We start from the raw sequence: 72,089 nt of genomic DNA, 5'->3' as shown, positions 1-72,089 counted from the left end.
CCCTAGTTTTGCATAAATTGGATATATATTGCATATCTTGTCTTTGCTTGTTTTGCCTGTTGCTTTGTTCATTGTGAGCGAGTGTCCAAGCATAAATGAAAGGTACAATAGAGAAAAGACATGTTGCAAGGATTACCAAGTATTTTGTTGGATCTCTATAACATTTAGATTTGGAAAGGAAATGAACCCTCTTATGTGTTTTTCTTGAGTGCTTTTACATGCTTTCATAGACTCACACTTCATTTGGTGCTCTAAAATTGGATCTATATTTACTTTCATGAATATGTGTTTTACATAGTAATTAGGCCCTATGAACACTATTTGTGAAGTTCTTAAGGGAATGTGATTCATTCACTTACCTTACATGGGAAGCTCTTCTCAATGTAGATCCCCCTATAGGTAGAGAAATATATTTTCTATTATCTCACTATTCTATTTGGGTTTGTTGTCAACATCCATTACTACTTTCTCTTTTTAGATTGGTGGTGTTTTTTATTGGCTTTTTCAAAAAAATTGGTGAGCTGATTTTGAATTAGTGTGTCAAAGAATCTTATTTGCTATTTTTGGGTAAGGTGAAAAGGCTAGAGGATTATGCTCTATTCCCTTTTGGGTACATCAAAAAATTGGAACCCTTGAATCCAAACCAAGTGTTGATCTCAGATTGGTTTTGATGATTGAGTGTCAACACACTTAAGCTATTTACTAAGTTCATGTTGAGCTTGCAACATATGCCATGCATAACATATACAAGTGTTGAGTTACAATATATGTTGAGCCAAAACTATAGTAAGCACTGAGTCACTCAGGTGTTGAGAAAATAGATAGTGTCAAGAGAGAATGCATGCAAGAAGGTGATGATAGCAGTGAAAGGGGTGAATTGATCAGGTTCAAGGTGACTTAGAAGAAGGAAAACATTGCAGAATTAGTTAGTAGAATAGAGGATCAAGGTTATAGCATTTTCATATCAGATCAGAGAGGATTGAGATGAACTAAATTGGGATCTAAAATCAGCAATATCAAATTGTAAGTATATCAAATCAAACATTCTATTGTACTCTCTAACAATTGTTGCAGCAAAATGAAATCCTTTGGACTTAGGTTGGTTTAATGGCCATTGTATAAATCCTTTAATAGGGTGGCATTCCAAGTGAGTGTTCTAAAGTCCTTTAGCTAGGCACACTTCTAATAGGGTGTTAAAATCCTTTAATAGGTTAGGATCTAACAATCCTATGTAAGAATTTAATAGGGTGTGCCTTTTGTAGGATAGATCATAAGAATGGTCAAAGCATGTAACCTTAACAGGTGAACTTTATTGCTGTAGTAGTGAAGAGTTGTGGGTTTCATCCCCACCCTAGTTTTACCTTCTCATTGGAGGGTTTCTAGGTAATCATATCTAGTGTGAACTATTTATGTGGATGATGATGATGATGGGGACAATGCTAAGGTTGGTGGTGGCTGAACGGATAGATGGTGCTAGAGTGAATGGCTAATGAGAGGATGACATTGGATTTGCATGAGGATAGCCTAGAGCAGGATACTAATGACAAGGGAGGATGGAAAAGACAAGATCTCCAAGGAATATAGTGCCCCCAGTTAGAAGATGACATGCGAAAGGAGGTCTTACAATGCATGTGATAGGATTGAAGCTAGGATAGAAAAGCTAAAGGAGCTAGGGAGATGGATGATAACTAGGATGATGGGGTAAGGTTGCAGAAGATAAGTAGATAGCGATAGATAAAAGCTGGAGGATGAAAGATAGGTGGATAAATTGGAAGATGGAGCTAGATGGCAAGGTGTGACCAAAAGAATGAGAATGATAGGCTAAGTTGGGGATGGCTGGATTACGCATGACGCTTGTTTGCCAAGTTTTCATCATGGTACTTGTCCAATGCGCTTGAATTGCCAAATTTTCACCAGTGGACGCTTTATTTTTCTTTACTTTTTTTTGACTTTTTGACTTTCGACTTAGCTAGAATGATTTTGGCTTTCTTCAACTATTTTTGGCTCATAGATGTTGGTAGGATGGATGAAAAGGATTGGATTGAACAAGTGGAATGGTGGGTGGGAGTTTGATAGATAATGGATGCAAAGACATAAGGCTTGTGGGTAAATGGATGAGGAAAATGGAAAGATCATCATTGGAACACACCTTGAGAGGTGATAAAGTAGTGGGAAAGATGGTTTTGAGCGAGGTTGAGGAGAAAATGGAGGAAGAGAAAGATAAGGACTAAAAGTAGAGTTGGAAGATGGAGGATGGGAAATTTAGGATAAGAAGCATATGGACTAAAAGTGGATTGGGGGGATGAAGGATGCTTATATGGGGATTTGGATGAAGGATGGATGGATGAGGCTTTTTGAGTAGCATGAATGGATGCCAATTGAGATTTTTCTTTGAGATGCATTTCTTTTATGAGCATCTTGGGTATCCACATGATTTTTGACTTTTTTAGCTTGGGCTTTTGTGGCCTCTTGACTTTTTCTTTGATTGGGATTAAATGTTTCTTGTTTTGAACATGTATTTTAGAAGGGACATGTTGAGACTTGGATTTTTGTGGATTTTTAGATTTATGCTTTTGTATTTTGGCATCCAATATGCTTCTATTAGCCATGGGATGGGAACAAGAGCATGGAGGAGATGGAGGGATAATTGATGGAGTGATAGGGTTTAAAGGTTGGAAGGGATTCAAGGATGAGTGTTTTTGATGATCTAGCTGGTGGATTTGAGGGGATGGAAGGATAGATTAGAACATAGGATATGGATGGATATAATTTCCCAAAATGGATGGAAGGATATGGGCCCAAAATAGATGGAAACGGGGAAGGTGCAGGTCCCAAAATAGATGGAGGGGATAAAGGATTCATATTAGGTATGTAAGGACCCAAAATGGATGGAAAGGGTGTGGGATTTAGATAAGGGATATATGGACCCAAAATGGAGGGTTGGAGATAAGGAGTAGGATGAGGGCCCAAAATAGATGCGGAATAAGATGGATGGGAACTTTGGGGTGGAGATGGAAGGACTTGGGACCATGTAGGAATAGTGGGGATACCAACATCTAGAAATACATTTTCATTTCTTTTTTCAATATCATGTTCATTATTTGGAACACAAGATGTGAGTCCATTACTAGCTGAAGGAGTTGGAGCTTTGGATATGATAATTAGTTCTTTTTCGATGGATCTATCATCATGGATTATGGGAGATGTATGATCATGAAGCAGAGGAGATGGGAGGATAGAATATTGAGTTGGGTGGGCTGAGGGAAAGGGATCTTGAGATGGAGTAAGTAAGATGGTAGGATTTAGATATGGAGGGGATGGTAAAAGTGGATCATGTAGGGGAATAAGTGGGATGGCGAGATCTACTGTTCTGTCAGAGGATATTTCAACATGCTTTTGAACAAGATCTTGACAGGAATGGATGGGAGTGGATGCATGAGTTTCATTATATGGGATTTGGATAATGCTTGGAGGAGGAGATGTGGATGGGATTTGGAGCGATTCGATGGGTGGTGGGATTTTGACACTTGTGGGAAGTGGAAGGATTTTAAGCAATTTGATGGATGTTATGGCGATGGTAGCTATGGGAGATGGAGGTGATATTATAGATGGGGAACCTTCATCATTGACTACTTCACATGATTGGATTAGATGACATGGCTTATCGACTATTGGAGGCGGCTTTTCTTGTATTTCCTCTAGGAGATTCCTTGGAGACTCGTGTGTTAGAGTTAGAGGTGGTGGATTGATAGGAATAGCTGGTGTGATGAGGGTGGAAGATTGGAAGCTTGGTTGATTGGGTGATGGAGGAGAAGCTGGGATATCAGATGGCATGACTAGATATTTTGGAATAACTCTTGGATTTTGGGGGATGGTTGGTGGAAAGCCTCTAAGGCTTTCAATATACTCGTCATAGTCAACAAGATTTTCATCATCATTGGAATAGGAGGTGGCGGGAGCAAGGACAATACAACCGAACACATCATGATAGGTTTGGGATTTCATGTTTTGATGATGAGTCAGATGGGGATGGGGTCTAGCATATGGATGAACATGGAAGCTCATGGTTGGATTTGGATTAAGCACAAATTTTGGATTGGTTGATGAAGGATTTCCTAGGGAGAGTCAAAGTTGTATGACAGACCTAAGGAGGATTGGCTAGAGATTTTTGGCTTTACTGTGGATGGAAGACTTCAAGGGCATGCTATCAAAAAGTGAGAGTTTTGCTTTCCTATGCACTGGATTGGTGGAGATTGTGTCAACTTAAAAATAGACTAATGGTCCTATGGGCATGATACGAGATTGACAACTTGTGGATCCCAACCTTTAGCTCAAGGTGATGAGGGATAACAAGTGACAAAACTAGATTACCCTAGACAAAGCTCTGTCAAAGGGATAACCTTGGTGAGGCTGGTGGATTGGTAGGATTGATTGGATGGCAAACTCTGGTAGAGTAACAACAATTCCTTAAAGGCTTGGGTGATTTTGGATTGGGTTGCTAGCTGGCTGGGGGGATGATTTGGATGGACTTTGGATTTGGGATTGTTCTAAAGCAAAGAACTAGATAGATTCATTTGCGGTGGGGGAGCTTGGATGATATTCTAATGAGGTAGTGACTATGCTAAGTATGCCTTAAGTTGGGATATTTTTGCTTTTCTGGGATTTTGACTAAAGTTGGCAAACATTCATTCAAAAGCTATGAACAAACAAGCAGACAAAAGTTTGGAGCAAGCACATCAAACACACCAACATCCTAGGAAGCTTTCTACAAGGATGAAATTTGGTTTAGCTAGGGAGTCCTTGATATACGCAAGGTACGTGAGGCCCAAATCCATAGATGAAAACAAAAAGATGTCACACAACCGAGAGGACCGGTAACCCACTTCTCCTCTTTCACTTCTCAAGGGTATAAAGTTCCTTGAGGCTTAGCCCGAGTGACAAAATCTTGATCCCAAGAGAGGTGTCTTTTGATTCACCTCCCAGTTCTTATACTTCATCAGAATGCTGGAGTTGAGGTCATCCAAGGGATGATGAAATCCCCAAGCAGGCCTCCTAAAAAGAAACAAGGTTTTGGATCCTAATCTTATGCACCCAAGATGGCCTCAAAAGATGACAAGGGGAGAGAAGACTTGGATGACCTTGGGCTAAAAAAAACACACTTATTCTTTTACCAACTGACTCTTATGTGTGCTAATCTAGACTTTGCAAGCACTCATATGTAAGAGACAATGTTCAATTCCAACTTGAAGTTCCAACAAAAGTAAATCGATCGAAGAATGCAAACAAGAAGAAGAGTTAGGGTCAACAAAAGAAAACTCGCATGCCTGGAGGCCCTCCATGTCAAGTATCGATTAATTTCCTTTAAAGCATTCAAGAGTTGGTTTGATTTTGTTTTAAGCCCAAAGCAAAGATGTGTGAGACTTGATTTGTCAATCGCATGCCCAGAGGCCCTCCACGTCAATAGTTGTTCAATTTTAGTGCCCAAACTTGAAGTGTGATCGATTTAATCTAGAGTTTTGGTCATTTAAATTTTTTGATAAAGTTAAAGAAAATGTTCAAAGACCAAGTGAGTGAGTTAGATTGTGGAACATTTAACACCTTTTTCAAGTAGACCCATCCCCATAAATGGCGCTAAGATTGCAACCAATGGTTGAATTGATGGGTGATTAGAAAAGAGGTGAGTCCAAAGAACTACTCAAATTTATTTTTGCAAATTTATATTTAACTTAACAAAGTTTCTTAAATGTCCAAAAATCAAACTTTACCTAAATTGCATGTGGAAAAGAGATTTGTTTTGTTCAATTTTAGAAGCTCCAAATGAAGTGTTTGATATTGCAATGGTTAATTGATCCTTGGCATTCAAGATTGGATTTGTTGTTTTAATCATGCATTCAAGGAAAATTTGATTTTAATCTATGGCATTCAAGAGTGTGTTTAGCAACATGTATTCAAAGACAAGTGATTAAACATTCAAGTTTTTTACCTTTGAGCATTCAAGATTGAGATTCTGTGTGTTGTTTTAAGAACTTTGAAGTGCTTTGTTTTAACCTTAGATCATTCAAGATTGTTTTGGTCTCAAAAATGAAAATGACTCTTTGGACTTTGGTTTTCATTCAAGATTTTGTGTTCTAGTTTGCATATTTCAAGCCCAAAAATGATATTCCTAGATTTTTTTGATGCATGAAAAACCTAAGAAACATTCAAGATTTTGCAACAAAACATTTGTTTGGAACAAATAACAAAGCTTTTAGGACAATTTTTGGCAACCATTTAGGATTCTTAGTTTTCATGAGATTTTTAAAAAAACTTTAAAATATTTGCAAATGAGGTTCATTTTATCCTTGATTGATGCTTTGAGTTTGATTTAGATTTTAGTGTGCACTTAATGTTGATTTTGAACCTTTTGAAATGGAAATTTGAAGTTCTTTTTAAATTTCCAAAAATGAAGTGTTCCTAACTTTGCATGAATGCATCTAAAACCTTGATGTTGCAAGGATGCAAATGATTGGATTGGTTTAGTTTCACTTGTTAAAAGGCTTTTTTTTGTTTGCAAATTTTTAGTTTTTAATGGATTTAAGTATGATTTAGGGGTTCATTTTAAGCACTAAAAAGAAGTGTGTATGATTTTTCTTCCTTAAAAAAAAAAATGGCCAAGATCTCCCACAAGAAGAAGAAGAAGAAGTAGATGGAATAAGAAGAATATAGACAAGAAGAGGAAGAAGAAATCCAAGTGCTTTGTCCACCTATAAGCTTGAAAAATTTGCAAACACTATGAGATAGACTATGAGTTCCTTTGTCTTCTTCATGCTCATGTGGACCTACAAAATAAATTTATACAATCCTACCAATCACAAAAATAAGCAAAATTAGCCAAAATTAGAAAATGACATACAAAACTTGACTAAAAAAGCTAATGAAGATGACCCATGTGGGGTCCCACCGGGCGTGCCAAAATGTATATGAGCAATGTTAGTATGCTAATAGAAACCAAATTTAAATAAAGCTTCTACAAACTAAACAAAATTTATAAACTTCAAGATAGACTAAGATGAACTCTCAGTTGAGAATATGAGCCATTAATGGGCTCTCTCAATGAGAAGCTCTCTTGTTGAGTGGCTTTGTCTAAATAGATAGGATGTATACTCAAGCTTATGCTTCAAAAAAGGCTTCAAATGGAGTTGGAATTTGGGTGTGAGTGTATGGTTTTGATGTAAAATGGCTTCTTAAAATGGCATTATGACTTTACTTCATGGATTGTGTTATTTTGCAAAGGGGAAGGATCCAATTTATAGGCAAGAGGCTTGAGGGATTGAGGGCTAAGATGCAAGGATGGAAAAAGCTCATGGAGGGCTCAGATTGTATGAGAAGAGAGCACATGGATTGTGCTTCCTTATAGCCAATCAGGAATTGACACATGTCACAGGGTGAGAGGATGGAAGAAAGGGGAAGGATGAGTCAACAAAAGAGGCTCAAGGGATAAAATCTTCATAAAGACCCTCATAATGACTTGCAAGAGCAATAAAAGGGCTTGGAAGAGTCATTTATGGCCTAGTGGGCTTCATAAAGTTTTATGGTTGCGATATTTTGAGGGAGATGAGAGCAATTTTGACTTGGGCTTGATTAGGAGGGTTTTAAGCTTACTTAGGATTGTGCAAATTATTAGAGGATGGATTAGGATAGTTTAGGATTAGCTTAGGGATAGGCAAGTGGATGGCATTTAATGAGGGTGGGTGAAGGAGGAGATATTTGTTAACTTTGGCTTGGGTTAGTAAATTTTAACCCATGTTTAGGGAATGTGACAAGGTTAGGAGGGGATTAGGATTAGGTTTAAAGACATCTTCTAGAAGAGTCTAGACTTTGGATGAGGATAAATACTTTCTAGAATAGTCTAGAACTTCCTAGGATGAGGATGAAGACTTTCTAGAAGAGTCTAGAACTTCTTAGGATGAGGATAAATTAGATTTTTAGGAAATAAATAAAGTTTTATTTATTTCAAGGGTTTGGGTTGAGGAGATATTTATTAAAACTTTTTTAATAAACATGAGGATTAATATTTAATCTTAATTAAATATTTTGAGTTGGGATTAGGGGTAGGAAATGATGGGATTAGCCTTTAATCAAAATTAAAGAAGGATTAGAAGATTTTGGAAGAGGTTAGTGGTCTTAAGAAAATTGGCCAAGTTTTGGGCAAAAAATTAATTTTTTATTTATTTTGGGTTTTTTGATCAATTTATTAATTAAATAATTAATATATAAGGAAATAATGTTCAAATAAGATTTAAACATTTTTGGGATGGATTCTTTAATTAAATATTTTTAATTAAGATAAAGGGATTTAATGGCATAAAAATAAATTAATTAATTAAATAATTAATTAATTAATAAATGATGATGTCATCAAGAATTTTTCAGAAAATAAAAATACTTTATTTTCTAAAGGTTTTTAGGTGTATACAATATAGATTGGAAGAAAAATCAGCAAAGTTGTCTAGGATCTCACATGTGCAATTGGACACCTTAAGCCAAATGATGAATGCCCATCATGAGTTGAATGTCAAGGACATTGAGATAACTACATTGAAGTTATAGAATGAGCAACTATAGAATGACCTAAAAAGAGAGAAAGAGTTTGTTGAAAGTTTCAACAAGCCAAATGAAGCCATCAAGTACTTTGAGCAACTATTGAAATCCCCTAGATCTAGTAAAGACACATCAGGATTGGGCTATACAAGCACTGAAGAAGGAGAGTCATCCAAGACTACTAAACAAAGGAATGACAAAGGTAAGAACACTAAACCTACTTGTCATCATTGTGGAAAGAAAGGACATACAGCTAATGTTTGTAGGAGCAAGAATGCTAATCAGAATGCTAAGCCAAGTAACATGATCCATTGTTACAAGTGCAACAAAAAAGGTCATCAGGCACATGAATGCAAAACAAGGACCATGCATGCACCAAGATTTGAAGGAAACTACTACAATTGTCATAAATTTGGACACAAAGCCTCTTAATGTAGATCCAAGTCCACATGGTCATCAAACAAGAGAAGAAATCATGAAAATTCCTACAATTGGGACTACAATACAAGGCACAACTATCATTATTGTCAAGAGTATGGACACATCCCTAAGAATTTTATAAGAACACACTTTAGTGGAAGTTACAATAGATGGTTGAGTCAAACCACATGCTTTAGTTGTTTAAAGATAGGTCACATCAGCAAGCACTACCCAACAAGGACAAAGGCACCTAACTTAGAGTCAAATAAGGGAAAAGGCAAGGTAGATGTTGAGCACATCAAAGGAGAGATGAACAAGACATGGAAGAAGAAAGATGGATACAACACATCAAATGAAGGGAATACTTCACCTGAAAGATCAAGTGGTCACACTTCATCAAACTAAGCAAGAAGAAGGTATGTGGGATTGATATTTCAATGCTTCATTACACATTAGTTCCAAGATAAGTTAGTAGTAAAAGGGATAAAATAGCATGAATAAAGATGCAAGTTAACAAGGAAATGCCAAGGTCAAACTTTATGTTTTTCATCTTACTGCCGAGAGTGAAATGTTCATTTCAATTGTCAAGTAGAATTCCAGTGTGTGTTGACTTTTCAACCAAGACTAGTTGGAGCTGAGTGAGTAGTTGCTACTGAACAAAATTATTGATAATTGCTACCAAGTAAAGATAATTTCCATTGAAGCCAAGTAAGGGTAATTCCTATAGCTGCCAAGTGAAGTGGAATTTGCATTGATGCTGAGTAAAGAAGAAATCACATAAGGAGTTGAGTGTACAATTGTATATGCACTATGCATTAAATGTTATGTATTGAAGGGTATAAGGTCAATTTTTTCAATCATTTTTTATCATTCAAATACAAAGAAAAGATCAAGAAGAGCACAAGAGAAATTGGCGACCAGAGATTGAAGCTTTTACACAGATTCCAACAGAGATCAAGCATCATTTCATCAATTTAAAAGCTATTCCTCATGGGCTGAGCTACACAGTTTTATATTTTGAAACCCTAGTTTTGCAAAATGGCCTCTAGTTATAGAAATCCCAAGGATAAGGAACCTTTTGAAGTTTAGTTGGTCAGTAATGAGGTCAGACAACCAAATTTAGGCCTATTCCTAAAGTTGCATATAAGAACAACCTAGCAGGGCATTGTCAATCATTCCACCCAAGGTCGTAATGGTTTAGGACATAAGGAAATGCTATAATTGAAAGGTTGGAGCCATAGGAGACATGGAAATTTGATAGGCATATGCAAAAATATGTGAGAATGGAGTTTTGAAGGAATAATTCTAAATCATTGAGAGGAAGGGCTTAACCTGTGCCCTAGATTTCGCTACTATCTTCAAGACTAAATGGATACGGATTGTGTTAAGCAGAATCCATGATGGATGTTTATGGTTAGAAGGAGGACCCATCAAGTTGTCAAAAAGGAGTTTACATAGGGTTATAGGATTTCCAACCCTAGAACAGCCCAAAAACCTAAGGAGTGATTCTAAAGAAGCCATTGAAAAGAATACAGGGGCAAAGTGGAACAAAAGGGGCATGCCATTGATACCATCAAAGATCCACTTCTAGAATTTGTAGTGAGGGTCATATCCCACAAATTCTATTATTCAAGTTGACTAAATGGTGTGCCATGCATTGTAGGTAATGTAGGGTAAAAAATTGTGAAGAAAGATCATATTTATGATCTAGCAGAGCTGCAACTACAGAAAAGCAATGAGAATTTGGGAGCAATAAGGAGATCCAAAAGTGCTCAATGCAAATTTGGTTCAATTTTGATATTTATATTTTTCTATGTTCAAAATGAGTTCCCTTCTTTTGGTAAGGTAGGTTGGAAGACTAATAGGTCTGTAGTAGTACAAATTAATGAGTACATAGAGCAAATGGGAGACAATTTTGAGTCTATAATGACTAGTTATTTTGAGGATTTCAAGAAATCCATGAAACAAATATTGAGAATCCCAGTTTCCCTAGTAGAGAAGTACTACAATGACATTTTCTTCCTAGTTGATATTGACTACACATTTATCTAGGCTACAGTACCTAGAGTAAGATGGCTAAGGCCTTTGGGGTATGATATTAGCATAGATGATGCATTAGCAGCTATCATTGCATTACTAGCAGAGGAAATTAATAAGTTAGCAAGACACTTTGCAAACTATGATGTTGTGAATTCCAAAGTTGAAATGGAGTTGAAAACTACATCAACTCTCAAAAAGATAGATAAATTGGTTAAAAAGTTGAAAGTTGAATTTGATGAGGGAGCTAAAGGTGAAGATGATGATGAAGAAGAACAAGAACAAGAATAGGGTCAAGAACCTCTTTCCTTCACACAAGGAATGGGAGAAGATGTTGAATAAGAAGAAGGTACCAAGGAAGAAGATGAGGAAGCACTAGCTAAATAAGAGTCAAAGAAGAGAAAAGCTTAGAAATAGCCTACAACTCAGCCCAAGGGCAAGAAGATTGTGAAACCAAGCTCTAGAAAACCTACAGCGCTAGCCACAAGAGCAACTACAAGTGCCACAACCCAAAAGGAAGAAGAGCAAACAAAGGAGAAGAAGAAAGCTACTGAGCAAAAAAGTCCAATGCAAAATAAAATAAGGAGGAAATATATTGCACAACTAGAATCTGATGAAGAAAGGACCTAGTCAAATGACAATAGCTAGTTCAGAGTGGTAATTCATGCACCCAAATCCAATATTGATAATATTTGTGATAGTATTAGGGATATTGCAGACTTGACTAGTTTAAAAGGCATTGATTTCAACATATTAAGTAGAGAAGATCAAAATAAGATTGAGATGTCCACTTGAATTTGACCCTACTATGCCTAAGGATTTATATTCCAGAGTTGAAAATAAATGGCATTATTGCCTTAACATGGAAAAGGAAATAAGGGAGTCCACATTAGCACAAGTGATGCTAAATTTATCAAAAGGCCAAATAAAAAAAACAAATAAGAAACATGGTAGCAAATTTGCACCAAAGTACAGAGCATTCAGCATTCTTATAAATAAGATTGAAGATGTTGTCAAAAAATCCACTCAAATGTGGAAGTTGATTTATGGGCTAACCACTATTAAGGAAGGATAGGAGGATCCCTTTGATGGAAGAAACAATGAAGAAGAGGAAGAGAATCATAAGGAAGGAGAAGTTGAAAAAGAAAAGGAAGATAACATAGTGAAGGAGGAAACACAAAAAGAAGATAAAATGGCAACTGCTAAGGAGCAGCAAATAGATTAAAGTGTTCAAGACACACAATTTCCACCACCAAGCCCTCCACATGATAGCAACACACCTGTAGAGACAACCAAAGTAAAGGATATTCCTAATAGCATAGTTCAGAAAATCAACCCACTCACTACAAAGTGTTAGGATTAAACCATTAATAAAAATAACACTTACATGCAAACATAACCAATAACAAAAAATAATAGATCACACAGAAAAGAACAAAACACACCAAGATTTAACGTGGTTCACCCAATCCCTAGGCTATATCCACCAAATAGCAAGTCCAATATTATTACAATCCAGTGATTATAACCTTATTACAATTTTCAATCCCTTACAGCTCAATACCACTGTAAGAACCAATTTCACGTCACAACTATGAAAGAATCCCTAACCCTAAGCTCTTTTTATACAAGTATTTTTATCACTTTAGGTTTATAATTAATAATTACATGTCGGCCCAAAATCTTGATAAAATAGGGCCCAATTTTTTTTTCAAAGAATTATGAAGTATGTACAGTACTTTCCTAATCAGTCACCACAAACTAACACAGAGGATCTAAAGGATATCCTTGACCAATCAACTTTATAGGCAAAGTTGTGTGACAATCCAGTATTGGTCAATGTAGATGAGTTTCAAGAAGTAGTAGTTGACCTAAATAAGGAAAAGGTGACTACATAAGAAACATCTTCTACCATTCCTATAGCTACTAGTAGACAACCTCAAGAGAAAGCACTAGAAGATACATCAGCTAAGGTTTATTCCATAGTTAAAGTTGCTATAAATACTGAGGAGCCAACAAAGGAACAAACGGGACAAGCAGAAGTATCTATTGCTACTGCATAAACTCAAGGTGCACCACAAATAATAGTGGTTGATCAAGGAGGATCACAAGAGGAGGAGAAGGAGATTCCAAAGGAAAAGGAGTAGGAATAAATTCAAACATTGGTTAATCTACCAACTACTGGGATTCCTACAAGAACAATTCAGAAGTTGAGCACCGATGTTATGCCACTACAAATCTCAACACCAAGCTCGAGCTCCAAAAAAGTTGCAAGGGTACTTCACTATGGAGACCCTACATTAGATGAAGAAATAGTCATTCCAAAGTATGACTATGCAACCATGAACATAGACTAGATTAATGAGATGCAAGAGGCATTAGAAAGGAAGAAGAAGCAGAAGATACTCAAAAATGAGTATAAACAAAAGCAAGCATTACATGAGATTAAGGAAATCTTCTTAGATGCCTTTAGCTTACAATCACCTAATGAAAAAAATCCCATTTTGGAGCAACTCTCAAAATAGTGGACTAGGTGCAAAGTGAAGACCATGACAACAATGCAAAACTAATGGAATGGTCAAAAAATAAATTTCAAGCATAGGTCAATGAAAGGATATCCAGTGAAATAGCACTATCATAGGTAGAGTTGGCAAAGAAAATTGAGAAGGTGAAGATAGTACTTGAGAATATATTCTCACTATACACAAAATTGTGTGATCCTTCAATCTTCACTAAAGAAACCAACCATAAAATAATGAGCTTGGAAAGAAATCTAAAAGTATCAAGCATGCAATTTCCAAAAGATCTAGCTCAAAGTGAGAAGCATTTTCATACAATGCTTCACACATAGAAGGAACTAGTTGTATTGATAGTAGAAGTGGCTAATACTAGAGCCAAATTAGTTCAAATACAAGTTTCCGTAACCCCTCACATGGAGATTCTACAAAAGGAACTAGCCTATGTAGAAAATGTATTGAAGAAAGATCATAATCTTTCAACATTAGATGGCTTAGTTCACCTTGCAGCAGAGATAGCAATACAAATCAAATCCCTAGAAGTTGTAATACATAACTAGTATGCTGCTCTAAGAATTGTGATGGAATTAAACAAGACCTTCTTGGAAAAATACTCAGTGAGTGTATAGACCCTTTGACATAAGTGTCAAAAAGGGGGAGAAATTGTAAAAAGGGGGAGATAAATTAAAAGGCTAGAAGGAGACTTAATTTGAAAGGGAAGACATGTGAAAGGTGGAGCCAAATCAAATAGAGAAGAGAAAACAAAGGGGGAGTACAAAGTAGAAAAGAAAAAATAGGGCATATCAGACCAGATCGGACAAAGAGTATCAACATAAGGAAAATCCACTCAAAGGAGTGAAAAGGAGTAAAATTTTGGTTACAGAAAAAGGCACATCAACTCAGGGGGAGACACAAAATTTTGAGGTATATAGTCCTTCACAAAAATTTGAATAGTTTTGAAGTTTTGTATATATGCCAAACTATAATTATATTATACGTAAGGGAGATAGACTCATTGTGTACAGTTAAGTGGTTTTGACACTCATGTCAAAGGGGGAGATTGTTGATCTCATATTGGTTTTGGCAATTGAGTGTCAACACACTTAAGCTATTTGCTAAGTTCATGTCGAGCTAGCAACATATGTTGAGTATAACATATACAAGTACCAAGTTGCAATATGTGCTGAGCCAAAAATATAGTAAGTGCCTAGCCACTCAAGTGTTGAGCAAATAGATAGTGTCGAGTGAGTATATGTAGCAAGTGAATAATAGATGCTGAGCATGTTTAGGTGCCGAGCAAGATAGAATTTTAGTAAGTGTTGAGCATTAGTAATTAGCAAGTGTCAAGCAACACAGAATCAACATAAAAGTTCATGATGGCACAAACAACTATGTAAACCACTTTTGAGCTAACATACAGATAGATCTAAAAGCTTAGAGATGAGATCAAATCTATTTAGATTCCCTATGTGATCTACATGCAATCAATTAGAAAAATGGAGGGAATTGAGTGGGAAATTTGGATGAATCTCAATCATAGATTCATACCTAACCCTAAGCCATGAAATCGTTTTAAAGGGAAAAGCCCCATAATTTATAGTATGTGAGAGAGAATGCATGCAAGAAGGTGATGATAATAGTGAAAGGGGTGAATTGACCAGGTTGAAGGTGACTTAGAAGAAGGATAGCATTGCAAAATTAGTTAGCAGGATAGAGGATCAAGGTTACAGCATTTTCATATCAGATTAGAGAGGATTGAGATGAACTAAATTGGGATTTGAAATCAGCAATATCAGAATATAAGTGTATCAGATCAAACATTCTATTGTACTCTCTAACAAATGTTATATCAAAATGAAATCCTATGGAAATCCTATGGTTTAATAGCCACTGTATAAATCCTTTAATAGGGTGACATTCCAAGTGAGTGTTCTGAATTCCTTTAGCTAGACACACTTCTAACAAGGTGTTCAAATCCTTTAATAGGGTAGGATCTAAAAATCCTTTGTAAGCCTTTAACAAAGTAGGCCTTTCATAGGGAAGATCATTAGAATGATCAAATCATGTAACCTTAATAGGTGAACTCTATTGCTGCAGTAGCGAAGAGTTGTGTGTGTCATCCCCACCCCAATCTTACCTTCTCATTGGAGGGTTTTTGGGTAATCATATCTAGTGTCAAGTGTTTATGTGGATGTATTTACTTTACATGTTATTTCAATATTTTTATGCATGCAATTTTTTAAAGTTAAAAGTTTTATTGGATAGAGATTAGTACTTCTAATTCACCCCCCCACCCTTAGAAGTATACATTTCCCATTTATACTTCGAACACCAAGTCCCCATGTTGTACAACTTTGTGAGTCTTCCTTGATTAGAGAGGGTTAACCATAGTGGACATTCCCTTTATTAGGTCAACCATCTAGACGGAACCTCAAGTGGTAATAGCCATTTTTGACGTGGTAGTAGCAAGTGCTATATAAATGTCTTTGTGGGGGAAATCCTCACAGGTGTAGTCTTTTTTTGCATTGTTGGATCTCCTTAGTATCTCTGATTGATTAAATTCTTAGAATATGTCAAAAACCTGGTGCATTAGGATTGGATTTCACCCACTCTAGATTGCAAAAGCTACATAGTTGAACATTACTAAGAACCATAGTGCTACCAAATTTTATTTTCTAGGACTATGTGCATAATTGGAAATCATTTTGAGAACATACATAGTGATGGTTCTATGGATTAGACTAGTACTATGACACTATTCTTGTTTATGTGCAAGGTTGCTTTGTCCTTTGCTCATTTTTTGAAGATGTTTTCTTGAAATCCCTGATTATTGTCTTGTGTGCTTGGTTTATGATTCAAAATTTATCACACCTAGTTGGATATTTAAAATGAATAAAATTTAAGTTCCTAAATTGAGACTTTATGATCAAACTACTTTGTTATCCTTTTATTTCTAGTCTTCCTAGGTTGATTTGGTTTAGATTAGGCAACTTACCTTGTTGTTAGAAACTTTTTTTCACCTTGGGTTATTGTGCTTCGACCCATTTGGGATCTTAGTCTAAACTTGTCAAAAAATTTCTACCTATGACTATTGCAACTAAGGGTGAAAGAAAGTTTTCTTGCTTCATATAAAGCTAGACATCACAATGGCTAAAAACAAATGTGCTAAATTCAACATTCCTACTAAGGAAGAAGCCATACTTATTGAAAACATGAAGAAACAAATCTAATCAATGAGCACTCAACTTCAAAGACTAAAGGAAGAAGATGACACATCATCAACAAAATTCTCCTAGAAAGATTATTATCCTTCCTCCAATGATAGAAAACCATCAACTTCTTACAATGTTTAATCCAATCCATCTAAGAAAAATGCACAAACACCCAAGAAATCTAGAAGTATCTTTGAAGGAAAATGTTGGGGACCTAAACCAAAGAGTGATTTCACCCCTTTGGGAAAATCTTATGAATCAACTTTGGAAGAACTTCTTGAAAAAACTCATTGTTTTACCTAAAGTCAGTTTGGCTGGAGTCTGCTTTATGAGTAACTATTGTGCCTATCGTAGACATAATCTACATAAAACTTCACATTTTGTGGAGTTGAAAAATAAAATCCAATATTTATTTGATGAAGGCATAATTCCAAAACCTAAGAAATTATCTTTTAAAGATACTACTCTCAAGCTTGATCAACATCATGAAACCGTGTATGGTAATGGTTCAAATGCGACTTCCACTTCTGCCAACATGACATCACCTTCTAAAGCATCTAAGCTTTCCAACATACCTCCACCAAATAAAGAACTCACTACTTTCCCTATTGACTATGTGTACCCTCAAGGACTACCTCTAAAAGAAATCCAAGCTAATCTTGACCTAGTTGCAAACCTCTTCCATACTACTCTTACTAAAGATCCAAAACATTCATGCATTTTTACTCCTATTATTCCCACTCTAGGTAGTCCTTCACTATCTCTTCAAGAGTCTACCATGCAAACTCCACATTCTACCTTGTCCTTAAAAGTGGATCCATGTCAAGAGGATTCAAAAAATCAATATCAAGATCAAGAACCATCTTATCTCCCTCAAGATGTCATCCCTCCATCTCAAGAGCCACATAGTCCTCCATCTCCCATATCATGCCTCTCTACTAGGAAAGCTCATGATATTCCTTTCACTGTCCCTACTGGTACTAGCCACAATCAAGAGAAGGATGTTTTTCCCTCATCCTCTCATTCTACTTCTCTACATTCACTTCAAATCTACACTCAAGCTATAAGTGCTCCTATCAACGGTGTTGCTCCTATAAAAGTTACTCATGAGTTTGCTCACTCTAAGGATGCTGATATCCCTATCCAATATCCCTTTGTATCTTCTAAATCTATTCTTGGTCCTTGTCCATCTATACTAAAGCCTTCAAACCTTCCATCTATTTTGGGACCTTATGTTCCTCCATCTCCTAATTCTACTCTTAGCTCATTACCTATTCCTCCTACCCTACCCCTAGATCAACAAAGATATGAATCTTTGAGTCCTTCACATAAAGCTTTCTATCTAAACCATCCATATCAACCTTCTTCATCCACAAGTCCCCAGCCTTTTGGAAGAAATTTGGATGATCAACTTAAAAATAAACATAATCACTATGTCTCCTCTAATCGACATGTGAATGATAAGAAAGGAAATGCACAAAAGAGACCACAAAGGTCTGTTGTTGCAAAATCAAATCAAATATGGGTTCCTAAATCCATTATGGAAGAAATAAAATCTAAAGCATCTAATAAGAAATCAAAAGCTATATGGATTCCCGAGTCTATTTTGAAGGACTTGAATATTGAAAATAAATCAACATTGACATTCAAGCTTCCAAAGGCTTCCACTCCATCTTCTTCCAAACATCTTCCTAAAAAGGTTTCAAAACCTTCCACTCCACCTTCCTCCAAAATTTTTATTCTGCCATCTCCTACATCAAAACCTCAAGCTATCTCATCTATATCTACTCAATCATTCTACTACCCTTAAAGGTGTGTGTCTTTGTTGATCTTTCCCACTTTCACACCTACCCTTCTACAATCTTTTGAAGCCTACACTTCCCTATTATCCATTCTCCATCTATCCATCCAAAACCTACAACATTATCCTCCATCTACCTCTATTTTTCCTACAATCTACATTCCATTACCATATCAACATCCTTGAGCATACATTTCTATGGTCTTGACCCATAACGACTTATCCTTCTAATAGAAGCACTATTAAAATTGAAAAAGGCTTGGACTCTTTCTATAAAAAAAATTCAAAAAAAAAAAAGTGCCTTGGTGAAAACCATTTCTCGTGGCACTTTGGACAAGTACCATGATGAAAACTTGGCAAATAGGCATCATGCATAATTCTTCCATCACCCATCTATCTGCTCTTTCACCTTTGATCTTGACAAAGTTGATCTACTTATGAGCATTGGCTATATTATCTACTAGTTTCCCTATCATGATCTTGTGTATCCCACATCTCATAGCCTCCATAAAAAACTTTTCTATCCTATTCACTTGACCCTTTGGTCTTTGATCAAAAGAAAAAAATAAAAAAATAAAAATTGGTTCTTAGAAACCTCTTGACATGTCCATTCTGTTGGATAACTTACATTTCATGACATCATGTCAATATCCTACATGTTACCTTCCATTACACCATATTTCTATATCATTTTACCTAGCTTGGGTACTCTTGAGGAGTCAGTCCTTGAGGATCACTTTCACTTGCTTTATATTCCTTTTCTATCCATCTATGCTTATCCACCAACTTGTTATTCCATCATGTCCTATACCTTGCTCAACAATAGAAAAAAATTATTTGATCTTGCTTGAGAACTAGTGATCTCTAAATGTTTCTTAAAAATCCAAAAAATAATCATATACGATGCTAAAAAAAAAACTGCTAAAAATTGCAAAAAGTCCTGACAAAATCATTATCCTAGTGAAAACCTATCCATAGAAACCTTGATAATACCCAAAAAAAATGTAAAAATTCAAAAAAAAATTCAACATTCCTATACAAATATCTTTTTTATTTCCTTCTTTGAGTGATTTTCTCTCTGCAAGTTTTATGATTTAGCTTTGCTATCTTTGCTTGTACATAAGCTCTTAATTAACTTTAAAACATTGCTCATACCTACATGGATAAAAAATTGGTCATAATTCTAGGGGGAAACCTACCTATTCTAGGGGGAAATGTCCTATATATACTTTTTGAAAGTCTCTCTTACGTCAGTCACTAGTTGTTATCACTGAGTCTGTCTACTGCCGCTCTACTACAATGAGATTCCTTTAGTGTTCTCAGAAACTCTCTCACTTTAGTCACCAATTGTTCTAACTACATCTTTCTACTATTTCTTTACTATATCTATTTCTCACACTCATGCTATGGCTTTCAAATATGATATCAATCTGCTTATACCAAACTTGAAAACTAAAAACTAAAACTATTTGAGCTATGTTGAGCTTTAATTTTGAAAACTATAAAAAAATCTATATATCAACAAAATTTTAAAAAAAATTTAAAAATCCCAAAAATTTCAAAATATTTTCACAAAATTCCAAAAATTTTAAACATTCATATTGAATTAAGATCATCTCATTAGGTGATACACGTTTGAGACAATGTTTAGAAACAAAAACAATATGCACTTAATTAACAAGCATCTAAAGCATCGATTACAAACACACAAAGCCAAAACATAAAACAAATGCTCATTGAGCTCCTCCTCATGGAGGCTGGATATTTGGATTCCCAATAGGTGGCATTCCCACTCTTGTTTGTACAGTTCTAGATGATGAAGCTCCTAGTGTCAGTCTTGCACCTTCCCAAATTGTACCTATAGGAATCAGGATATGGCCACATCTCAACATAGTGTTCATTTGTGTCATAAATGTCCTATCCAAGAAGGATATTATAAAAGTTGTGAAAACCAACTTCACAAATTGCCAAGATCACCTACATGCAAATAACCTGCTGAAGAGAAATTGAAAAAGAAGGAAAAAGTAGAGCTTGGAAAATCTCAACAAGATGAGAGAAAAATTGTATGCCAAGATTGATTGAAAAAATAATTACAAGAGTTCAACCTTAAGCTGAATGATAGCCCTAAAGCCTAAAAAAGCTAGGTTGCACAATATAATTAATATAAAGTATTAATTATATGTACCTAAGAAATAGCTTAAGAAAACTAGAGTAATAGGCAACTTATTTAATTAAATCAAAGTGATTTAATTAATAAGTGTACACAAATAATTACTCTAACAGGTATTCCTCTCTTTTGCTCTAGGGGGACTACCTGATGATACAATCCCATGTAGTATGTTGCCTCCGGTGCAAGCTTCTCTAATCACTCTTAGACTTTATTCATATCTAATCGCAGTCTCGCTATCCTAGGTAGTATTGTTTCCTATTGAGTGATGTCTCTTTCTTCCTTATACATATTTGTAGTCATTTTCTAGGACTCCCTCTCATGCTTCACTTCATGTATCTAATTCATGAAGTGGGTGATCCTTGTGTTGGCAATATTTAATTAATCTTGTGATTGATACACTATGGCATTAGTCTTTGCCATAGTTTCTCTAAATGCTTCCACCTATGCTCATAACAAAACTATCTCATTGAGAATTTGTTCCACTGATGCCCACTCTGCTACTAAAGATGCTTCTACAGTCTCTACTGATGCTCATTCTACTGCCAACATTGCTTTCGCCCATTTTTCTTCCTCGCGTGCTCCATCTTCTCAGGCTCTCTCAATCAAACCTTGAAATAACTCTGCATCTTTCTTTTCATTATTGGCCCACTCTATCTCTACCACCAACACTTTCTTTAGCTCTACTTCCATTTCCATGACTACATCATGAACTGGTTGCAAGACAATACTAGGTTGTGCTTCTCTAAAAGGATGAAATGAAGACATAACAAAACTACATGTCTTCTCTATAGATAAGTCGATCATTCCCCCCAAGATGTTCTTTCCATGCCAAAATGGTGATGCTACTAGATTCACCATAGTTCCTTTCTCAATGACTCAGGTATCCTTTCCTATAGGCATTTGATCTTCTATTTGGCTATCAGTAAAGTAGAAACACACATTGTTATCTTTTAGTTGTGTCCCATCACTTGGAGATTCAGTCTCCTCCACTTTCTCATTTTTCCATGTGATCTACATCACACTTTCAGCTAACATCTATAGTAGAGTAGGATCCTCCTCATTTTCTTTTGTTAGATCCTGGGACAGTTCACCTTGACTTGCCTCTATAGCTTCCTATTCACACTAATGAATATTTTGATGAGAGGATGCTCCACTTGCTTATGATCAGCTATGCTTCACTCTTATGTGTCTTCTCCACTACATTATATCTACCACACTATCACTATCATCATCCACCCCTCCTCCAAGCATTTCTTCTCCCATCTAATACTCTTGTTCCAATTTTTCTTGTGATCTTTCCATGGCTATTTTTTCACACAAACAGATACAACAATCTTCTTATGGATTTTTGGAGTCTTTTGATGCTTTCGACACAGTATGAATCAACTCATTAAGACTCACCTATTTATGGCAAAAAACTCTCAATACCTTTCGCTACACACTACTGACTTCTTAGGAGCAAAAGACTTGTCCACCATCTTTTTCAAAACAACATGCAATAATGCCACTCTCATTGATTTTCACACATCTCATGACACATAACAATCACACAACAACCAATCTCATCTTGCTAGCACATCAAACATAATGCCTTTTGACAATTGCATTGCACTCTTGTTTCTTCCAAAAGATGCTTCCCATGTGCACTTATGCTTGTCCTCCAAACAAGCCAAAACTGACACACTTCGACAAACACATCACATTCAACGCAAATTGTAAGATTCTTTACAATAATGATTTATCCAATCTTTACTTGGTCAAATCCTATGAGCATCCAAAAATATTATCACAATAGAAAAACCTTCAACTATTTGCTACAATAGGTTTGTTATTTAAACTTGCCAACAAAGGCACATGGGCCTATCACTGGCTTTATTTTCTGCATGGCAAAAAAATTCAAACTATTGTTTATAATTATTCTTCAAACAAACATGCACAAGAAGATTACACGATGTTTTTTTTTTCAGTCATGATTTTTCTAGCAACTCGATGATGTCTAAGACTAGAGAAGCCAAGATGAAAAATATGAACTTTTCCTTTGTTTTTTTACTGTGGTGTTTTACTGTGACAATTTTGTAATTATTGTACATATTGGTAATTATTGTAAATAATTTTCTTTTCACGTAAATATTGGGTTAGAATGATAAAGTATTCATATTGTCATGGTTGAACTAGTGGTGATTGTACTATATCATTTTTTTTTGGGTCAATGATGAAAATTAAACCATACTAATTTAGTGACTAAGTCCTAGGGTTGCATTCATTTTAGGTTTGCATTTCATCTCAACTTTTCTCTAGAAAATGTCTCCCATAGCTCTTTGACTAGCCTTTAACAATGCAAGGGATAGAATATTTAACAAGAATCACATTTAATCATCCCCTCTTCAATTTGATAATCGTGAGTCCATTTTCAGGATCATAATCAAAATCTAATATTCTCATACTTTGAGACAACAATTGTCAAACCCGATCATATGGACCCTCACATCACTCCAAATGGACTCTACACTTCTACAACCTATTTTGATCTATTCTACATTCTTCTGAATCACTCATCATATCTACATCTTCACATCTATTACTCTAGATCACTTTTTTTGAAGTATCATCTTTCGATTTTACTCCCAAGGGGGTGGGATGATTACATTATTGGATCTTACTTCAAATTTTTCTTCAAAAATTCTACTTTAAATATTTCTTCAAAATTCTATTTCAAATTTCTACTTCAAATCTTGCTTCAAAATCTTTCTTCAACATTTTCTTCAAAATCTTTCTTCGAAATTCTATTTCAAAATTCTACTCCAAATCTTACTTCAATCTATCAATTGAATCTAAATTCAAAGTCCTCGTTGCTAGGGGCATCTCTACTTTACATCTCACACCATCTTCTATCTATCCTATCAATCAATCTACTAACTAACTTTATGTTAGTTATCTCAATAAAACTTATGACAACTCAAATCATAGATCGATGGACAAGTATTGGGGCATTCTAATTGTAATTCTTGAGGATTAAGCCTTGTTCTAGGGATATTCCTATGACTCATGATAGGTCTTCTCATGTATTTTATGGACTAGTATTAGGGAATTCTAACGTAGACTATGGAGGACTAATCTCTGTTCTCAAGATAGTCCTAAAAATCTTATCAATCAATCTTCATACAAACAAAATTAGAATCAATCTCAATTTTTATAAATGTCTTATTGTGTATGTCACCTCACCCCTATCTACATTAGGGTGTTGAGAATGGATTAAAGAAGCTAATAAAAGAGGGAGATTGTAAATGGAGATTGTTAAGAACATACAAGTATGCTTCAATCATTTTTTTATCACTGATGTCAAACCTACTATTTGCTAGTAAGATAACTACTTATATGATTTAAGTACTATCACTTAGATGATTGATGAAGAGGATTTGATCAAAAGATGTAACAATAACAACTAGAGGAAAAGTTGAGTTATGATTATGTAAAGAAGTACAAGAATTAGTTAAGATAGTGATGACATGATGTATTGATAATCTACTTAAGGTTACAAAGGCTGGTTACACTAAGAAAGTTTAGAAGAACAAGTTACACAAAGTTTGTTTGCCAAGCTTGACAAAGTGGATAGAAGGTTCCAAGAAAAGTCAACTCAAGCTAAGAAAAAAATTATTTGAAGCTGAGTACAAGTTCATTCTAGTGTATGCTAAGTAGAAAAGTGGATGCCGAGTAAAGTTTAGCTGATGCTAAGCACCAGTAAACTTTAGTTCATGCCAAGTAATTTCACAATGGATGTCAAGAAATGTAGTATGTGTTGAGCATCAAAGGCAAGATAATGTCGAGCTGCTGCATTATTTAAAAGAGCGTGAATTCGATGAATCTTAGCTGACAAGTTTTTTTTCTTGGATTATGTGAACTAGGTGGAAGATAAGGATGATGAGCTAGTGGCACAAACTTTGAGATAAACTATTTTTAGGCAAATTCAAAGAAGATTCAAGTATAAGTTTCTAGAAGAGAGATGGAAAGTGGGATAGATTCATTGTATCCTACCTAATCTATCCTAACCTTAAATTGGACAATGGAAAATGAGTAGAAAAATATTTTAAAATTATTATTTATAGGAATTGATGGTCATGAAGCAAAGTGAGTTAGGTGTGAGAACCTAAGGAAGACAAGGAGTCAAGGGCTCTACTTCATGAAGTGACCTAAGAGAAGAGTTTGCATTGGCACGCTAAGCAAGGAGGCTTAAGGAGATGAATGCTTGAAGGGTAAAAAAGCTATCAGAGATACAAAGTACAAAGACCAAATAGAATGGAGGACTAAAAAATTATCTATAATCTGCAAATAAAGTTGTAAGTTGTATCAGATCAAGCCTTATTATTACTCTCTAACAATTGTATCAGTCTAGGGTAAATCCTTTGGATTAAGGTTGACCTAACAGTCATTTGAAAATCCTTTAACTAAGTGACATTCCAAGTAAATGGGCTAAAGAACTCTAATAAGCCTCATTCTATTGGTTTAATTAAATATTCACTAATTACACTTACTTAAGCTTACTTAGGATAATGCATTGCATAGTAGTTTGTGATTGAGACACTCGGGAGTTTGCACCTCAATTAAACACATGGTGTAGGAGAATTTCACTCTAGGTGGTCATAGTTGTTATCTCATTCCACCTTTAGTGCACATATCACATTATCATCCTCATCATTGCATATAATTCATTGCATGATGGAGGATGATCCACCTTTGGTTGACATATGATTCCACCTTGCATGGGTGATAGCTTATCTTCTCCTTATCATTGTCTCTTATCACCTCTCCTATATAAGGAGGCCTATTATGTAGATTTCAAATCAATCCATTGGATGTCAATCAAGTCCATTATCAATAATAGCATTCTTGCATCTTCATGTAGTTGTCTTGTCATTCTCTTATGGAAGTTATCTTGGTCTTTCATTTGATCTTAGGGGTGTTCTAGAGTCACCTAAAACTCTAACATGGTATTAGAGCTCTCATGGTGTTAAGACTTCTTCTCAAGAAGTGCAATCTTGGCTTGACTCATTGTTGGTGCAGAATTTTGCAATTTGGACATCACAATTTGGAGGAGATTTCGAGAGTCCTATTTTATGACCTTCTATTGTAGGTGAAAATTGGAGCTTGCTAGTGCAAATTAGAGGTTGGAATCATATAGAGGAGGTCCAAAAACCCCTAAATAAAACTTGATTTTGTCCAAATCAAACATCTGAGGCCAAATCTACAACCATTTAATTTTTGAAGGTGTGCTAGTGTTGATTCAGAAAAAATTATTTTAGAGGTGATTTTCAAATAGCAATATCTCCCTCATACAGGCTCCTTTTTCAAAAAAAAAAAATTGTTTTGGGGTAGAATTTCACAATCTACCCAATGGTGCAGGTGATTTTGGATCTTTGTCTCTAAATTTTTCTAAAAATCACAAATCTCATTTTTTGCAACTTTTAAGCCTCTATTTGGGCACATTCGGTAACATTTTCAAGTGAATTTTTTTTGAAAGTGCATGATTTTTCCTCTACTTTCTAGATCTGTAATTAGATTTTAGTGATTTTGAATGGGCATATCACTTTCAGAAATAGTTCTTTTTGGCTATATTTGCACTTAGTGAATACTTGGATTTCAATTTTCTTAATTGAATTAGTATTTTGAAGGATTTATTAGTTTATTCTAGTCATCATTTGATTTCATCATGGATTTTTCAAAATTTCCATTTCTCACTCCATATAACTATCATGAATGGAAACAAATAGTTTCTAATCAGTTGATGAGTATTGGATTGCTTAGAATGATTCTTGGATAGGATCTAGAATCAACTACAGGTGTTCCAGAAAGAAGGAAATGGTTTGATAGATGGGATAAAGCACTTGGCTCTCTTAGATATACCATCTCCAATGACTTGTTATATCATATTGCATCCTACATACATCTTCATGATGCCTGGACTACATTGGAAGGAATCTTTGGTAAACCTGATAGAATAAGAAAATTCAAATTGGATAATGAGCTTATAGGTCTAAGTCCATGTGATTTTGACAATATTCAAGAATTTTTCTCTAAGATCAATTCCATTAGATTGGAGCTTTCTAATTGTGGCATTACTAAAGATGATGACTAATTGATATTATCTTTTCTTTCCAAGCTAGGTCCTAAATATTCAATCTTTGTTTCCACATTCTATGCTACTATGGATGCTTTTGGTAGTGCATACAAAATGTCTTCTCTTAGTGAATTTGTAGCTCAACTCACAAGGGAACAAACAAAGTTACAACACCTGGGAAAATTGAAGCCTTCCAAATATCAAGTGTTGGTTGCAAATGACTCCTCTCCAAAGGCTCCCAAAGGAAAGGGAAACAAACAACATGTGGATCCTAAGAAACATGACAAAGATGATGACTCTCCTTCACAACATGATATTGAATCCAAGTCATCTTTAAGAGAGGGAACATCTAGAAGAAAGAGAAAAATTTTCTTATTGTAAACAACTAGGACATGATGAGAATAAATGTTTCCATAAGAAGATTGATGAGCTTTCTCACATTCTTCAAAAGACCAATATCTAGTTGCCCTCATCAGTGTCTTCTCCTCCTTCTCAATATCAAATAGTTGCTACATCTATATCATTATCTAGAGGCAAAGGACAAGCACTCATTGCTTCCACACATCCTAAGCAAGGTAAATGGCTTCTTGATTCAGGTGCATCACATCATATGGCATCTTCTATGGATATGTTTTCTTCTATTGAACCTTGTAATTCTCCACCTATATTGATGGGTAATAATACATACATGAAGGTTTGTGGAAAAGGTTCTATTCCTATGGGAGAGGGTACATTTAATGATGTTCTTTGTGTACTATCCTTGACCACTAATATCCTTTCCATTTATCAAATTACTCATGGGGCACAAGGTAAAATTGTTGAGTTCACTCTTGATTATGTCTATATTAGGGACATGGAGACTAGAGATGTCATAACTATGGGAGTTGTTGATCATACATCACACTTGTATTCTTTTGCACATTTTGTTGATAATGATGATGATATTCATGATGTACCTAACTCTTTATCAAGAGTGAATAATTCATGTGAGGATAATATTGGAAACTTGAATAATTTTGTTCTTGAGACAAGTGTTGAACTTCTTACTCCTCCACCTCCTATTTCTTCAAACATGAGTTCTACTATTCAGTAGGATGATCTTTATGCTTCAAATCTTGTAGTGCGGGATGAATTCCTAGATGCTCTTTCAAATGAGTCTCATAATGTAGATTTGGTTAATACATCTGAGGAGGTTTCTCTTCAAGATACTTCTTCACCTTCTTTGGAGAGTGGATTTCCCAACTCTTCATGTTCTCTAAGTTTTTCACATCTCATAGGTCAACTTGATGGTGTGACAGAATCTTTGAGCTTGGAGACACCTATTCAATCTTCATAGATGCATACATGGAGACCTTCTTCCTCTTTCCTCACTTTTTACATGGAGTGGCTTCTTCATAATTTCATGTTTTTATCTCTTCCTAGGGAGAGACATGTTTCTTGTAGGCATTGGATTATATTTTTCTTACATGTACTCTTCATCTGCATTGGAGCTTCTTCATTATTGGGGGGTATCATGTCTCCTTATTTCCTTCCTATGGGGGGATCATTCCTTTTATATACATGATGTATGCAATTTTTGGGGGTTCTTGAGTACTCCATCCATCCATGCATATTTTTTTCATCTCTCTATTTTGAGGAGGGTTTTTCCCATGAAGTTTTCTCTTTCTCCATTTTATGAGAGATTGCATTTCATGTATTGCTTTGCATATTATACATGGGTACCTAAAATGGCCTAGTAGCCAGGACCCATTTTGCATTGTGAGTTTAACTGCATTCCCCTAAGTTGTACTTAAGGGGGGTGTTGGTTTAATTAAATATTCACTAATTACACTTACTTAAGCTTACTTAGGATAATGCATTGCATAGTAGTTTGTGATTAAGACAATTAGGAGTTTTCACCTCAATTAAACACATGGTGTAGGAGAATTCCACTCTAGGTGGTCATAGTTGTTATCTCATTCCACCTTTAGTGCACATACCACATTATCATCCTCATCATTGCATATACTTCATTGCATAATAGAGGATGATCCACCTTTGGGGAACATGTGATTCCACCTTGTGTGGGTGATATTTTATCTTCTCCTTATCATTATCTCTTATCGCCTCTCCTATATAAGGAGGCCTATTATGTAGATTTAAAATAAATCCATTGAATTTCAATCAAGTCCATTACCAATGATAGCATTCTTGCATCTTCATGCAATTATCTTGTCATTCTCTTATGGAAGTTATCTTGGTCTTTCATTTGATCCTGGGGTTGTTGTAGAGTCGCCTAAAACTCTAACAATTCTTATTAGGGTGACTGAAATCCTTTAATAGGGTCACATTTAACAGTGTGTATTGTAACCTTTAATAGGTTTGGCCTTTCACAAGGCATCACTTTCAGAGAGTGAAAAAGGAGTAGCATGATACTAGTGGTTTTTCCCAAATTGGGTTTCCATGTAAATCATTGTGTCAAGTGTGCTGATGAATCTGTTATGTTTCATGTTTATATTTCTGCAAGTTGATTTGACAATAACCTATAATTTTTAAGTGATTGCATAATCTTATGGATGCATGCATGATAAATAATGTTTTATGGGTTCACTAAGCTATGAAAACTTTTAGTTATACATCTAGACCTTGGAGAATTGATTCACCCCCACCCCCCCTTCTCAATTATTCTAAAGTATTCCAACATAGGGAGGGTTCTTCTATTGTTTATCATGCTTTCTTGGTTTGATTGAGTGTGTTATGTATTCTATTTCCATAAAGTTATTTGCCATTAGTGACAATACTCACAGTTCAAACCGAGTAATATAGTGCAGACCAAATCATGGCAAAACAGTTCAAATCAAGCACTGTAGACACAATTCAAACCGAGCACTGAAGACACAGTTCAAACCGAGCACTGAAGACACAGTTTTAACCGAGTGAAGTTGCACTTAGTGTTAACTAAGTAAAGATGCACTCAATATTAACTGAGTGAAGTTGCACTTAGTTTCAACCGAGTAAAGATGCACTTAGTATTAACTGAGTGAGGAAGCACTTAGTGATAACTGAGCTCAGGAAGTTAATGAAGAAGTTAGTTTCTACCAAGTGACACTATATCTACCGAGTCACCAATGGTTACCGAGTTCCAGGCAACGTTGTATGACTAGTATGAACTGAGCCCCTGCCTCTACTGAGTGCATGATGATGCCAAGTAACGTAGTGGATGCTACATATCAGAAGGTCATCAAGTTTGTCTGAAGAACCCAAGTTTATTTTACTATTTGGCTGACTCAGTTATATTTTGTTTACTTGTATTTGGCCGACCTTACATGAATAATTATTAGAATGCTATATATATGTAATGTATTATATCATTCGATAGAGATATACAATAGAGATACAAGAGATACATAGATACAAGAAAGACATACAAGATATAGAATATTGCAAAAAGGAGGGACATAAGATATGATATGCGAATTCATCAGCAGAAAAGAATACTCAGCAAGGTCTACCAAGAGCAGAAATGATTTCATCAATCATAGAAGGTGATCTATAATAAAGAACTCAGTCAATTTGTAAGTTGATCTATTGGTTCATCCTAACAAGTGAATCATTCTTATAAATCCTTTAACAGGGTAGACTTAACCATCTTTATTCAAATCTATTAATAGAGTGCATACTTGTAAAGTATGTTTGTAAATCCTCTAACAAGGTGGATCTAGCAATCCTCTGCTCCTAATAGGGAAGATCACTAGAAGTGATCATTGTAAGCCTTAACCGGCCAACTTCATACTACAGTAACAAAGCTTTGTGGGTATCATCCCCACCCCAATTTTACTTTCTATTTTGGAAGGTTTATGGGTCACCAAATCTCTTTGCATATATGGTTTAAATGTTTAATAGTTTTTTTTATGCAGCAGGATAGATGAGTGAATGTTGTGTATGGTTATTCTGAATTGACTTAGAGAGTTTTATTGTTACTGATTCACCCCTCCCCTCTTAGTAACCTATTATATCTTGAATATTTCCAACAATCGGTATCAGAGCATTTTGGTTCTCAGGACAAAGTTTGATAGCTTGAGCAAAGATCTAAGTTATGGAGATATTCAGACTGGAGAAAGTTATTGAAAATAAAAAGTTAGATACAAAAATGGCCATGGTTCAACTCAAAGAAGCAAAGGAGCATCTTTCTCAATCCCTAAAAGGAAGAAGGGAACTTGCAAGACAAATGAATGATCATCACTATGTTGAAGAAAAGATTGAAGATTTGTTACCATCAAGTAGTTCAAAAGAAGCTGACAAGGCAATCAAAGAACTTCTAGAAAAGAATGGATCTCTACAAGAAGAGGTAAGAAAGCTTAAAAGAGAGCAAGAAATACAATCAATTAGGCTATGTGAAGTTTTGGAACAAAGAAACAAAGCACAAGAAGAATTGGAAGATAAAAGCCATAATCAATCCCATCAGCATGAAGACCTTATAGACCAACTCTCTAATGCAAATGAAGAAATCAGGATTCTTAGAGTACAAAATGAAATTCTACAAAATGATTTAAGAACTAAGAGACAAATCAATGAAAGCTTGGAAAATGATCTAATCTCTGAAAGGTAGGTCAATGAAAGAATGATGAAATCCCAAGCAGATATGAATCAATTAAATCAACAAAATGAGGAAAATATTTATAGACATAAAGGTAAAGCTGGTCTTGGATACAAAGAAGAAGGTGAATCCTCTAAACAAGGTGAACAAAGGAATAAAAAACCCACTTGTAATCACTGTGGCAAGTTAGGTCATACATCAAACAAATGCTGGAGCAATGGAAAAGCAAAATTCAACAGTAAATGCTTCAATTGCAATCAGCATGGTCACAAAGCAAATGAGTGCAAGGAAAAACCAAAATTTGAAGGCAACTGTCACAAATGCAAAAAACATAGTCACAAGGCATTCCAATGTAGATCCAAATCATTCAATCCAGCTAAACAACTTGTCAAAGCCATATTTGGATGCGACTACAACACCTGGTGTAGATGTCACTATTGTGGAGAATATGGACATGCTGGCATAAATTGTGCAAGACATCACCTAAGGAAGAAGGACACTACTGTAAGGTGTTACACATGTACAGAACTTGGTCATATAGCTAGAAATTGCATGAATATAGAAAGAATTGAAGATGAGAAGAAAATCAAAGCAAACAACATTCAGAAGAAAATGAAGCCACAATGGAGTCCAAAATCTACCAAACAAGATAAGTCAAGCAATAGCAATATCACTCAAGAAATGAGTGATTCCACCATTTCCAATTAATATTCATAAAAGAAAGTATGGAACTGCATCCTCCAAGAATTATACTAAACAATTCCACAAGAAGAAAGATGATCAGAACAGTATTTAGATACACTTTGATCCTAGTCTTAACCGAGTTCGATCGGGTGCAATAAAGTTTCATTTACTGAGTTATATCAACCGAGCAAGGTAGGTTCATAACCTTACTGAGTTAGGTTGGTACATCAATGTTTTCCTTTGATCACCGAGTTGATAATATCTACCAAGCAAGTGGGTGACAACTTGTCATTTCATCTACCGGCGTACCAAGCATTTATGACGAATGTTTCGTCAAAAAGGGAAAAAATTTGATCTCATTCTTCACTATGAACTTTGAGCTAAGTTATCTTCTGCGACTCCAAAGCAAGCTTAAAGTAATTTTGAGCAAATTTTAAAGGGCAGAAGAATCTGTTCAAAATTTCTCTTCACTTACCGAGCAACAATGCCATCTGGAAGTAGCAGCTCCAAGGCAAAGAGAGGCTCAAAAATGCAAGTTAAAGGTGTGGAATGGAAGGCACTAAACTTCAAATTGGCACTAGCAATTGCAGAATCGCTTGACCCTAACGGTGCTCAGTCTCAAATTCCTCCAAAGGTACTCCTTATAAATGGCATTCGCTCTCATTTCAAATGTTCCATTCAAGAACTTGGAAACCTAGAAATTGATAATGCCCTAGGAGAAATGAGCATAGATGGAAATTTGAAACCCGAGCATAAGCATCTTGAAACAAAAGGGTTAACCCACATTTCACATTTGCCAAGGAATTTTCAAATTAAATGGGTTAGGTATGCACTAAATCAAGTTCACAACAGGCAATTGTGGTTAGAGCAACTAGTGCTTATCACAAAGAAAATGATTAACAAGATTACTGGCCTTCCCATATTGAGCAAAGCTAAGACTACCAAAAGCCTAGGTCAGGAAGAATTGCAAAGGCTAACCCAAGTAGAATGGGATAATAGAGGACTTAAGCTCAGTACAGTAGCTAATGCTGAATTAAGATTTGGTATTCACGTCATTGCTCATAAAATTTACAGTTCTAGCCGTCCAAATAGTGTACCCTGCGAAGCAGTAGATTTAGTATATAAGGTAGTAAAGAAGAATGTTGAGTTTGATCTGTCTGAATTGCTTTTGTCTCAATTTTAAAAAAATATGGAAAGCATAAGGACTTCAAAGAAAAATTCCTGTAAATTTGGTTCACTTTTGATCTGTTTATTTTTCTATGTTCAAAAGTCTTTTCCATCAAAAGGATCAATAGTATGGAGAAAAGATATTCCCATTCTTTATCAAATAAATGAGTTCATTGCAGAGTTAGGTGAAAATTTTGACAGTGTTTTGGATAATTAATTTGAAGATTTTAAGGAAAGAATGAACAATAGGTTCTGGATTCCACCTAAACTGGTTGAGGAATATAAAGAAGATGTATGCTTTATGGTAGATTGTGACAAAGTATACATACAGGCAGTTAGGCCCCGAGTTGCATGGGTGAAACCTCTTCCTTATGAGGTTAATATTGATGAAACCAGAGATATCATAGAAGCACTGGTGAATGAACCAATAGACCCAAAGCAACCAGTCTTTGGAACTTATGATGAAGCTAAAGCCAGAATTGAGCTTTCAATCAAAATCCCTCAGGTCATTAGCAAAGGAATGAGGAAGATTGCAAAGCTAAAAATAGAACTTGGTCCTCTGATAATTACTAAAGGGAAAGGAGAAGATGATGAAGAAGAAGAGGAAACCAAGTTAGAAAAAGAAGAGGAGCCTCAACGGAAGAAAGGTAAGGTGATTATCACCAAACCTAAAAAGCAAGCTACTGCAGTCTTCTCTAGGAGAAAAGGATAGGGGAAGAAGGAACCTATATTTTTCAAGCCTCCACTCACATTTGAGGCAAGGTTGAAGCAATTAGAAGAAGGTACTAGCTTCACAAACTTCAAAGCATTGAAGTTTGAGACAAGAACAGAATAGGAGAAAATGCAAATTGAGGAGTTGGTATTGAATAAAATGGGAAGATGGAAATACTCTCCGAACGAGATTGCCTCTTAGATACCTAAAGAACTATTGGAGAGGTTGCAACCAAGATGGGAAATTGCAACCAAAACTGTCAAAGATATCTTTGAGCAAACCTTAAAAAATCTCCTGCCGAGTCTCACTGATGCAGAAGTGAAGAAATCACTAAAAAATCATGAAGGTAATATGATGATTAGATTCTACACTTGTTTGATACTAATCAAAGACATTGAGCATGTTTTCAATGATGCAACAAACATGTGGAAACATGTCTATCATCTACATAAATCTAGTGAGGATATTGTTGAAATCAAGGACAATGATAGTAGTGATGATGATATTGAAGATATTCCAGGGGAATTGCATTCAATGATGATAAATGTGGAGGAAGAAGACAAGGAAGATGAAATAGAGGAAGAAGCTGAACAAGCCAAGGAGGAAGATGATCCTATAAAAATTGCAGCCAAAGTCATTGCATCTCTTCCTCACTCTCCACCTAAAGCAGCTACATCAACTATGGAGATAGCCTCTAGTAGTGAGATTGTGTGCACAACAGCTTCATCAATTACTCATTCTTCACCTATCTCCTCTCAGCTCCAGGCACCATATATGCTAGTGTCTACCACTTCATTAACCGAGCTGCAGCCATCTTCATTGACCGAGGCATCATCAGCTACAATAGTAAGTTCATCAAGCATATCAACTTCTACTGCAGAGTGTATAGTAAATGTACCCACTAGTACTTCAATTTTGACAACTTCATCTGCTCCAATTTTTGCATCAGTTAGTTCTCCCATACCAACCTGTACATCAATCTTGGGAAGAACATCAATTTTTGATACTGTTAGCACTTCTCTCAGTTTTCCTCTAGCTAGTCCTATTCCAGTTTTGTCAGCCAGTCCAGCCTCATCAACTATTGTTTCAGATTCAAAGGGAAAAGGTGAAGTAACTGTAGGAAAAGCAAAAAGATACATGATTTCCAGCAAGGTAGTGGATGAGGAAATAGACTTGGATAAGGACATTATCATTCCTAAGATAGATCTGGATAATGCATCAGTTGATGAAATGAGAATGATCAGTTAGCTATTAGATCAGAAGGAAAGGCAAAAACAACTGAGACATGAAAGAGACCAGGAATATAGTATTATTGAAAGTGCTAAGAATATTCTAACAAAAGCTATTGGTGTTGAAGTAGATTCTACTCAACACATTTTGAATCAGTTAGAAGAGGCTGTATATAAATTCAATGAGGATACCTCCGGCCAAGAAAAATTGATTGAAAAGGTAGAGAAGAAATTTGACAATAAGGTGCTTGAGCACATTGCTGAGCATATTGCATTAAAACAGGTAGAACTGTCTACAATTTTGAGTAATTTTGAACATTCTTTTAATAATATAACTTCACTTTTTGGAAAACTTTGTGATGTTACTGAGTATACTAAGGAAATCAAAGAAAAGTTGAATAAAATTGATGAGGATATGAAGGTCAGTGCACAAATGTTACAGCTTGACCACAGTTCAAGTTCATCCCATCATCTCATAATAAGATTTTTATTAGAGAAACAGGCAAAATTGTTGAGAGAGGAAGCCAGGATCAAGTGTACTCTGATTGACATCCAAAATATGATCCTTCCTATCATGAACACAATGTAGAAGCATATTATCCATTCCAAAACATTGATTCATGACAAAAACTTCTCAATTGCAGATCATATGATTGAACTCTCTGTAGAAGTTCAAATAGCGCTATCCACCAGCAAACTTTTGCAAGAAAATTGGGATAAGACATTAGCCCTTATTCTCAAGGTACATTCTGAGTTTATCTCTCATTTTGGACTCTCTGTGTAAATACATATTGTTTAATTTGGCAATATTGTCAAAAAGGGGGAGATAGCACACTCCAAGAGATAAAGAAATAATTGTGCAAGAAATATGTGTAATGACTTGTAAATACTATGCATATTTTATGGGGGAGATACATGTAAGAAAAATATGTGTAAATAAGACTTGCAAAGAGCAATTTTGAAAATTCAGAACTATATATTTTTTTTTGCACATAAACTTTGAATCATAATTGTTTTTGTCACTAATGCCAAAGGGGAAGATTGTTGGCATAAAGTTATTTGCCATTAGTGACAATACTCATAGTTCAAACTGAGTAATATAGTGCAGATCGAATGATGGCAACACAGTTCAAACCGAGCACTGTAGACACAGTTCAAACTGAGCACTAAAGACATAGTTCAAACTGAGCACTGAAGACACAGTTTTAACCGAGTGAAGTTGCACTTAGTGTCAACCGAGTAAAGATGCACTCAGCATTAACCGAGTGAAGTTGCACTTAGTGTCAACCGAGTCAAGATGCACTCAGTATTAACTGAGTGAGGAAGCACTTAGTGATAACTGAGCTCAGGAAGTTAACAAAGAAGTTAGTTTCTACCAAGTGACACTATATCTACCGAGTCACCAATGGTTATCGAGTTCCAGGCAACATTGTATGACTAGTATGAACTGAGCCCCTACCTCTACCGAGTGCATGACGATGCTGAGTAACATAGTGAATGCCGCATATCAGAAGGTCATCAAGTCTGTCTGAAGAACCCAAGTTTATTTTACTATTTGGCTGACTCAGTTATATTTTGTTTACTTGTATTTGGCCGACCTTACATGAATAATTATTGGAATGGTATAGATATGTAATGTATTATATCATTCAATAGAGATATACAATAGAGATACAAGAGATAGATAGATACAAGAAAGACATACAAGATATAGAATATTGCAAAAAGGAGGGACATAAGATATGATATGCGAATTCATCAACAAAAAAGAATACTCAGCAAGGTCTACCAGGAGTGGAAATAATTTCATCAATCACAGAAGGTGATCTACAATAAAGAACTCAGTCAAGTTGTAAGTTGATCTGTTGGTTCATCCTAATAGGTGAATCATTCTTATAAATCCTTTAACAAGGTAGACTTAACCGTCTTTATTCAAATCTCGTAACAGAGTGCATACTTGTAAAGTATGTTTGTAAATCCTCTAACAAGGTGGATGTAGCAATCCTTTGTGCTCCTAACAGGGCAGATCACCAGAAGTGATCATTGTAAGCCTTAACCGGCCAACTTCATACTGCAGTAATGAAGCTTTGTGGGTATCATCCCCACCCTAGTTTTACTTTCTATTTTGGAAGGTTTCTGGGTCACCAAATCTCTGTGCATATATGGTTTAAATGTTTAATAGTTTTTTTTATGCAACAGGACAGATGAGTGAATGTTGTGTATGGTTATTCTGAATCGACTTAGAAAGTTTTACTGTTACTAATTCACCCCTCCCCTCTCAGTAACCTATTATATCTTGAATATTTCCAATAGTATTCAATATTTGTTCCTATGTACTAGACAGATGTAGTGGCTAGTTATCTATGCATTTTAGTGAGATAGATCATTTACCATATAGACACTCTTCTTCACATTCCTACTTTGGTTGCAGTGTTCCATGTTCGATTGATCAACTCTTCATCCTTTGGTGTTTCATGTCATTTGTATCTTCAATTTTAGTTTTTTTCCTTTGTGTGCCTCCTTATTTGATGTAGATTATAATCTTTCCTGCTTGGTCAGGTTCTATTTTAGTGAATGTCTTCAGATCAAAAATTACTTTTGATAGAGCTTTGCAACTTCTCCATGCTTTAGTAATGTTCTTCTTGATCTTCTTTTGTTCCTATCTTTTGGGACATTCCCTAGTTTGGAGGCTTCTTCATTCCTTCACTAGTTCTTTTCAACATTATTTTGATCTCTTTTTAGAGTAGGGTTTTTTCCATGTGGTTTTCTCTATTACTCCTATTTTTAGAGATTTGGTTGTGCTTGGGTACCTCATCAAGCTTTGTTGTCATGACCAAAATTTACTTTCAGTAGTAGTTTCTAGGTTTTAACATACTCCCTAAGTTTATCTTAAGGGAGGGTGTTAGAGTGATTATATATTTCTTAATTAACTCTAGTTTTCTTAAGCTAAACTTTAGGCATCTAATAATTAATTCTTTTTTTACTTATTATAATGTGACCTAGGTTAGACATTTTTACAAGGATGATCTCTCTTTGTAATTATTGTTTAATTCACATTTGATAATAGCAATTTCTCTTTGTGCTCATCAAGAATGTCTCATCTATGGATCCAGGAATTCTAGCCTCCATAGCTTTTGCTTCTCTCTTTCTATGACAGGCATTTGCATGTAGGTGATTCTTGGTAGTTGTGGGGTTGATTTTTCATCAACTTTAATAGTTTCAAAATTTTAAAGGAAGTTGAGAGCCCACAAGTGAATGAAATAGTTTATCGATGTATGATTGGTAAACTATAGTATGTTGTGCACAACAAAATGGATATTGTACAAGCAGTTGGTATAGTGGCTAGATTCTTGGCCAACCCAAATGAATCACACATGGTAGTTGTGAAAAGGATCTTAGATATCTAAAGGGTAATGAAGAGTATGGCCTATGATATCCTAACAAGAGAAACATTGAGCTCAATATCTTTAATCATGTTGATTGGGTGGAGAACATAAATTACAAAAAGAGCACAACTGGTGGTGCATTCTTTCTTGGAGGAAGATTGGTTGCATAGGCCAACAAGAACAAAAACTACATATTATAGCCAATAGCAGAAGTAGAATACCTAGCCACATAAATGACTTGCACTCAAGTTGTTTCCATAAAACAACTACTTGAAGGAATTCAAGAGAAGATGGAAGAATTGATGGTTATCAATTGTGATAACAAAATTGCAATCAACATATCAAAGAACCTAGTTATGCACTCAAAGACAAAGCACATATCAATAAAGTATCATTTTCTAAGAGATAAAGTGCAAGAGAAAGAGGCAAGGTTGGAATATCTACCAACCAAGGAGCAACTACAAGATATATTCATAAAACCTCTTCAAAAGGATACCATTGAGTATGATCTAAGAGAAAAGCTAGGGGTACTATGTAGTGCCCCTCGTGTTTTCTATATGTACCTTGTCTATTTTTTATTCGAGAGATACTTGATACTCTTATTATTATTTGTACCTCGAGACAACCTGAGGGTCAAATGTTATACTTTGATTCAGTACCATAGATGCTTTACTACTATGCTATTCAGTTTATCATATTTTCATGTTGATGCTATTTTGAGATGACAATAGATCTATGAGGATATCTAATTTTTTGGTTATACGATGTATTGGACATAGTTGTGGAATTATGTGATGTGATAGATCTTATGCTATGGTTATTTACTTCATTCTCATCTTTTTATACTTGATGCAAACATGAGTGGTGTAAATGGATTAATGAGTTATTTAATGCTTTAATTGCTTTGGCTATTATATTATATGAAATTGCACTTGATGGTGTGTTTTAATGTGCTCGAATTACATCCCTAATAGTGGCCTATGGTGTTAGTGATTCAACTATTCATATTTTACCAATGTTGTTTCTATATGGTCGACATATCCTTATTTTAAGTTGTTTAAATCTAAACCTTTTGGTGATTAGTAAATTTGAACTCATCTACATTATGTGAATAGACCTATGAGTGTGTCTGTGCATTTCGAAGTTCACTCTGTCACGAAAGTGTTAAGTGATTTTCTATTATTTTGGATTTTTGAGCTTTAAATCTTTTCAAATTTAATTTTTGGCAGCTTTGCCTTAGGTGAAATTCCATTGCAGATAATAACATATTTTCGTTTGGGTCGATTCAAACTATAGCTACTCTAGCTAGCTATTTACCCTGATTGAATATTCACTTAAAAAGTTAATAAGTGTTGGAAGAGGAATTCAATTCCTCACTTTTACCTTTTTGGATTTCAATTTTGGAGAGCATTTTGGAAATCCTCTTCTGAAGGAATCCTATTTTGTTTATTTTGGGAGCTATGAGTGTGGGTTTTCTGTGAGGTTAGCCTCATTGGATCTGGCTCGAGGAATTTATGCTTTTCCACCACTTTCACCAATTTTAGTGGGTTATTTGTTTTATTTGGCCATTTTTGGAATCTGCCCCTTCTACTATCAGGTAGGGCCTTTCTGTTTTATGGTTTCTTTTTTGTTCCAGCTTATGTTTCTTGTAGCAGTGTGTTAGGAGGTTGAGAACTAGTGTTCTCCTCTATTTCTATTTGCTAGTTTTACCTAGTTGGATAGGTAGAAACATTTTCCCTATTTTTGGGATGGAGTTTTGGAGTTTTGAGCTGTTATGTTGGCCATTTCTGCACATGGTTTTTGCACCCAAGAGCCAAATGGGTTTTAATTTCATAATTTTTTCAGTTTTGGGGTTTTTACCTCATTTTGCATGCTACCTAGTTTTCTTAGGTTTTCTTGGCATGAGTTTGGTCATGGGCTTAGATGATCTAATTAGATGTCAGTCGAACCTCTATTGCATTTTTGTGTTGCATTGGGATGCATGTAGCATCTATCACCCTGATTCTATTTTTGGTTGATTGACACTCTGCTTGTGTTCTCATCTAGTCCTTGTGCTTTGATCTTTCATGATGGTGGTGCACCACACACAAGTACGTGTGCATATATTTTTGGAGTGACTTACGAGTCCTAGTATTCCATGATATTTCTAGAAATATGATCATTAGGGGTTGGGTTGGGAACTTGCATGCCTACAGGAACTCATCATTGGATGAGCATGGGTAGGGTAGGGTAGCATATGGAGGGGGCTTCTGTCATGCATTCTAGTATCCATTTCTCATTCGACTGAAGAAGTTTTTAATTAATTGATAACTAAAGAAACCATTGGATGGTAATAATACTTCAGATAATAAAATGTGTGAGCACCAGATTAAGTTTGAGGACACAATGTGTGAGCACCCATATCAGTTGAGGACACACAATCTGATCTTGGGCTTTTCGATCCCAAGAAACTCTCCATGATGTCAACCCCTACTTAGTAGCCCATTGAGATGTCTAACCAAGACCTATAGTTATGCATTGTCTATGTCTTGGTTTCAATCATCATACAGCCTAGCGTGAGTGTTAGCCATGGATGTTTTCTTTGCATGCACTTGTGGTTGGATCATTATCTCCATCAGCACAGTGGGTGTGGACCTATGAGTGCCACGTGGTTAGGAAGCATAGCTACCTTCACCACTACTAGGGACCAGTGTATAGAGATGGTCTTATATGCTAGTGCATCCATTACGGGATGTTTTCACTTAGTGCTACGAGTTCCAAAGTATGCTTTCTTGTGATTTATGCTTTCATTGGAATGCTTCTATTAAATTTTTAGATGATGTTATTTTGATGCATTTTATTATGATGTTGATTAGCATATGATAGATGATGTTATCTACTATAGGATTATCTTATGCTTTACTACTAGCATGTTAGATTTTCTTTGCATTTTGTAGCATATTTAGTAGTGATGTTCCTGTTATGACATAACCGATGATCTGATCGATGGCTTGGGATGTTACACGCAAGGGATGGCTAGGGCCCATGATGGTCTTATGACACCATTGATAGTTGGGAGGAACCGCATACTTAGTTGGTTATTTGGTACATTGTGATGTTATTTTAGTTATTGTGATGTTGCTTTTGTACACTGGGATGTTTCCCTTCTATCCTCCCCTTCACTGTTGAGTAGATGGTTAGACTTTGCTTCCAACTTTTTGTCTTTCTATTTATGTTGAGCATTATTGCTTTGGAATGTGGATCTAGTACTCCTCGGTGTGGAGGAAATTTATTTCATAGTTTCCTTAGCTATTTTTTGCATTTCATGTTTGCGTGCTGATTTAAGATCTCACATGAGATCTCACTTCTTCGTGCAAGAATGCACATCTTCATTCGACATGGTGGATTTCTTTGCACAGCCTTTTTCTTCTTCACATGAGAAGGCACTTCTTCATGCAAAACTAAAAATTAGTTTTAATTGTTAAATATGCATGTCTTCACACAAGAATGGAAGTCTTCATGTGACTCAGTGGGCTTCTTACATGAGAAGGCACTTCTTTGCACAAAAATCTATTGTTCTATGCCTTCGCACGGAAAACAAGGGCTATCTAGGCTTGTTAAGAAAAAGTTTGAAAGTTGGTTTTGGATACCCTTTATGGTTTTTCACCTTCCTAGTTCTTAACAGATTTACTAGGGGTTTAAAATATATCATTTAAGTATAATTATACTTAAGATATATGTTAATATATGAGATGATTCATTTGAGATAGGTTCCAGACCTCTACAGGCTAAGATAAAGATTCTAGGAAATTTCAAGGCTTCAAGATTTAAGCATTAGCCAGTTTTTAGGAGTCAGTTTTTGTCTCTCATCTTGGTGGAGCTCTTATGTTTTCTTGTTTATGTTTTTTTAGTGGTGATTCTTGGAGATCTATTGGTGTTTGGGTGTTGATAAGTCTTCCATTGTGATCTTTGTGATCTGTCTTTGATGTAGTCATGTGCACTTACACTTGTTTAAAAAAAACAATTATTTTGGCTCGTATTTCATCCTTGTTCCAAGGATCTCCAAGAAGGGCATTACATACTACCCATATCAGGCCTGAAGTAAGATAGTGTGGCAAACATCAATTCATATCCCATAATGATTAAATCCAAATCCTAAATTGATGAGCAATGGGGACTACTCCATAGAGGGAGAAGTTGTAGAGTTAAGTTGTGCACCTTTGGCATTGTTGCCAAAGGGGAAGAAGTTGAGAAGAAACAAGAAGAAAAAAGAAAAATGTAACAAGGGGGCAAGGTTAGCAAAAGAGGAAAATGAAACAAAGGGGGAGGGGTTAATAAACAAAGAAAAGGAGAAGTTAAGAAGAAAAAGACAAACAAAAAAGGGGGAATAAGAGAAGCTAGGATAAAAGGGAGAAGGTTTAAACTTGAGAAAGTCAACTAGTGTTCTCAAGATCCCAGTGAACCCACATAAATGACTCAAAGCAATCAAAGAATGTAAATTCATCATCTCAAGGGGAGATGTTGAAAGAAAATAAAATGACCAAGGTAAAATATGTTGCTAGTAAGGGTCACAATATTGAAAAAACTTGAAGTATTGCTAGTAATGCCAAAGAGAGATACTGTTCGTATAATTGTCTAAAAAGACTAAGGACAAGTAGGTGGTGTGACTAGTGTACTTAATTATGACTATGTTGTCATTGATTTCAAGGAAAAGAATGAATGATGAATGGTATGGAGCTATGACTAGTGAAGCACAATGAACTTGTATGTGTGACTCTAGTTCACAAGGGGAAAGGTGAAGGACAAGCACAATAGAGACAATGTCAAAAGATAATCACTTAGATGGAGGCATGCTAAGTGAAGTAAGAATGTGAAGAAGGATGAAAATCCTACAAGGAAAATAGAATGACTGATAGAAATACCAATTAGATGAGTTAGCAAGAGAAAGCATGTAGGAGTGCACTCATCATTGCATTTAATGGTAATAAGTATTATCACATCAAGGAACAGTTGAAAGAATTCAAATTCAAATTCTTTCCAACAATCCAAGGCATAAAGGTCACAAAACATTTGTAAATTTTTTTCATACAAGCTACTTCTAAGAAGAGTGGCACATAATAATGACAAGAGGACAAGCTAGGAATATGCTTGAGAAAAGTTGACTTCACGGTTTAGGATTTTGGAGAAGAATAAGAAAAGATTGTACAAGAGAATGATGCTTCAAGAAATAAGATTAGATTGTAGATCAATTAGCAAGAAAGCTAAGAGATTCAAGCTAAGTGTAATCTCAAAGTGAGAAGGAGTGATGGTGTGAAGTCACAAATAGCATGAAGAATCTAGTGTGTTAAGGAGAAGCCAGTGAGCTCAAACAACACGAGTGAGAAAGCATGCAAGAGAAAGTAGTAGGGATAACTTTAAGAAACCCCTCCCAAAAAAATTGCCCAAAATGCTTGCGAATCCAACATTTTATGGGTGGGAAAATTTTAATGTCGAGGGTGATTGGTTTGTTCCATGTAGGGAAATAAAATATTATATGTTGGCAATTTTGTTCTTGCCCTAGCAAAAATCATTTTAATTGTGGCAAATTAATTTTTTTCTTGCTGACAGATAAATATATGATAGCTTTTTTTTCCCTGCCAAAAATGAGATTGTAATGTCAAAGGTGAATTACTTGTCTTCTAGGAAAATGAATAATAATGGTCTTGGCTAATCTTTAGTGGTAAACTAAAAAAAAATTTAATTAGAAAGAAAATTTGAACATGTATTGGCTAGTGACTGTACTGATTACTGAGTAGTCAATTCAACTTATGTATTGTCTTAGGTCTATTATTATTAATATCATTACATTAGTGTCACCATTACCAAGTCGGCTACTATCACTTTTGTATCATTAATAAAATAGTTTTATTAACCATTGATTAATTAGAAATCAATGACAGAAGATGTATTTCAGGGCCAATTGCTTGAAGAGACCTGGAGTCGCATGAAATTCTGTAGAATGGAGACATATGGCAAGTTTTGCATAGAAACCATTAACTAAAATGTAGTGAACATCACATCAAGATTAAAATCATAAATATGGTACTCATAGTTACAATTATTACATTCTATTTATAGCCACCTTGGCAGGCACTCTGACTATCTAACATTAATGTGAGTACATTTTGCACACTTGAAAATCAATAGGAATACAAAAAAAAAAGATATGAAAGATCATGAATGGTGAAAAATTTAATGTAACTATCATTAAATAGCCTCTTCAATTCCTCTTTCATTATTAGTTTTCAAATTCTCGAATCTCAATTCAGTTTACAGAGTTTCTTGGAATCTTAGGGACCAGGGTTGTAATTGTCATGGATATGCCAATTCACCTAAAATACACCACAATGGGTCTACAAAGGCCCTTTTTGGGCATGATACCTAACGATGTCCTAGCCATGGTTTGCAAGAAAGATGCCCAAGGTCCTTTTATCTATCATACTTTGTTCATGGTCATCAGTCATGAATTCTTAAGAAATGATAATAGGTACAACATGTCCATAGATATTACCTCTTGCTTCCTCGTGTCTCTTCTCGACCTTAGAGCCAATCAAGTAGACATTATGATGCTTCTACATAGCATTTTTAAAGAAAAATTTTTAGAAGATGACATCAAAATTCTTGTATTGGTCAAGCAAGTACCAGGGTCAAGCATTGGCATCCCTTTTGTAGACATAGCAGACAAGTGTTGTGAGCAAGGCATAAGGAACATTGTACAGAAGCATCCCTTCCTGTTCAACATAAATGAATAGAAATTGACTCACCATTGGAAGTGAGCAAGACTCAGGAGGGATTTTGTATGGAAGTGATTTTTGTTGGATGATGTCAATGAGATTGAATTAACATGGTTGCACGAGTTTAGTAGCATCATCTTCTCCAAGAGATTCCTCGCAAAGGGGCTTGAAGACCTTTCTAATTGAAGGCTTCAAGCCCTCAACCCCTTAGCCTACTGATGCTCCCTATTCCCTAGTTCCCTACTTCTTGAATCCTATTTCCTTTACCCTTGCCCTTTGGACAAAAAAAATATTATTAAGATATCTCTTTTTTTTTGGATTGGACCTTGCCCTTTAATGTAAATCACGAAATAGTAAAATCAGGTTGATTTAATCAGCTATTTTGAATATATATGCTATGAATCAATAGTATGTACATTTTACACTCTCAAATATTATCAATGAAAACAATAGTTTTTAGCTTCTCAAATCATTGTTCCTATTACTCTACGACTCTATATAATGTTTTTAGCTTCCCAATGCACTATTCAAATGTTATTATGTGACTCTATTATAAAAAATTAATTATTAATAGTTATAAAGTTAGAAACAAAAAAAGGGTTTCAACAATCCCTTTATAGTTTCATATTTGATTAATGATTTATAGTAAAAATTTATTCAATTGAAAATTATCTAATGAAAATTTGTAAATTTGTAATATGTATATATATGTCCTTTAAATTTCAAAACCTATAAAATTCTATAATATATGAACGTAGGGGCCAAGGCCATGCAAGTTAATAGTTATTAGTTATAATAGTTTTAACTATTATTAATTAATTTTAAAATATTAAATAAATAAATAAATAGTTTGTCAAAGTTAAACTTATGATGCATGTAACATCATGATTCATGAATCATGAATCATGAATCCTGATCAATGATCATGCAATTTAAATTGTATAGATAATGTTGACATTTGATTTGAAAATAAAAAGTTCAAATTATAACTTATATATAAATGTTCATATAAAATATTGAATATAAATTTATTTATTCATTTCTTCCTATTTTGAAATGTAAATTTATTTAAATATCATGATCATCATAATATTTTTAACTTTTTAGCATATTTTGAATTAAATGAAAAATGTCATGGTTATTTAAATTTAAATTAAGTTATCACTTATCATTATCAAGTTGTAGCAATTAAGCAAATATTGATTATAATCTAAATTAATTTTAATTAAGTAAAAATGCTACAATTATTAAATCAAGTTATCATTATCAAGCAATTAATGATCGATGAATGATAATTGATTACAATTTACAAATTATAATTTTATATTTTTGATAATTTGATGTTTCATTAATTTTACATGTTTAATTTTATTCATCCAAATCATGGATTTTGGAAATTGTCAAGAACTTCAACAATTTGCATAGTTGCAACTGGTTACCACACTTTGTGATTTAAGTTTTCATTTGCATTGTGCAACAATAAGATAGGATCATTATGATTAGCTATGCGAAAGGTTTAATGATTCATGATTTGATCTAGATCATCCAATGAACCATAGATCAATGACCGCAACTCTATTTTGGGACAAATTTTAAAAGATTTAAGTTAATTCTATTTCTACCCGAAATCAAGACACATGTACTCCAAGATATTTTCTGATAAGTTATAGTTATGTCTGAGTCCCAACTCTCAACTATTGATTAAAAGAAAGATCGATGATTCAAGATAAATTTTGGGTGAATTTTGAGAATGTTATCGTTGTTGTCAAGAAACATCTGGAATCGTGACACATGTCTGTAAGAACATTCCATTACCCAAAATTATGACACGTGTAGTACAAGATACTCTCTTATAGTTATAACTTTTGTCCGAGTCTTGACCATTGATTAAAAGAAAGATCAACGGCCCGAGATAAATTTTAGATAGATTTGGGGAATATTTTCCCATGTGCCTAGATTCATCCAGAATTGTGACACATGTCTAGTCATTACAAAGCTTGATTAAGTGTCAGGAATCAGTTAATATTAATAATTACTATGTTTATTCTTTTAAAAACTTTATTAGTTAATCCTGACTCGGTGACTATTAAGTAAAAGACAAGTTAATGACCCAAGATGAATTTTGGGTAAATTTTGAGAATGCTATCATTGTTGTCAAGAAACATCTAGAATTGTGATACATGTCAAGGGCATGTGTCTTTGCCAAGTACCATGATTTCGGATGACTCTTGACAACAATGATATCATTCCACATATTGACCCAAAAATTATATCAATTATTAAGTTTGATTTTTACTAATTGATTTATTTAAAAGGAAAAAAAATCAAAATTTAAATGTATATTAATGTAATTAATTTTTATCATTTATTATTATAATTATGTACATTATCGAGTCTTGATGTTATTTACATGTACATTGTACATAGTATTAGTAAAGCACTTAAAACCAATAATTTCTTAATAAGTTAATACTTACATTTTAACTTTTAACTATTAACCTTTTATGTTTTTAGAGTATGAAGTTCAGAGTTCTCGAAGTCGAGAGTCTGAGACTATAGTGTTTTCAAATTTTAACTTTTCAAAGACTGACTAAACTTTATTTTGTGTTCTAAAGACTGAAAGTGTGAAACTTGACAATAACAAGACAACACCAATCATCTAAGTATTTGCGAGCACTAATATTATCGAATCTCAATTCTCAATTTTGAGTATTTAAATTTTTAAAATTTATTTTGTAGTGTAATTTGCATCAATGGAGATCTTGATTCTTACTATCTTAGGTTTACACTTGTAGAAAAATCAAATAGGGCTTGAAGAAGAATTTTGTGTAATAATCAGTAGTAGGCATGGGCAAAAAAAAGTCAAAAACCTCCAGTACAAGTGCAAGCATAAAGGAAAAGAAAGACATGGAACTCAAGCAAGTACTACAAACCCTAAGTTTCACCAATGAATGTCATGATATTTTTTATCTTATTATCCATAGAGATTTGGGAATGATGAGAATTAGACATTCATTATTTAATCAGTGGAAAAATCCACAAAAGAGGAGAAATTATTACAAATATTTAAAAAAAAAGTATTCATGCACATACAAATAAACTAGGTTCTTTTGTTATTGGATTAGCTAACCTTGGTGTACCTAAAGTATTCCCTTGCCCTGAAATTGTAATGATATGCACTCAAAATTATGATAAAAATAGAAAGGCAATTGTAAACCAAAACACTCAATAGAAAATTTTATCCATAATTGAGAGTGAATTTTTCACTCTATTAGAACTAGGGCTAGGGTTTAAACCAGAAAGATTTAACAAGAGCATTGACTTGGATAAACTAGCATAGGCTTATAAAAAACTAAATAGAGTTTTTCAAAATTCATATATTGAGGGCTTAATAAACTCAAAGTTGTCTACTAATCATACTAGTGTTACTGTTACACTAGACATAGACCATAAGTCTCCTTATCAGTATGATATTTTCATGCTATGGGTTCAGAATACTATTTCTTTGTTATCATTTTTTCTGAGATTGGATAGTAATAAAGAAGTGGGGGCTAGTGTTCTTGAAATGATTTATAATATCCATTGTTGAGGTTAGTCAATTGAGAAGGTAGAAGTAAGATATAATTTTGTTCAACACATTATTGAATCTATGCAAGAATAATTACTAATGATTAAACAAAGTACAACTATAGGACATTTAGGTTCACAAGTTACTTGTCCTACCTTCTTTTAGCAAACCATAACCTAATATTTGAGACAGAGAACAATAAGTTTGATATTGAGGTCTATAAGTTTGATGAGAAAACCCAAAAGAAATCAGAGACTCCAAGTCTAGTATATGACTGGACACATAAGATGAGGATGACTGCTAATAATAATAACTACAACCATTTTGTAGAGTTCTTTTTGGCACCTATTTACCAAAAAATCATAGGCACTTTGATGCCTAGATTGCCTGTGTCTTGTAAAGATTGCATTCATATGGGAAGTCAAATTCAATTGGTTGACTGGTTCTTCATGGAAGAGTACACTATTTTTAGGTTTTACAATTTAGTGGTTGAACTATGCAAACTTTCAATGGATGTTATAGAAAGATTTTTTGCACTAGAATATGTATGACGGATGGAGAGCACAGATGAACTTTTCACTAGACAACAAAAGAAAATAATTTTTCCTTCCTTGCCTTTTGCAATTGGAGGCCTCACATTTGAGAGAAAGGCTTTCAAAGTGGCAAATGAATTGGTAATTATTTTGGATTTGATTTTGTCAATCACTGTGATGCAGGAACATCCAATGGTGTAAGGGAAATCTTATATCACCCAAAAATATGCTTAGTGTTAGTTTTTGTTTAATGTGTTTTTATTTGTAGATACTCATTTGGATCAAATAAAGATTCCAACTCTCATAATTCCACTATTGGTTTTTTGAGTTTGAGTTTTTAAGCACCTTAGGATACGCATCAATATAGAAAATAGGTTATTTTTTAATTGAACATTAATTATAATGAGTTTGAGGGAGTAAATTGGAGGGATGATATACTTGTAATTTAAAGCACTCCAGAAAAAGAATCAGGCCAAAAGGCTTTATGATTTGAAAGTTATTACAGTTTTAAGTTGTCTCAAGACCTCCTAAGAGCACTTCAAAGTTGGATTTGAGGCACTAAACAGCCTTGTATGGGCCCAAAAAATGGGGGATGAGGGTCAGTGCAAAAAGTTGGGTCTCACTTTTGGCCAAAAAGTGGAAGCGTTTTTCCTATTTTTGAAATATGTTTTCAATTGATGCCAAAATTTGAGCCATTTAGAGATTAAATATTAAAAAACTTCAGAAATAAAAATTGTAGTACCTGGAATCTTCTTTTTGAATATATAATTAATTTTTATACTCATATGATGGATTTTTTTTTGGTATGGATCTTCAAAAACCACTTTTTCAAAATCCCTGTTTCAGGACCATACCATGCTCATGTACAGACACCATAATTTGACACAAATGAATGAATTTTTGCGAATCCTTTTAATGGAGTTACCTAACACACCAAAGATTGATGAGAATATTTTTCTTGAATTTTTTAATGAATTTTTTTTATTAATTTTTAATTGGCAATAAAGGAAAATTTTTAAAACTCTCGTCTACGAACACCATAATTTGATCAAAATTTCATTTTTTTCAAATTTTTTTAACTTCAAAAGAATTGAATGTAGATTGATGAAATATAAATTAATTTAAGAAAAATTATAAAATAAAAAATTTATTAAAGTTTTAGTGAACATTGTTATTTTACATTTAGGTACCACCTTTGATTAAAAAATAATACAAAAATAGTAAATAAAATCATAACACTATAAAATTTATATTTCTAAAATCAGGACAATGAGAGCTCTAATGGGTTTGTGTTTCATAAAAAAATTTGATCGGAAAAACCCTCTAAAAATTATGGCATTGCATGAATTTGCCAGTTCAATGCCTTAGTCAAATCTTGAGAGGCCAAGGCATAGGCTTGGTCTCAGCAAGCCTCTCCCAAACCAAAATCCAAGGCAAGGAAAAAAAATCCTACCTCATGTTGTAAGAAATGGGCACTTGTTATTTGAATTTCAAAAAATGGGTACCCATTTTGAAAAGCTAAAAGCGGCATGTAAAATCCACTAAAAACTTTTAAAAATGAATTTTTAAGAAACAGGTACCCATTTTTTACTTTTAAAAAATAGGTACCTGATTTTTTTTAAATGGGTACCCATTTTTTATTTTTAAAAGATAGGTACTCATTTCTTAAACATTCAAATTTTTAATTTTTTGAGAAATAGGTACCTATTTTTTAAAATAAAAAATGGGTACCCAATTTTTTAAAATAATGGGTGCCCATTTTTTAAATTTAGGGTCGGGCACCTGAGCCAAAAATAGGTGCCCATTTTTTAAAATTGAGTACCCATTTCTAAGAGGTCTCATTACGTAGATTTGACTTCCGCAAAATTGTGACCCAACTTTTTGCATTCACCCATGAGAAAAGCTGGTTTGTAGGGATATAAAGCACTTGGAGAGCTTTCTAGAAATGTAAATAGTTTGTCAATCAAAGTCCCAAATCAAAAGTTATGCCTCCCAGAAGTTGGACTACCATTTCTAGGTTCTTCTAATTTTACACCGACTTCTAACATATTTTCTAGAACCTTCTATTTTGGTAGTGGATGCCAAATGGAATATTTCAAAATGTATTCCTAACCCTAAACCTAATGGGGGTTTACTTAAGGATATTTGTGGCAATGTAAAGGCAGTCTTTGGTGGAGTTTGGGAGGAGGTATTGGAGGAGGGTTTTTCTCTAGGATTCTTTTCATTGTACTAAATGTAATAACAAATTACTTCTGATAATAATATTTCCCTTTTCCTATTGTGGCCATTTTGTCTTGGGTTGTGCCCTCATTAAGTGGTATCAAAGCAGATTTTCCAAAGTGTGTAGATAGAGCACCGACTATGAGGCAATTTGCACCAGGACTATGTGATTGTGGGTTTTGATACAAGAAGATGCCTCCATGAAGGGATCATGGTGGAAGCACCATAGTTGTTACTCTTGAGGTTAGAGCCCTCCAGAGACAAGTCTAGGCATTGCAGGAGGAGCTCTGCAGAGGGATGAATGTTGTTGTAGGCAATGAAAGTGAGGAAGAAAATGAAGAAGAAGGAAATATTGGATAGGAAGGGGAAGGAGATGGAGAAGACCTAAACCAGTAGAGGGAATCTTTTTAGAGCTATTAATAAGCTTGGAAAAAGACCTAAAATTAACGTCGACATGTTTTTGGGAAATCTAAACCCAGATGAGTTGATCAACTAGATCAATGAGCTAGACAAATATTTTGAGTATGAGGATATCAAGGACCCTGATAGGGTTAAGTTTTCCAAGGCCAAAATGAAAGACCATGCCAAAATATAGTGGCAAGAGATTTAGTTGGATAGAAATAGAAGAGGAAAGGAGAAAATCACAAGATGGGATCACATGGTGGACAAACTAAAGAAGCAGTTCATTCCTATTGATTACAAGCTTGATTTATTCAAGAAGATGCAAGGGTTAAAACAAGTGGGAAAATCTATTTAGGAATACACAAAGGAATTTTACTAAGTCCTTATTAGGGCAGGGCATGCAAAAGTAAACAAGAAGAAGGTTGCCCATTATCTTAATGGGTTAAGACCAAGCATTCAAGAGGAGTTAAGTCTAGTTAGAATGACTAGCATTGAAGAGGCATACCAGTTTGCCTTGTGAGTTGAGGAGAAGTTAAACAAAAAGTTTGATAGAAAGAAAAGAGGGTGCCTTCAAGGAGGAAGGGGTGGTGGCAAGTCATTTGGAGGCCAAAATGAGAACCAAAAGAAAAATAAAGATGGTGTTGGTGTTTTTAAAAAACTACTGAACAACTAGATGTTCAATACCAAATTGATATCACTTAGACAACCTAAGGATTAGCTAATTCCTATTCACAACTATATGTGCAAACCATTTTGGATGCAACTTCAACAAAACCAAGGATGGTTTTCTACTCTTTAGGCTCTGCAAAACTAGGGTGGGTATACCCAGGGATGATTCAAGACTTAGAAGATATTGTATGAGAATTATTTTAGTTTCATTCTGATTCTCACCTTAAATCCTCAAATACATGCATGATTCTAATATTTTTAATAAACCCATCCCATATAACAGATTTGGCCAAAATTATTCTATAGATTTGCAAGTATTCCCAACCATAGTGCCTAACTAAGGCTAAAACATTCCATGCAAACAAGTGCTGACCACCTTTTAAAATCTTCAAAAAAAGTAAGATAAAACTGATTGTGATTTTTAGAGTTGATGCCTCTTCATGGTACACCTCTCTACAAACTAAATTAATTTGATCAGTGCCTATCCAATTGGGGTTCAGATTCAACTACAATTTTATGGATCTGATTTGTTGCCTTACAACAAATATTATTAGTAATCCTTACTAGAATTCATCCTTACATACATCCTTTCTACTACCATGGAAACCTTATCAAATTCATCAAAGAATTTATTTAATTCATTGAATTAATAGTAGTAATGAATTGATATACAACCTAAGTGAATTGCATTCAATTGAACAAGCTTTACTCACACAATCTCAAAATAACCAGATAACAGTGAAGGAGACAAATTTCAGTAAGAACTCATATGGGGACAGCTCAAAATTTGTACTAATTTTCCTTGAAAATTGTATACAATTGCAATAAACTAAGAATGACCTTAGGAAGAAACACACGAATCCTTCCATATTGACATATTCTCAGAAAACATGCAAAGAAAATACATCATCATAAAGTTTTTCTCAAAGACTAGACCGAAAAAATTCTAAGTGTAAAACTAAAAAATTCATAAGAAATCGGACCCTTCTCTAGCCCTGGAATCTCACTTATCTAATGTCAGATGCAAAAAGCTTCAAGCATAGAGAACTCATAGCTGTTTTCTTCAAAAAGATATTTTCAAACACCTATCACAAAAAGACAAAATTGTGATTGACAGAAAGACTTATACATTGAACATTCCTTTTATGGGTCCCTTTTTGTTACATTCCTTGGAATTGACAAAGTACAATGATTTGATTCCTTTATCAATTTGATTCCTCAAAATAAGTGGCTATGAGGCTTGAAAGCAATGTGTCCTCTTTAGTTACCTACAAGTTTACTTTAACTTGGGGATTTTCTTTATCTTCATCATCAATTGTTAAAGTAACAATTACACTTGCATGATCTTCTACATCATCATCTTCTAACATCTGCTCTATAGACATGAATTTATCTTTCCACTCATTATAAGCAGTGTCATCTGGCCAATAAAAATTTAGAAACTCTCTTTGTACAATTATTAAAAAATTTGCAATTGCCTCTATATCAACAAGTTTCTTCCTGACATCACTATAAAATAATTGTACTTTTACTAGCTCCTCATTTTTTTTTTGCCCATAACAAATGACCAATTTCATTAATAACTTTATTCATCCTTTCACAAAAGATCTCATCCAACTTTCTATTCCATTCTTCCTTTTCCTTCACTTTATCAATAGTCTTTAAAGCACAAGGAAATAAATCAATTTTTTCTGCAACATACTTGGAAAAAAAGAATTCAATCCTTTTTGAAAAGAATCTTGTTTTTCATCAAAACCTTGCAATTTATTTAGCAAATTAAAGATCTGTTCTATTTGATGATAAGGTAGCTAGATGACAGATATACACATAGCAATGATATCTTTATTCCTTTCTATCCATTTCTGCATAAGGGGTTTGAATCCACCCTCATTTCTCTTTAATTCATCCCTAATAGTTGCAATCCTTGCCAATAAGTCAAAAAATGATGGCCACTCAATCCTATCTACTAAATACATTATATTGTGCCTCAACTTCACTTCAAATTGATTATTTAGTTCTACATGCAACACATACAACTTATTCTTTTCTTCTTCAAAATCCTTTGCAATGTAGAATTGTGGCCTTTCAGGGGTATCTGGTACCTCAATAATTAGAGTGGACTTGGAAGGTTCAATAGGTGGCCTTGGGGGGTATACAATCCTGGGTCTACTAGACTCTCCTATTTTTCTTTTCCCAAGTTGCTTCTCCATTTGAGATACTTGGTTTTCCAATGATCATATTTGTGTACCCCTTTCCTCATATGCTTTTAGCACTTCTTCAAACCTAGCATTTAGTTGAGAAAACCTATCCTCTTCTTGACTAGACACTACACTACCAAATTTTAGCATTTCTGAAGCCATTCCAATTATTTGTTTGTTGCAAACCTCACCAGCCTTGAAAACTGTTAATGTACTAGCATGCTCTATAGTAGAAATTTCTTACATTCTGGTCTTGTCTCTTTTTTCAATTGACCAAATAACAAGGGCTTGGTGGTCATCACTAAACTTGACTCCTCTATGAGCTTGCAATACCTCTTCCTTAGTCTTAAATTGGACATCCTTTTGTTTCCTTACTGAATCAAAAACTATGGCATTCATTATATCCCATTCTGGTAAAATAAGGACTCCTAACTGTCTAACTACTTGCCTTCCATCTTTAGGTGTAAATTGAGAAAAATCATTCAAAAACTTAGATTTTACCTCTTCTATTATAGCAGAATTTGATTTATTAGGTTGCTCTACTTTTATCTTCTCACAAGTTTTCTCAAAATTTCCTATGTTTAACCTCCACAAAAATTGTGCAAATGCTCTAGACTTCACAAAATTTTCATCATTGATAAACCTCTCAAAGGATTGGGCAACTATAGGATCAATTTCCTTACATTGGTAGTCAGCAACAGTGAGATCGAAGGAAGTTGTAGGAGGTTCTTGTGGTTCACCAGTTTCAAAATCTATGGAAGTAACAATTACATTTCCTTCCTCTCCCATCTGCCTTAATCTCTCGCTCAAAGATGCTTCATCTTCTATATTGAGAGGATATTGAGTTGGTGAATATTCTTCTACATGAGAAGATGATCCATGTTCCATTTCTATCTTTTGGGAGCATTGGCAATAGGTGGACTTTCTGATCTTTGCCTTCTCTGAGGGGAAACCTATTGTATGTTCTCAATCACAATGTACCCTACCCTCTTTTTCATAGTGTACTATCCTGGAGAAACTACATTCCTACTGTTTATTCTTCTCTACACTTCTATAGCCATGTCTAGATAGGTTTGGGCATATATAGCCTTTTTCTCATTCAATGTTTGCATGATTGCAGCAAAATTGTTCATCAACACTTGCATTTTAGCTCCCCAATACTTCTTATCTTTTAAAGGATCATAAATAGAGTCAAAAGCATTGATGAATTCCAAAACTTTGCTAAATACTATCCATTTTTCTTTCATGACTTCCTACTCCTATAGAGAGAAAACATTTTTGATAATATCCTAAGGAAAATATACTACTTGTACCAAATGAGTAGCTTTTATTCTCTCTCTCAAGAGTTCATCAAATCCTTCTAGATCAATATATCTAGCATCGGATGTTGCCATATTGTATCTACTCAAAAATAAGTTGAGGTGCTTCCATCCCTTTTTAACAAAAACAAAATCATGGGCCATAGTGACTACTGGGAAAAAGGTACCCCTCTTAGTCATCTCCCTCTCTTCTATAGTTCTAATTTGCCATAATAGAAACTATCCCTATCTTCAAAGGCACATGGAATGGTAGCACGTGAGGCTTTCCAAAAAAGCCATATACTCTTATTACTGTTGAAATGTTATAGGGAATTATATCCCTCCAATTATGACTAACCAGTAGCCCTTTTGCATGGTCCTTGGGTCTAACCAATTCTAACAGTGCTTGTGGAATTCTAGGGCTATCTCCTCTCAAAAGCAATCTAAGCTTTGATGCAAAATATCTATCAAACCTTACATAACTAGCATCAGTAGCCTATCAGGTCATATCCACACTCCATAAGTGAACTGGATTCCTTTCTCCATCCCTAGTCAATTCCAGCTGCATTCCCTTGGAGAAGAAGGTATATCCCTTATATAAGCATACATACATGAGCAACGAATATAAGTAGAAAGGTTTGTCTACTTTTCCCCAGGCTATCCCCACCAAACCATTGTGAATTTCTTTTGCAAGAAAAGCAGCAAAATCCAAAATAGTGCTCATCCCAAATTGAAGAGTTTGAACCATAATAAAAATAATTGAGCCTGGGATTTGCTCAACTTCATCTATTCCAAAAATCTTCCAAAGAGAAGAATACAATGCCTGAGCCCTAAGGTTAAAATGTCTTCTCAGTAATGGATCAGGTGTGCTAGCAGTAATCACAGACAAAGTACCAACTTTAACAGCATGCTCCTACAATGGCCATGTCCTCAAGTATATTCTTTTTGCATCATATCTTGCTTGAAAATCATCCATATCAATGATTTCATGCACAGCATGGTTAGGGTTGCGGTTGAAAACCTCACTGATTAGTTCAGGGAAAACCCTAAAAAGATTCACTATAGAATGATTCTTCACCCATCCTGTAATAGGATCATATTTCTTAGCTAGGTAAATCAATAGATCACTATAAAAGAAAACTATAGGGATTGTTAATTTTCCAATGTTGAATTCCCAGCCATTGCTCATGGGTGTATCTAAATTCCTTTCTGAGAACCACTTTTTTGAACAATTGCAAACCTCCCATAGATACTTAGGCATCTATTACCCAATTTTCTCTATCATAGAAACCCTTAGCTACAACTACCCGAGGGTTCTTAGGAATGATCTCCCTTCCTTTAGTTATTTCATTCATTGATAAGGGAAATTTTCATGCAAAGACCTTTTTAAGTAATTAGTTTGCCTAGAAAATTCCTTTCGTGGAGGCATTATTAAAAACCTTGAATTTTCCCAACACCAAATTCTTGAATTTTTTTATGGTTACATATTGCTTACCTGCTAAAATTGCCCTTCTTCTTTCACACTTTCTTTGCAAATTTGCTAAAACCCTCACAAAATTTCATGCCCTAGCTCTGGAAATCCTTTTACTCTAAGAAAATTTGCAATTGTGTGGCTTAGTAATGGAAAATTTTCATGTTATATTCATGCATTAAGGTCGTAGAAAAGAACTCTGAATCATATTAATTTCTATAGCCATTAATTTCATGTTGTGCTTCAACTTTGAATTGCACCCATTGACCCTATGATGATCAAACAACTTTATTTGAAAAAATAAAAGCTTTGAAGTCTTTGGAGTCCCCTGCCATGTGTCAAAAAGGTGCTTGCCTACATTACTTAAAAATCATGCAAATTTTTACTGCGAGCATGTGTTCTCCATCGATGTTACCCAGATTGACGGCGAGCCAAAAAAAATTTCTTTGATGGCCCACTTAGTTAGTCTAACCAATAGAATATCACCTTTTTATCAATGTGCTCGGATAGATTTGACTGCAACATTTAAAGTTTTTGTGCCAATGACCTCACCATTTCCAACTCGACATACCTGTCATAGTCCATCAATGAGCACACTTTATTTCATCAAATCTTTATAGCCTGGCATGACTTAGCATTTCTCTCAAGGCTTGGTCCCACTTTGCCACACGTCATAAAGGTGCTTGCTCGCATTACTTAAAAATCAAGCAGTTTCATAATGCGGGCAAGTGCTGACCATGGATCTTACTTGAATCTACAGTGATGAAAATCTTGCATGATTATAATATCTAGTTAGGTGGTTAGACCAATGAGACACTTCCTCTATATTCCATCTCACCTAACAAGTACCATGAAAGACAAGTTGTTATTGCTTTTTGAGAAAGATAGGCCCATGATGTCATACTATGCCACGTGTCACATTGGCACTTCCCTACAATGTATAACTTTTATGCATTTTGTTATTGTAGGCATGCACTAGCCCTTGATTCTTGTGAGATCAACAATTGCAAAACCTGAACTGTAAAGTGATACCTTCATTAAAGAACCAACCAATGAAATTGTAGGAATTTTTTAAAACATGTATGAGAGTACTAACAACTCTACAAAAAAGTCTAACCAACTTTGACAAGCATGAACTTTTGCAGTACACTGAGGTTTGAATGTTAGGAGGGGCTATATGTCATCAAAGCACATACTCACATTATTTAAAAATCATGCATCTTCTTATTGCAAGAATGTGATACCCATTGATCTAATTAAGATCAATGGTCACACAAAATCTATGTTACATAGGACCTTTTGTCAATCAAATAATTGAGCCAAATGCAAACAAAGCATGGTTAATAAAGGTTTAAACAATATTTTAATGAAATTATGCTTGCATAAGCCTAACCTTAGGGTAAAAGAGTCCTGCCTAAAAATTTTAAAAAGCATTCTCAAAAGGATTTTCAAAAACTTGGGTAAAATAAGATAAGCCATTAGGGTTTTGGTGAATTTTACCCAGGGTTTCAACCTAACTTCAAAATTTTAAGGCATAATTTTAGGTTTTCTCACTGCTAAGTGCACAAGACAGGAATGGTGAAAAACCAAGCCAACAGTGGCTCTATCTGGGGACATTGAATTCTCTGGATTCAAATGAGGGATTAGAATTTTATGGAGAAGTAGACCATAAAGACAGAGAATCCTTACAAACTAACAAATTTTAGAGAGCAACACACACAGGAAAACTATGTACAGGAAACTATACAAAGACCAAAGGATTTACAAATATATAGAAAAATACAAAACTACTGTTCATGGAAGAAATAAGTATTTTTTCAAGAAAAATACCTCTTCAAGAACTATCCATGAATTGGCAGTTCAAGAATGTTGCCTAATAAATCTTTAAGAATATAGGAGTCTTCCCCCCATGTGTTTGCAATCAAATAAGGACCTAACCAGATAGGATCAAATTTACCATGTTTTCCTTTATCCTAAATTTTGGCATTCCACATTAAGACTAGATCTTCATCTTCAAACTTTCTGCTCACTGTCTTTTTATCATAGAGTGTCTTAACTTGTAGTTGCAATTTTTGGTTCTTAAGAGATGCTTCTCTTCTAGTTTTTGTTAATCCTACCAGTTCATCCATTCTTTATTACATGTCATCTGTAGCATCTCAGTCATATAATTGAATGTAATTGTATAGTCGTACCAAGATATTTTGAGGCATCCTTGCTTGGATTCCATACACCATATCAAAGGGTGCCACACTAATGGCCTTTTTAATAGTCACCCTATCAGCCCATATGGCTAATTACAATTTAGAATCCTAGGCTTTCTTATTATCATCCAGTGTCATTTTTATTATTTTCAACAAACTCTTGTTTTTGGACTCGGCTTGTCTATTTCCTTGTGGATGATAAGGGGAAAAAGTTGATCTTGTAATTCCATACTTGTCACAAAATTTGATGAACTCCTCAGACTTGAAGCACATTGTATTATCTATTACAATCTTTTAAGGACAACCAAATCTGGAAATAATGTTATTCAACAAGAAATTGTTAACTTTACTAGTGGCATTTCTTGCAGGGATTGCTTCTACCCACTTTATGAAATAGTCAGTAGCAATTAAAATCCAGGAATAGCTAGTGCTAGATTTGGGAGAGATTTCACCTATGAAATCCATAGCCCATTGTTGAAAAGATGCTTGGACCTCAACTGGCTTTAATAGAGTATTACTTGAGAACTTTAGTTTTCCAACAAATCTTTGAAAAGCATCACATTTCCTAATCATGATTTGAGCATCCTTGAAAAGAGATGGCCACCAAAATCCATCTCTTATCACCTTATGTGTAGTTTTCTTGGCCATGTAGTGTCCTCCACAAACTCTAGCATGCATTTCATTTAAAACTTCTTTTGCCTTTTCTTGATCAATACACTTCAGTAAAACTCCCTCAAAATTTCTCCACCATAAAATGCCTTTGACAATTATGTATCTGATGGCTTGCAATTTAGTACTCCTCTTTTCATTTTTAGTCAAATGGGAAGGAGCTTCCATATGTTGAAGATAATAGATAACATTAGCATACTAATCACAATTATCCATGTCACATTAGTCAGATCTAAGGTCATAAACTACCACATTTATCTGATTAGCATCCAGATTAGATTGATCCATGAGTTTAGTCAATCCTTGACCTCTTACTAACTTAGTTATCTGTATTTCAATATTAAATTCTTGGATCCTGTTGATCCATCTACATCTTCTCACTAACACTTCTTGTTGAGAAAATATGTCTTTCACAGTAGCACTAGGCACAAATGCAATGAAAATAACACCTTTCAAGTAGCATTTGAAAGCCTTAATAGCTTTTACTAAAGCATATGCTTATTTTTCATTTATCTCATATTTCAATTCAGTAGGTTGTAGTGACTTACTAAAGAATGCAATTGGTTGTTTGCATCCTTCTTCATTCTTCTACAACAAGACTCCAGCTATAGTGTGAAAGGATGCAAAAGAGAAGATGTGCATTAGCTTTGTGTAATCTGGGGTTCCAAGGACTAGAGCATTCTTTATGGTAGTCTTAATGTCTTGAAATGACTATGAAGGTTCACCATTCCAGTCGATAGTAGCTCCTTTTTTGATCATTTTGGAAATAGGTCTACTAATTTCAACAAATTTTTTAACAAACCTTCTCAGAAAATTAAATTTCCCAAAGAAAAATTGTATTCCTTTCACATTTTTTGGCTTAGGCACCTTATCAATGGCTGCCACTCTTTCAGGGTCTATCTTTACACCATCCTTAGACACTATATGTCTTAGTAATCTGCCTTCTGTCACCCCAAATGTACATTTCTTTGGGTTCAATGATACTCCATATTCCAAGGCTTTGATAAAAAAATTCTCCAAATGCCTACAATGATCCTCAGCCTTCTTAGAATAGGCTATAAGATCATCTTGGTAGACAAACATAAATTTGTTGATGTAATCATGAAATGCAAAATCCATAACTCTTTGGAAAGTAGCTCCTACATTAATCAAGCCAAATGGCATCCTTACATATACATAAGTTCCCCATGGGGTTGTGAAGGTTGTCTTAAACTATTCATTTTCCTTTACTAGGACTTGATTGTACCTTGAGAAACCATCCATCATGGACATTAGCTCAAAACTAGTTACTTGTTGCAGCATGGCTTCCATATTTGGTAGTCCATAATTATCCTTCAAGGATGCAATGTTCAGATTTCTAAAATCCACACATAATCTTATTTCTCCATTTTTCTTTCTGACAGGTACCAAATTTGAAACCCAGGTGGAATGTCTAATTGGTTTGATTATCCCACCATCCCTTAACTTCAACAACTCTTCTTGCATTTTGGGAGCTAGGGTAGGATTTACTGGTCTCTATTTCTGTCTGAAAGGTTTTACATTATCCTTTAGTGGTATGACATGTTGAAATAGATCTTCCCTATAAGCTTTAAGGTCATCATATGACCATGCAAAAACATGTGTATGCTTCCTAAGAAAATCAATCAATGACTTTCTAATTTTAGCAGGAAAATTTTGGCCAATATAAACTTTCTTGGGAGCTTCATCAGTACTAAGGTTTACCTCTTCTAATTCTGAGGCTTAGGGTCCTTAACTCCTAGTTTGACTCTATCCTGATTATCAAAAATACTTTCCAAAACCACTAGCCCCTTTGGCACCTTGCTGGTTTTCAACTGCATATTCTCTTGGCCAAAAATAGTTTCCTTACCATCTATAGTTTCAATTAAATCACTACAATCCATTTCTTGACCATGGTATTTGTCTTCATTTAAAAAAAAAATTACAATGTCTTTTTCATCTTCAAAGACTTGCCAATTTTCAATATTGTCAAGTATCGAAGGCCTACTCTGTACTTCAATTTGAGAGATTCCTACAAATGATATCTCCTTAGGTTTGATTGCTACATTTGCTAATAATCTACCATCTTATTTTGACTTCTATCTCTCCATGAGATACCAAATGCATCAAAAAACTCTATCTGATCCCAAATTGCATTTTTGTATTGTTTCAACCTTTTGTTTTTAGAGACATAAGTTTCCCTTATCTGTGAAATGACTACTTTAGAATCATCTATAACATGTAGTTTCTTGATTCTGTGATGGGTGGCAACTTTCAATCCTAACAAAAAGGCCTCATACTTTGCTATGTTATTTGTACAAGAAAACTTTAGAGTAAATGAGTATCTTAAGGTGTTTTTCTTAGGAGAAACAAAAACTACCCCTGCCCCTAATCCTTCTTTTGAACTGGCCCCATCAAAAAACATTGTCCATAATATTGGTGATTCCATACAACACTCAACTTCATGTTCAATTATAGCAAGCGATTTCTCAACTTCTCGTATAATCAATTCTACTCTAAATGCATTCACACCAATGTCTAAGAAACAAGTTCAGTCTTTATCAATTTCCTCCCCAAGAATGTAATTGACCCTTGGCTCTCTATCCACTTTGACAAACTTATCTCCTATATGAAAAGTTGCATAAGTCAAATCACATTGTAGGCTTCCTCCCATAGTAGTACTCCATTTTCTAGAGAGCAACATTCCATAATGTGGAGGAATATCGACTACAAGGACTGACATAGTCAGTTCCACCTCGGGGTATGCAGTTAGTCTAAATGGTAAAACAATGATAGTCCCTATGACTGGAAATTTCCTACCATCCATACCTCTACATCTACCTTGCTTAGTGTCTACTTTCAAACCTAATGCTTCCATTATCTTGAAGGGCATGATGGTATTAGAGGCTCTTGAATTTATCATGCAATTTTTTAGGGTCTTTCCATTTATAATCAGACTGAGAAAAAATGGGTCAATATCTTCTATATATGCCACTGATGAATCATCTAAAAATAATTGAGGAATCTGAGATATGATACCTCTATCCTTTACTACCAATGGGGTTTTTTGGATAACACTTTGTTCTACAACACTATTGTTGTTTCCTACCCCTCCCAACCATGATAAAGCCTTGATTTTATGCTCTTCAATTCTAAGAAGTTTAGATAAAGGCACCTTTACAGTTATTTGGGATAACATGGACATCATATCAAAAGGTTCAACAATAGTGGGTTTTACAAGAATACCTGGAGTTGAAGTCTTTTGAACAGCAGGCACCATTGTTTGCTTGATAGTATCAGGTCCTGGCTTCTTTCCTTGCACAACTGCTTTTGTTGTTTCATTTTTTTGGAATTGGGCCTTCTTCTTTGGTTCCCACTTCTTAGCCTTGTTGTCCTTGATCTTAGACACATCTATATTAACCTTCTTATTTTCATCATTCATCTTACGGGTAATATCCTTCATGAATACACTGGATGGTTTTCTTGCATCATTATTGACTATTTTGTTTCTCAAATTGTAATTACTATGGACTTGGGAAATCATTTATGTTGTGATTCTGTCAATCTCCTCTTTAGAGGGCATTCTTAAGCTTATGTGACCTACATCAAAAGATGTAACACATACCTTATCTTCATCATAACCTTCATCATTTGAAAGTACTTGCTAATGATGTTAGTGATAAGCAATTCTCTGACTGATAATATCATTCTCAATTTCTTTAGAATTAGAATCTATAAAATCATCATACATGCTTACCATATTGCAACTTATACCATCATGGCTTTTCTCTTCATTTTCCTCTTCAAGTTGCACACCTTGATTTGGGGCAAATGATTGAGCAATAGCACAATAATCAGTAGAATGAGGTGATTAACATATGATGCACCATGATACATCATCATTCATATTTACAGTGCTCCTTTGCAGAGGGTCTGGGGTACCCTTATCCTTCAAAATTTGTGTCTGGTTAGGAACTGGCTTACCATCTTTCCACTGGGTGGTCTAAAGGTAATTTTTCATTCTAGGTTGCCTATTGAAATTTTTGTTATTCACAAGAGAATTTTCTCCAATATTAGGCTTATGTGCATTGAAATTAGTTGGGTTCATCTTTTTCAAAAACTCTAACACCTAACCTATTGTGGGTTCTTTTAGTTTCTTTCCTATAGGAGTTTTATTAGCTTCTTTTCTGTTATTATTTTTTGGATTAAATAATTTTGGATAATCCCTTCTCCCAAGCTTGCTAGATGCCTTCCTATTATTCTCAATATTAACTACCGCCTTATAGGCATTCCTTAAAGTTTTAGGATCTTTATCTCTCAACTGATAAGCCATTTTGCTATCAAATGCATTAAAATATGTTGTAAGACAAACATCCTCATTCAACCTCATAACTTGAAAAAATTTGTACATACCTTTTTGGAATCTTACATTGAAATAAAATGTAGATTCATTAGGGTTTTTCTTGATGTTATTGAATTCATTCAACCTGAACCTTGCATTGGTATTATCTCCATACTGCTTTTTAAATAATTTCTCCAAATCACTCCATGAGGTGATACTATCACCAAGCAACCTTCTAAACCAATCCCTTGCATCCTCGGTTAGTGAATGAACAAATAACTTTATCACCATATCTTCATGTTCAACTTCATAGTCATTTAGCATATCTATGAAAATTCTCAAATGCTCTTATCCAATAACAGCATTATTTTCGAAGAACTTGACAACCTTATCTCTCAAATCAAAAGATATGGGATGTGGAGCACCAAGGATACCTACAAATGAGATTTGTCTATATTTTTCCATGTATATAAGTCTCTTCTAAAAATTGGTAGCATTTGAGGTACTTGCTACATTGGCTTGGTTAGGAACAACATTTTGAGCTTGTTGAGGTTGGACAAAGGGGACTTGGGTGCTAGTGGTGGATGATGAGGCAGGGGAAAATTGAGATATTCCCTGATTTGAAACCATTGGGTCAATAGCCAATGCAAAAGTTGCAGATGGGATAGAAAAATTTGGCCATGAAGCCAATGCAGAATTAGATTTTATGAACTGAATTTTTCTCCTAGTTTATACATCTTGATCTTCATTCTCCACCTTCTCAAGTTCTTTTGCAAGATCTTCCTTCTCCTTTCTAGCCTTTTCTAAATCTAGATCCAATTTTGACATGGAAGGGTTTATGGATTTGCTTGATAGAGCTTGAGGTTCATTTATTTGGATTCCTACAGCTTTGCCTTTTCCTTTATCTGTAGCTTTCACAATGGGTTCTATAGGGTCTACTTGAATAGGTTTATAAGTTTGCACTTGAGTAATAATAGGTTCTTTTCTTTGGCTTAGGAGATTTTCTTGTTCTTGAACCTTAGATCTTAAAGTATCTACATCTCCAAACACATCAGCATGAAGGACCATAGTCCTCTCTTCTAATTTCTTATTTTGTTCTTTTAAAGCAACCATCCTTCTGAGCAGAGTATCTCTTTCCAATATAGCATTTAAGGTGGCTTGCTCTCTTTCTTTTTCCAAATGAATATGCTTGGCTTCTTCCTCAGCAACCCATTTCTTTAGAACTCCTATCTCATATTGTACTTCTTTAGGGTCTGCAAAAGTGGCTTTTGAATCAATAGGATCCTCTAGATCTATAATATTTGGCTCCATGTATGGGACTGCTCCAGGATTAAAAGGATCATCAAATGAACTCCTAAATCCTAGCCTACAATTCATATCTACTATGAGATCTGGCCTAGGGGATTCATTCCCTACTAGTGACATATTCTTGTCGTGATAGACTCTCTCATCTTGTAATGGGGTACTAAAAACTCCTCCCAAGAGTCTTGTAGTTTCTGATTTAGAGCTGAGTGAAGAAGATTATTTCCCTACCACTGGTTGGTATTGGAAATTGACTGATACATTACTCCTTGGTTTCCAAGTAGGATTTGGATCTACCATTTTCTTATTCAGGTTCTTCCTACCACCTTGGGGTAAATCAGTATACATTGGTACATCAGGATTGGCTCTCGTGTAATCTCTTGTGTTCTTTCTCTTGTCAGCCATATTCATCCTTTAAAATAAGCACTAGCTTCAAAACCTTGACTGAGTCACCACCCTATTCTTGGGAAGCAAACAATTATAATTATTCCTAACTCTAAGGAAAAACACAAAAATAGAAATAGAAATATCTAACACAGATGAACCAATCACTGAGATTATAAGACTGCAACTCTTGCTTACTCGATAAGACACTTGGAAAGGCTAGATATATCACTGCATCTTTATGGCACTTGGGTGTTTCTTTCTTTCTTAAATTCTCAAGGTTTTTCACTAAGGCACCCTCTTAAAACCCATGAGAAATACTAAATAGTTTGACACACACATACACAATAGGACCAAAGAAAACTACGGTTCTTTTCACAAAAATATTGGACAACTCCCCAGCAGAGTCACCATTTTGTTGGTGTTTTTAAAAAAGTACTAAACAACTAGATGCTCAATACCAAATTGATATCACTCACACAACCTAAGGATTAGCCAATTCCTATCCACAGCTATATGTGCAAACCATTTTGGATCCAACTTCAACAAAACCAAGGGTGGTTTTCTACTCTTTAGGCTCTACAAAACCAGGGTGGGTATACCAAGGGATGATTCAAGACTTAGAATATACTGTATAAGAATTATTTTAGCTTCATTTTGATTCTCATCTTAAATACTCAAATACATACATGATTCTCACATTTTTAATAAACCCATCCCATATAACAGATTTGGCCAAAATTCTTCTATAGATTTGCAAGTATTCCCAACAATAGTGCCTAACTAAGGCTAAAACATTTCATCCAAACAAGTGCTGACCACTTTCTAAAATCTTCAAGAAAAGTAAGATAAAACTGATTGTGATTTTTAGAGTTAATGCCTCTTCATGGTATACCTCTCTGCAAACCAAATTAATTTGATTAGTGCCTATTCCATTGGGGTTCAGAGTTAATTACAATTTTATGGATCTGATTTGTTGCTTTACAAGGAATATTATCAGTAATCCTTACTAGAATTCATCCTTGCATACATCCTTTCTACTACCATGGCAACCTTATCAAATTCATCAAATCATTTATTTAATTCATTGAATTAATAGTAGTAATGAATTGATATACAACCTAAGTAAATTGCATTCAATTGTACAAGCTTTACTCACACAATCTCAAAATAACTAGATAACATTGAAGGAGACAAATTTCAGTAAGAACTCATATGGGGACAACTCAAAATTTGTATTAATTTTCCTTGAAAGCTGTATACAATTGCAATAAACTCAAAATGACCTTAGGAAGAAACACAGAAATCCTTCCATATTGACATATTCTCAAAAAACATGCAGAGAAAATACATCATCATAAAGTTTTTCTCAAAGATTGGACCGAAAACATTCTAAGTGTAAAACTAAAAAATGCATAAGAAATCAAACCTTCTCTAGCCTTGGAATCTCACTTATATAATGTGAGATGCAACAAGCTTCAGGCATAGACAACTGATAGGTGTCTTCTTCAAAAAGATATTTTCAAACACGTATCACAAAAAGACAAAATTGTGAGTAACAAAAAGACTTATACATCAAACATTCCTTTTGTGGGTCCCTTTCTATTACATTCCCTGGAATCAAAAAAGTACAATGATTTGATTCTTCTATCAATCTAATTCATCATGTGTCCTCTTTAGTTACCAGCAAGTTTACTTTAACTTGGGGATTTTCTTTATCTTCATCATCAACTATTAAAGTAATAATTACACTTGCATCATCTTCTACCTCATCATCTTCTAACATCTTCTTTATAGACATGAATTTATCTTTCCACTCATTATAAGTAGTGTCATCTGGCCAATAAAAATTTAGAACCTTTCTTTGTACAATTATTAAAGAATTTGCAATTGCCTCTATATCAACAAGGTTCTTCTTGACATCACTATAAAATAATTGTACTTTTACCAGCTACTCATTTTTTGTTGCCCATAACAAATGACCAGTTTCATTAATAACTTTATTCATCCTTTCACAAAAGATCTCATCTAGTTCTCTCTTCCATTCTTCCTTTTCCTTCACTTTATCAATAGTCTTTAAAGCACAAGGAAATAAATAAAAAAATTCTGCAACATACTTGGAAAAACAAATAATCTTTTTTGAAAAGAATCTTGTTTTTCATCAAAAACCTTGCAATTTATTTATCAAATCAAAGATATATTCTATTTGATGACAAGGTAGCTGGATGATAGATATACACATAACAGTGATATCTTTATTCCTTTCTATCCATTTCTACATAAGGGTTCTGAATCCACCCTCATTTCTCTTTAATTCATCCCTAATAGCTGCAATCCTTGCCAATAAGTCAAAAAATGATGGCCACTCAATCCTATCTACTAAATAGTTTATACACTGCCTCAACTTCTCTTCAAATTGATTATTTAGTTCTACATGCAACGCATACAACTTACTCTTTTCTTCTTCAAAATCCTCTACAGTGTAGAACTGTGGCCTTTTAGGGGTGTCTGGTACCTCAATAATTGGAGTGGACTTGAAAGGTTCAATAGGTGGCCTAGGGGTGTATACAATCCTGGGTCTGCTAGACTCTCCTATTTTTCTTTTCCCAAGTTGCTTCTCCATTTGAGATACTTGGTTTTCCAATGATTGTATTTAAGTACCCCTTTCCTCATATGCTTTTAGCACTTCTTCAAACCTAGCATTTAGTTGAGCAAACATATCCTCTTCTTGACTAGACACTACACTACCAAATTTTAGCATTTTTGAAGACATTCCAATTATTTGTTTGCTGCCAACCTCACCAGCCCTGAAGACTGTTAATGCACCAGTATGCTCCGTAGTAGAAATTTCATGCATTCTGGTCTTGTCTCTTTTTTCAATTGGCCAAATAACAAGGGCTTGGTGGTCATCACTAAACTTGACTCCTCTATGAGCCTGTAATACCTCTTCCTCAGTCTTAAATTGGACATCCTTTTATTTCCTTACTGAATAAAAAACTGTGGCATTCACTATATCCCATTATGGTAAAATAAAGACTCCTAACTATCTAATTACTTGCCTTTTGGCCTCAGGTGTAAATTGAGCAAAATCATTCAAAAACTTAGATTTTACCTCTTCTTTTATAGCAGAATCCAATTTATCAGGTTGCTTTGCTTTTATCTTCTCACAAGTTTTCTCAAAATTTCCTATGTTTAACCTTCACAAAAATTGTGCAAATGCTCTAGACTTCACAAAATTTTCATCATTGATAAACCTCTCAGAGGCTTGGGCAACTATAGGATCAATTTTCTTATCTTGGTAGTCAATAACAGTGAGATCCAAGGAAGGTGCAAGAGGTTCTTGTGGTTCCCCAGTTTCCAAATCTGTGGAAGTAACAATTACGTTTCCTTCATCTCCCATCTGCCTTAATCTCTCTCTCAAAGATGCTTCATTTTCTACATGGAGAGGAGATTGCATTGGTGAATATTCTTCTACATGAGAAGATGATCCCTGTTCCAATTTCTATCTTTTGGGAGCACTGGTAGTAGGTGGACATTCTGATCTTTGCCTTCTTTGAGGGGGAACCTGTTGTATATTTTGAATCACAATGTACACTACCCTCTTTTTCACAGTGTACTATCCTAGAGCAACTACATTCCTATTGTTTATTCTTCTCTGCACTTCTATAGCTCTGTCTGGATAGGTTTGGGCATATGTAGCCTTTTTCTCATTCAATGTTTGCATGATTGTAGCATAATTGTTCATCACCACTTGCATTTTAGCTCCCCAATATTTCTTATCTTTTAAAGGATCATAAGCAGAGTCAAAAGCATTGATGAATTCCAAAACTTTTCTAAATACTATCCATTTTTCTTTCATGACTTCCTACTCCTACAAAGAGAAAACATTTCTGATAATATCCTTAGGAAAATATACTTGTTATACCATATGAGTAGCTTTTATTCTCACTCTCAAGAGTTCATAAAATCCTTCTGGATCAATATATCTGGCATAAAAATTTTCCATATTGTATCTACTCAAAAATAAGTTGAGGTGCTTCCATCCCTTTTTAACAAAAACAAAATCATGGGCCATAGTGACTACTAGGAGAAAGGTACACCTCTTAGTCATCTCCCCCTCTTCTATAGTTCCAATTTGCCATAATAGTTCAACTATCCCTATCTTCAAAGGCACATGGAATGGTAGCACATGAGGCTTTCCCAAAAAGCCATATGCTCTTATTACTGTTGAAACATTATAGGGAATTATATTCCCCAATTATGACTAACCAATAGCCCTTTTGCATGGTCCTTAGGTCTGACCAATTCTAACAGTGCTTGTGGAATTCTAGGGTTGTCTCCTCTCAAAAGAAATCTAAGCTTTGATGCAAAATATCTATCAAACCTTACGTAACTAGCATCATTAACCTCTCAGGTCATATCCACACTCCATAACTAAACTAGATTCCTTTCTCCATCCCTAGTCATTTCTAGGTCCATTCCCTTGGAGAAGAAGGTATATCCCTTATATAAGCATACATACATGAGCAACAAATATAAGCAGAAAGTTTTGTCTACTTTTCCCCGGGCTATCCCCACCAAACCATTGTGAATTTCTTTTGCAAGAAAAGTAGCAAAATCCAAAATAGTGCTCATCCCAAATTGAAGAGTTTGAGCCATAATAAAAACAATTCAGCCTAGGCTTTTCTCAACTTCATCTATTCCAAAAATCTTGCAAAGAGAAAAATACAATGCCTGAGCCCTAAGGTTAAAATGTCTTCTCAATAATGGCTCGGGTGTGCTAGCAGTAATCACAGACAAAGTACCAACTTTAGCAGCATGATCCTACGATGGCCCTATCGTCAAGTACATTCTTTGTGCATCATATCTTGCTTGCAAATCATCCATATCAATGATTTCATGCATAGCGTGGTTAGGGTTGAGGTTCAAAACCTCACTAATCAGTTCAGGGCAAACCCTAAAAAGATTCACACCAGAATGATTCTTCACCCACCTTGTGATAGGATCATATTTCTTAGCTAGGTCATTCAATAGATCATTGTCAAAGAAAATTGTAGGGACTTTTAGTTTTCCAATGTTGAATTCCTAGACATTTCTCATGGGGGTATCTAAATTCCTTTTTGAGAACCATTTTTTGAATAATTGTAGACCTCCCATAAATACTTGGGCATCTCTTACCCAATTTACCCTATCATAGAAACCCTCAGCTACAACTACCCTAGGGTTCTTAAGAATGAGCTCCCTTCCTTTAGTTATTTCATTCACTAATAAGTGAAATTGTTCCAAGAAATTGTCATGCACAGCGCTTTTTAAGTAATCAGTTTTCCTAGAAAATTCCTTTCATGGAGGCATTCTTTAAAAAAAAAAATTTCCCAACAACAAATTCTTGATTTTTTTGATGGTTACAGATATCTTACCTACTAAAATCACCCTTCTTCTTTTGAACTTTCTCTACATATTTGTTGAAACCCTCACAAAATT

Source organism: Cupressus sempervirens, chromosome 11 (genome assembly GCF_028749045.1).
Source record: "Cupressus sempervirens isolate cs-2001-9-10 chromosome 11, ASM2874904v1, whole genome shotgun sequence".
In the NCBI taxonomy this organism is placed as follows: domain Eukaryota; kingdom Viridiplantae; phylum Streptophyta; class Pinopsida; order Cupressales; family Cupressaceae; genus Cupressus; species Cupressus sempervirens.
This window is presented reverse-complemented; position numbering follows the sequence as displayed.